This window comes from Lampris incognitus, chromosome 5 (genome assembly GCF_029633865.1).
Source record: "Lampris incognitus isolate fLamInc1 chromosome 5, fLamInc1.hap2, whole genome shotgun sequence".
Taxonomy (NCBI): Eukaryota; Metazoa; Chordata; class Actinopteri; order Lampriformes; family Lampridae; genus Lampris; species Lampris incognitus.
Window position 1 is genome coordinate 67,462,981 of NC_079215.1, and position 71,078 is coordinate 67,534,058.

Here is a 71,078-nt window from a genome sequence, read left to right on the forward strand (position 1 = left end):
ACAACGTAACATCTGTCACCTGGTACAACGTTACATCTGTCACCTGGTACAATGTAACATCTGTCACCTGGTACAACTTAACATCTGTCACCTGGTACAACGTAACATCTGTCACCTGGTACAATGTAACATCTGTCACCTGGTACAACATAACATCTGTCACCTGGTACAATGTAACATCTGTCACCTGGTACAATGTAACATCTGTCACCTGGTACAACGTAACATCTGTCACCTGGTACAATGTAACATCTGTCACCTGGTACAATGTAACATCTGTCACCTGGTACAACGTAACATCTGTCACCTGGTACAATGTAACATCTGTCACCTGGTACAATGTAGCATCTGTCACCTGGTACAACGTAACATCTGTCACCTGGTACAATGTAACATCTGTCACCTGGTACAATGTAACATCTGTCACCTGGTACAACGTAACATCTGTCACCTGGTACAACGTAACATCTGTCACCTGGTACAATGTAGCATCTGTCACCTGGTACAACGTAACATCTGTCACCTGGTACAACGTAACATCTGTCCCCTGGTACAACATAACATCTGTCACCTGGTACAACGTAACATCGGTCACCTATTACAATGTAACATCTGTCACCTGGTACAACATAACATCTGTCACCTGGTACAATGTAACATCGGTCACCTATTACAATGTAACATCTGCCACCTGGTATAACATAACATCTGTCACCTGGTACAACGTAACATCTGTCACCTGGTACAACGTAACATCTGTCACCTGGTACAACTTAACATCTGTCAACTGGTACAACGTAACATCTGTCAACTGGTACAACGTAACATCTGTCACCTGGTACAACGTAACATCTGTCACCTGGTACAACATAACATCTGTCACCTGGTACAATGTAACATCTGTCACCTGGTACAATGTAACATCTGTCACCTGGTACAACATAACATCTGTCACCTGGTACAACGTAACATCTGTCACCTGGTACAACGTAACATCTGTCACCTGGTACAATGTAACATCTGTCACCTGGTACAACATAACATCTGTCACCTGATATAACATAACATCTGCCACTTGGTATAACATCTGTCACCTGGCATAATATAACATCTGTCACCTATACCAGGTGTTATGGTAGACCAGGTGACAGACCATGGATAAACGTCAACAACATGCACAGAATTGCAGACAAACTTTCACCTGCACCTACCAGCAAACGAGTGACAGGTTTCAAGTTGTACGTATCAGGACGTCCACAATTCCGTCCATCTGTCCGCACTCATCCTCTTACTTGTGGACGTAACTTGACTTGTACAACTTGAAACTTGTCATCCGTTTGCTGGTAGGTGCAGGTGACAGTGTGTGGACAGTTGTGTACATGTGGTTGACATGTATCCATGGTGAATCTTGCAGGCATCGCCAAAACTATGCCCTTGTCAACGGCGCATGCCAACAAACAGGAAACTGGTATGACCGCTGCAGTAGAAACCGCAAGTCGGTGGACTACAGTTATGCACAGAGTGGATTGGCCGTGTCTGCGGGTGGGAAACCGGATGTGGGTATGTGTCCTGGTCGCTGCACTAGCGCCCCCTCTGGTGGATCGGGGCGCCTGTTCGGGGGGGCGGGCTGGGGGGAATGGCGTGATCTGCCCATGCACTACGTCCCCCTGGTGAAACTCCTCACCGTCAGGTGAAAAGAAGCAGCTGGTGACTCCCCATGTATCGGAGGAGACCTGTGGTAGTCTGCAGCCCTCCCGGGATCGGCAGAGGGGGTGGAGCAGCGACCGAGACGGCTCGGAAGAGTGGGGTAATTGTCCGGGTACAGCTGGGGATAAAAGGGGGGGGGGTTGAATCTCAGTGAGACTTGAGTGTGTCCTGACGGCTCTGTTGTCTTGCTTTACTTTCCAGCTCTATCTGAGGATCAAACCACGGCAGAGGAGTTTGGCCTAGACACCGACTGTGTCCGAGGAAACGTCCACACAGACAGGAAGTCTGACACACACAGACAGGAAGTGTGACAGTGAGCAGGACACAAAGACGTGTCCAGCAGGATGTACTACATGTTTAGATCATTTGAGCAGAGGACAAAGTATTAGCCTCACTAGTTTCAGTCCTCCTTGTAGCACAGCGACACAGCGGAGCAGTGTTTTTGACACCTTCAGGTCTGACCTCTGACCCCAGCTGTCTTGGTGCAAAGAAGAGCGGGAACTTCTCTGTGGATTAACGATGGCGGAGACGTCAAGGTTACCAAAACCCGGTGTGTCCACCTTGAAAGTGAATAATTCCACCTTAAATTGTGACATTTCTAAAAACAAAGGTGTTTCTAACCTCCCAGTTCAGACAGACGGGTTTATTTTCCTCTCCTGCAGGATGGAGGGCTTTACTATTTTACTTTTTCCAAAATAAAAGCACCTCCCTGAATCCCTGGCCGTCTGAGCATGTGCTGGTTTGTCACCATCACGCACACATCACACAACATCACACACATCACACACAACATAACACAACATCACACACAACCTCACACACCGTGCAGTATCAGTCGGATGTTGGTAATCATGGAGAACGTGAAGTCATGGTGAAGTGGACCTGGAACGGACGTCACAGAATTCAGTTAATGTGGTTCTATTTTGAGATCTGGTCTGAAGGTGGCGCTGTGCTCCTGTCAGTCCAGACCGAGTAGTGTGTGTGAATGAGGGTTAGATGAACAGAGAAGAGACGGCCTCGGCTCCATTCGCACGTCCCATGTTGGGTGGAGGCTGGGTTGTGGAAGTTTTGTCTGGAGAAGCAGACAGGTGGTGTATTTGGTTTGGGAAAACCTCCATTTCCTCTAAGCCGACCTTCCGCCTCAGAGTGTCTCACTCCGCCTCGGGGGGTTTAAAGAGCCGACCTTCCACCCCAGAGTGTCTCACTCCGCCTCGGGGGTTTAAAGCCTTCACCTGGTCAGACTGTTCTCCGATCACCCCAGCCAACACATCCATCACGCCAGGTGTAGGGGACTCGGGCCTGGTCTGAATCTGGTTTCTCTGTTTAAGCAGCAGAGGCGAAAACAGTTTGTTGTAAACTGTTCCTCCTGACTGTTGGAACAGGAACTGCAATGTTCCGGAAAGTACTGAATCCAACAAAGGCTCTTCTGAGTCGGATTTTGATATTTAAAGTAACAATCCTGAAAATGTGCATGCAAACAAGTGTCCTTTTGACATGTTGCACCTCTTGTGTATTAAAAACAAAAGTTTTGTAGGAGTTCATTTCAATGGTTCCTCGCTGGTACCTCCGGATATCCGAGCTCCTCACCCTATCTCTAAGGCTGAGTCCAGACACCCTACGGAGGAAACTCATTTCCGTCGCTTGTATCCGCGATTTCACCCTTCCGGTCACTACCCAAAGCTCATGACCATAGGTGAGGGTTGGAACGAAGACTGACTGGTAAATTGAGAGCTTTGCCTTCCGGCTCAGCTCCCTCTTCACCACAACGGTCCGGTACAACGTCCACATTACTGCTGATGCTGCACCAATCCACCTGTCAATCTCCCGCTCCATCCTACCCTCACTCATGAACAAGGCCCCGAGATACTTGAACTCCTTCACTTGAGGCAACAACTCATCCCCAACCCGGAGGGAGCAATCCACCATTTCCCGGTAGAGAACCATGGTCTCAGACTTGGAGGAGCTGACTCTCATCCCGGCCATTTCACACTCAGCTGCAAACCGCCCCAGTGTGCGATGGAGGTCGTGTTCTGATGAAGCCAACAAAACCACATCATCTGTGAAGACCACAGATGCAATTCTGAGGTTCCCACAATGGACACACTCCTCACCTTGGCTGCTCCTTGAGGTCCTGTCCATGAATATCACAAACAGAATCAGAGACTAGGGACAACCTTGGCAGAGTCCGACACCCACCGAAAACCTGTTTGATTTTGTGCCGAGAATGTGGACACAGCTCTCACTTTGGTTATACAAGGACCGGATGGCTTCTAGTAACTCCGGTACCCCATACTCCCGCAGTACCCCACACAGAGTGCCCTGGGGTACACGGTCGTAAGCCTTCTCCAAGTCCACAAAACACATGTAGACTGGCTGGTCAAACTCCCATGACCCCCTCAGCACTTCCGCAAGGGTAAAGAGTTGGTCCGTTGCTCCACAGCCAGGACGGAATCCGCATTGTTCCTCCTGGATCCAAGGTTCGACAATCAGTCGGATCCTCCTTTCCAGCACTCTAGAGTAGACTTTCCCAGGGAGGCTGAGCAGTTTGATACCCTGATAACTGGAGCACACCCTCTGGTCCCCCAGAGCAAACTGATCCTCCACGTATTTTCTGTTGCTCATTCTCCTGTCTAATATAATGAACTCCACCCGCCTGGTATGCCCAACAGTCAAAAAGAAACAGCCAGACATTTTTTAACTGTTAGTGGATGTGGGCCTGGGTTGACAGTGGGATCTGTTGGGGTCTTGGGGGGGGGTGTAGGATTCTGCTGTGTATTTAACTTGTTGTTTCTGTAACCCAGCTGAACAAACTGGATTGAATAGAAATGAATAAAGTAAAACAACTGAGCTCTTAACTTAAATTCTAAGTTAATGCTTTTATTTCTGTTACTTCGCTGCTTCAGCCATTCCCACCCCTTAGTAAACCAACCGGAAGTTTACGGCGAAGTTAAAACCGGAAGTTTGCGGTGCGCTTTACGAGAACGCGCGGGTTTTCGTGACGCAGGGGAGAATTCCTTCCAGAAGAGTCGCCATGTTGAGCAACAACTAGTTGCCTCGTTTACCCCCTTGAACTGGAGAAAAGGCGGAGAAACGGTAGAAAGTAAGCCAAGACGGTGTTGAAGGGGAGCAGACCAGATACACGGTTTCCCTGCAGAAGCCTCGAGGTGGACGGAAGTGCCGTTCATCGTAATTATTAGTTGCACGTCGCGTGCCTCGGTCAGGTCTTTTATTGGGTGAGAAGATCCGTGAGGACGATCCAGTAGATGCGAGCCACCCAGCGTGACTCCCAGGAACCCGGATGTACATCGCCGCTGACACGGTGAACCATCTACTCTGTGGTAGGGTCGTGCCAGTCAGATAACTGGTACCAACTCGCACCACACGTATAACGAGTGCGCTCGACAGATCAGACCAACATCCATCTGGACTCAACAAGACTGACTTTGACTTGACATGGACTTGGAAACCACTCGAACAGGTGGAGAGAACTCAAACGAGGACATGTCCAAAAGACAAGAAACGGGGCCCAAAAGCAAATTGTCCTTAGTGGACCAGCGTTTCTTATTTTCCATATTAATGTAGATGTGTTTCATGTGCATTATTTTCTTTTTGCAGACCAAAGTTGCAAGTTGCTAGGCTCACTTGTGTTGGGGTTCCTGCACGACGCATAACTGAGCTCTTTCCGGACCTAGAGACACGTGTGTTTACGTTCCCGTTCTTCTGATCTTCTCTAAAACCGGCCTTCACCTACAAACTAACGACGCTCGAACCCCGAGAGCACAAGTTCTGACTCACTTCTTTAAAGAGCAGCGGCTAGATGGCTAACAGCTGAAGTCCTGCGCGACAGAATCAAGAGTTTGAGACCGGCTCCCAGGACGTTCCACGCCGGGAATGGTCAACTGTGTCACGTGTGGTGCTGTAGAGTCAAACTCTCCAGATGTGATCTGGTTTATTTCTGCCAGAACTGCTTGAATGTACACACTGAGCCATGCCCCCCGTCCCCCGCGGTCAACATGCCTCCTCACAATCACATCATTCTCAGAGACGACAACAACAAAACACACACACACACTGAATGTTTCACCAGGGGAACGTAGCGCGTGGGAGGATCACGCTATTCCCCCCGACCATAGGAGGCGCTAGTGCAGCGACCAGGACACATGCCCACATCCGGCTTCCCACCCGCATACACGGCCAATTGTGTCTGTAGGGATGCCCGACCAAGCCGGAGGTAACACGGGGATTCGAACCGGCGAGCCCAGTGTTGGTAAGCAACGGAATAGACCGCTGCGCTACCCGGATGTCCCCTGGAAATACTGATTTTAATCACATTCAACAGGATTTCACTGTCAGGTGTAAAATGCAGATAGATTGTATTTAAACGTGATCTGGGTGTGAGAGACGCAGGACTGAGACGTTTTTAATATTCAGAAACCTTTTAATGAGCCAAGTAAATTCCACACATGTTCAAACAGATGACGTTGGTTTGGCTTCTCCCGACTAAAAACCCGTTGCTGAATGAAATGCTGAAGCAGCAGACTCCACAGTAAAACATGGTGAATGCACAGCAGGAGGCACGCAGCCTGGCATGGCAGCTACACGTTACAGCAGCGTTTCCCAACCCAGTCCTCAAGGACCCCCTATCCTGCAGATTGTCATTGTAACCCTGCATAGGTAGCCCTGCTTGTACTTACTCGACCTATCATCTCGCAGCACTTAATTATGCAAGGTGTGCAACATCTGACGAAATTCATTGCTGATTGGTGGAATAACTACAAACAGGTACCTATTCAGGGTTGCAAAGGAAATATGCAGGATAGGGGGTCCTTGAGGACTGGGTTGAGAAACGCTGCGTTACAGGAAATCTAAATTATATCCAAGACGTCTTGACACGTGCCGAGAACAAAACAGTCTCCCCTACTTTCATGAACCGCCGCCTGCCTGTCGTACAGACGATTCTAGAGAGTTTGTTCAGAGCTAAGGAGTTTCACGTGCCGGGCTTTGTCATTAATATGCTGCTGGTAAGTCCGTTCTCTGAACACGCGAGTGTAACCGAGCACATTTCCGCCCGCTGCGGGATTCGATCCGGGTTGTGCTGCACCACGAGGCGACGTCGCTAACCCGCTCGACTAAAGGGGGTCGTCCTCGTGGAGAGCGGCCTGTGGGTCTTTGTTTAGGTTACACTTGCAAAGCTCTGCTACAAAGCCAAGCCCAGTCAGCTGTGTTGTGCTTTCACGGTTATTCGAACACTGCACCAACCGAACGGGTCAACAGTGACTATTGGAAACCTAAAACCATTTAAAGACCCTAGATGACTATCGCTGGCTTCAGAAACATGCAGAAGTTGTTCAAGATACAAAGTGCAAAATCAATGAAAAAGTCTCACAAACAGCCAGAGCACTTTAAAATGTTACACAGGGCCCATGGAAAGTACATTCAGTAGTTTAGATTTACAAATTGCACAAAAGATAAATGAAAGGTTTTTTTAACACGTCACTAGACACATAGTTTGGAATCTGTTGGAGGATTTTTTTTTAACCAGTATTTGAACATGCAGATTCAAAAACATTGGCTGCGACAAGCTGCCTGGTACATCAACATGGCAGAAACTTTCTTTTCAACACAATCACATGAATATCGCTGACCAGCACGAAACCAGAAAGCAGGTTTGTCTGAGCAGTCATTGATATAAGCTGATTCAAGGCTCCAGTGTGGACAGGAAATGAAAGTTCAGCCGTTATGACGTTATTAGCAGAGATCCCTCTCCCTGTATGAGAATGGATGAAGTGAATGAATGCTAAATGAATCCCTACAGAAAACAACTAAGTAAGATTCCACGAGGAGATGACTCCGTAACCTCAACTCTGCAACAGAATTCTTAACCGACCGCATTTGAGTTTGGCTTTATTGGGTTTACTGGTTTTGGCTTTACCTTTCAAGTACACATTTTACTCACCTGCTGCAGCAATGTGTTTGACTTTGTGCCGAGAATGCGGACACAGCTCTCACTTTGGTTATACAAGGACCGGATAGCTTGTAGCAACTGCCCCGGTGCCCCATACTCCTGCAGTACCCCCCACAGAATGCCCCGGGGTACACAGTCGTAAGCCTTCTCCAAGTCCACAAAACACATGTAGACTGGCTGGTCAAATTCCCATGCCCCCCTCAATACTTCCGCAAGGGTAAAGAGTTGGACAGGACAGAATCTGCATTGTTCCTCCTGGATCCGAGGTTCGACAATCGGTCAGAGCCTCCTTTCCAGCACTCTAGAGCAGACTTTCCCAGGGAGGCTGAGCAGTGTGATGCCCTGATAATTGGAGCACACCCTCTGGTCCCCTTTTTTAAATATGGGAACCACCACCCCAGTCTGCCACTCCACAGGTACTGTCCCCAACCTCCACGCGACACTGAAGAGGCGTGTCAACCAAGATAGCCCAACACTGTCTAGAGCCTTCAGCATCTCAGGGGCGACTCTCATCCACACCTGGTGCCTTGCCACCGAGGAGCTTCTTAACTACTTCAGAAACCTTTGCCAGGGATATGGGTGGGGCTTCCCCCGAGTCTTCAGACTCTACCTCCTCCACTGATGACGTGTTAGCCGGGTTCAGGAGCTCCTCAAAGTGTTCTTTCCACCGCCCGACGACATCCCCAGTCCGGGTCAACGGTTCCCCTCCCCGGCTGAACACAGCCTGAGTCAAGCCCTGGTTCCCCTTCCTGAGTCGCCAGATGGTTTGCAAGAACTTCCTTGAGGCCAACCGAAAGTCCTCCTCCATAGCCTCGCCAATCTCCTAATCTCCTCCCACAACTGAGTTTTTGCTTCCATGACCACTGAAGCTGCAGCCCTTCTGGCCTCCCAGTACCTGTCTGCTGCTTCAGGAGACCCCTGGGCCAACCAAGCCTGAAAGGCCTCCTTCTTCAGCCAGGTTCTTAGGCTGCCACCTCGACAGGCACTGATGACCTTATGACCACAGCTCCTATCTGCCACATCTGCAATAAAGGCTTTGAACATGGCCCACTCAGACTCCATGTCCCCAGCCTCCCTCGGGATACACAAGAACTTCTTCTGGAGGTGGGAGTTGAAGACCTCACGGACAGGGGCTTCCGCCAGACATTCCCAGTTCACCCTTTGGGTTTGGGTTTGCCAGGTCTGTCCGGCAACCTTCCCCGCCATCTGATCCAACTCACCACCAGGTGGTGATCAGTTGACAGCTCTGCTCCTCTCTTCACCCAAGAGTCCAAAACATACGGCCGCAGGTCTGATGATACGACCACAAAGTCTATCATGGATCTTCGGCCTAAGGTGTTCTGGTACCAAGTACACTTATGAACTACCTTATGTTCGAACATGGTGTTTGTTATGGCCAATCCATGACTCGCACAGAAGTCCACTAACAAGGCACCACTCGGGTTCCAATCGGGGAGGCCGTTCTTCCCAATCATGCCCTGCCGGGGTTCTCCATCATTCCCCACGTGAGCGTTAAAGTCCCCCAGTAGAACTATAGAGTCCCCAGGCAGAACCCTAACCAGGACACCACCTACCCAGAGACTCCAAGAAGGCCGGATACTCAAAACTGCCTCTTCGGTGCAAAAGCACACAGTCAGAGCCTTCCCCCCAGTCACTCACAGTCGTATAGAGGCGACCCTCTCATTCCCCGGGAGAACTCCAATACGGTGGTGCTCAGCTGGGGACTTGTGAGTATCCCCACACCCGCCCAGCAACTGCCACCTTGGCCAACTCTGGAAAAGTAAAGAGTCCAGCCCCTCTCCAGAAATTTGGTACCAGAGCCCATGCTATGTGTGGAGGTGAGCCTAACTATATCTAGTTGGTACTGCTCCACCTCCCTCACCAGCTCAGGCTCCTTCACCACCAGAGAGGTGATATTCCAAGTCCCAAGGACCAGTGTGCGATGCCGGAAGTCGGCATGTCCCGTCCCCACCTTTGCTTGCCGCCCGGCCTGGATTGCACCCTACCCCAATGCTCATCCCCGTGGATGGTGGGTCCACAGGGTGGAATCGCCCCGAGAAATTAATTTTCAAGCTAAAATGTTTTGCCGCAGACAAATAATTATACACCCATAATTATACACAAATAATCAAACACTCTCTTCTGCTCCTTTCTACATTGGGTCATTTGGTAGCTGATTCAGAACTGACCTAATTCTAAATAAAGTGCAAAGAAAACAATAAAATGGAATGAGCTGGTGGTTTCAGGGTTTTAGACTCGGCCCCTAAATCCTGACCCTCCTTCTGAGAGCTCTGACCTAAAACCATGGAGATGGGTTATACATAGTGAAAAGTTAGGTGTTAGGTCAAAGGTCACAGTGGCAGGGTAGCTTGCTGATTGCCGTGGTCACCGGCTTGTTGCCAGAAGGTCACATGTTCAAGCCCCAACATGACCAAGTGTTATATGGAAGTGCCCTTGTGCAGGACACAAATGCTTCTCCCTGTTCAGTCACATTCAGTCACACTCTGTCAGCGACACGGCTGTAAAACTGTTAACAGAGTTGATCTCCTCTAAAACATCTGCTGGGGGGCATCCGGGTAGCGTAGCGGTCTATTCCATTGCCTGACAACACAGGGGGCACCAGTTCAAATCCCCGTGTTACCTCTGGCTTGGTTGGGTGTCCCTACAGACACAATTGGCCGTCTCTGCAGGTGGGAAGCTGGATGTGGGTATGTATTAAAAAAAAAATCTGTTGGGAGAAAAAAATCATAACTCTTCTGATGGCTTCTATGAGTCAGTCAACACACGACTGCAAATTGCCTGTTTGTCATCCAACTTCTTATTTTCAGTGATATTTCTTTGACCACTAATCCACCATTCTGCCGATGTTTACATTTCTGCTGAGTAGCCTTAACGTGGTATCGATCTAAGCTAAACTCCTGGATGTCAAACCATCCTCCTGGCTCATTCAGTTTGGACAGGTAGAGTTGTGCGAAGGTTAAACCCTCATACAGATCTCCCAGCTTCGGTCCCTCCAGCAGGGATCCATGTGGGAGCAGCAGACTTGAGCAGTCTGACTTAACTAAACCTGTCCTTCAAATCCCTCAAAGTAATCCTCGTTGGAGTCTTACTGACGGAGATGTCGACAGAGTGGAGCCTCTCGTGTCAAACCATCAGCTTAAAGTCAACATCTGCCCCCTCAGACGTTAGCCGCCTTTAGACCAGCTCCGGACTTAATTGTCTCACGTGCACGGAGCTGTCGCTGGGCAGGAATGATAGGAGTGGCGGGTTTGGGGAGTTGTGATGCGGAGGTTGGTGAGGATGTACAACAGTAGAAACAGGACGGATGTAGGTGGACGTGAACACGCGGCAGGAGAAGAAACTCAGTCCACACTGATGACATCCCATCGCACATAACCCCCTGTCTTCAGTGGTCCTGCAGGTTCTGGTTGTGGTTCTGGTCGTGGTTCTGCGACGCAGTAGGGAGGAGGCGGGTAACATGGCCAATGCCTTTGGTCACGCCCTCCCTGAAGAGCAGCTTGGCACCCAGGCGGAGGTACTCTGGGTGTTTGATGAAGCGGAATCGAACTACAGCTCTCTCCCCTGTACGGAGCTCCACCTAGAGGTGTGGGGAGATTGATAAAGATCGATCAGGTTTACACTGTACTGGTCAACTCCAAGCAGCTTTCCTGTTCAACTCTCATTTCCCTATGGTTGCTAGACCCCTACCATACGTCACTGAGGGTCGACGCACCACCCATATGTTTAAGTTTGGTGTTCTCCATAAGTAGATATTCTGGATTTGCATCTGTATGAAAATCAACTTGAGTAATGAATCTTCTACTACTACTACTGCTACTACTACTACTACTACTACTTTTGGCTGCTCCCGTTAGGGGGCGCCCCAGTGGATCATCCGTTCCCATCTCTTCCTGTCCTCTGCATCTTCCTCTGTCACACCAGCCACCTGCATGTCCTTCCTCGCCACATCCATAAACCTCGTCTAATGAATCATGTTAATAAATTCTGTGAATATAAGAAGTAGTGAGACAGGTTTGCCAAATATGTATCTATTATGGCAAGTTTATGAAGTATGAACATTTACTTCTACTTGTACTCGTCCGTGCTTTGAATTTCAGCTCCGAACTCGATGAAACAAACCTCGACTCAACTCACCTAAAACTAAACTACAAAGTACATGAGAAGTTAAAGCTATGCTAAACGAGGTTAGGCTAAACCAAACCCACCTTGCCGTGAAGGCACTCTACGGTGGCCGTCTGCCGAACGTTGCCGACATGCACGGTGACCTGTGACCCGCGGCGGAAGGTCTTGGCGTGGAAGAGGAGGACGATGGCTGCCTCAAACTGACAGCAGATGGTCGGGTTCATCTTGGGGCTCACCATCACCATACCCTGGACAGCAAAAGAAAGGTCAAAGGTCACACGATGCCGCCTCTTTAACCAACAATAATTCATGTCATTATGTCCATCCATCCATCCATCCATCATCCAAACCGCTTATCCTGCTCTCAGGGATGCTGGAGCCTATCCCAGTGGTCACCGGGCGGCAGGCGAGGAGACACCCTGGACAGGCCGCCAGGCCATCACAGGGTCTCCACACACACACACACACACATATTCACACCTAGGTACAATGTAGTACAGCCGATTCACCTGACCTACATGTCTTTGGACTGTGGGAGGAAACTGGAGCACCTGGATGAAAACCCACACAGACACGGGGAGAACATGCAAACTCCACACAGAGGACGACCCGGGACGACCCCCAAGGTTGGACTACCCCGGGGCTCGAACCCAGGACCTTCTTGCTGTGAGGCGACCATGCTAACCACTGCGCCACCGTCATATCATTATGTTTACTATGAAATGTTTATTCTTTAAAGGGAAGTTGCCACAACATCTCATCAGCTCTGCCCTGATTCACATTTGTAGAGCTTCACACAGTCACAACTGGGAGCTGCCAAGGACAACCACAGTTGTCCACTGTTGAAACCTGAGAGTTCATCATTAAAGCTACGACCCTGAATATCCTGCTTTTATTTGACAGTGTGTGTCCTATGTAGGTGGTGGTGAGGTGGTGTCTGAGTTCCATCCCAGATGAATGAGAGTCAGCAGGGCTGTTGTGTCAGAAACAAACCAAAAAACCTGGTTGAACCTGAGTTTTACTTATGGATGTAGTACTATGTGTTGGTGAAGGTCTTCTACCAGCTTGTTCTGTCATATCCGCTGGTTAGACACAACACCTTCACTCCTTCTTCTAACGCAACACCACCTGCCTTCTTCTTCCTCATCTGGCTGCTGTGACGAAGATGAAAACACTATGCACCCTGTCGTGTTTGCTGGTGAAGTCCTACCAGACACCACCCATCCACATCGCAAACTGCTATAGTCTGCAGGATTTGGGTATTATGGATTAGATATTGTCTTAAATACATCAGCAATAGAAAGTGGACAAAAGGACACCTGTTTGTATTTAAATCTTAAGGATCGTAACTTTGGCAACACGGTGGCGCAGTGGTTAGCACTGCCGCCTCACAGCAAGAAGGTCCTGGGTTCGAGCCCCGGGGTAGTCCAACCTTGGGGGTCATCCGGGGTCATCCTCTGTGTTTGCATGTTCTCCACATGTCTGTTTGGATTTCCTCCAGGTGCTCCAGTTTCCTCCCCCAGTCCAAAGACATGTAGGTCAGGTGAATCGGCCGTACTAAATTGTCCCTAGGTGTGAATGTCTGTCGGCCCTGTGATGGCCTGGCAGTCTGTCCAGGGTGTCTCCCGGCCTGAAGCCCAATGACCGCTGGGACAGGTTCCAGCATCCCCGCGACCCTGAGAGCAGGATAAGCGGTTTGGATAGTGGATGGATGGATGGAAGTGGAATACCTTGCGGAGCAGCGAGCGGTCAAAGTTTCCCAGGGCGAGGGTGGCGGCCTGGCCCGCCCTCAGCACCCTGCAGGCCGAGCGGTTCCTCTGGATGCTCCCCACCTTCAGACGCAGGAAACGGCCCTCGTCAGTTGGGCCGACCACCAGCCGCTCTCCCTCACGACACACACCGCTGGAACACAAAGCCAACCCTTCATCATCATCATCAGTTTGCCCCTATATTCCCCGGGCCGGTTTTCTAGCTAGCTAAACAACAGAGGTGCTTATGGGAGGGACTGGTTGTAACTCATGAACCTTTGTTGAATCGGTGATTAAGAGGCTATATTTATCCAGACTTTTCCATACTTTGGTGGGATTCCAAAGTTTTCAAGAGTTTAGTGTCTTCCAGAACACTTCTTCTGAATTACTGACCTGTAGAGCGTGCCTCCCACCACGGTCCCTACGTCAGGAACAGAGTAGATCTCATCCACCTGTACACACACAGAAGCAGGACTTTTTCTTCATTTGGGTCTAGGGTCCAAGGATAGAGGGTGTCGTATGTTGTATATTATAATAGAACTATATGTACAGTAGAAGTTAAACTAAAACTTGTCCAGAGTGAAGTTGTCTTGTTCTTTGTGTGTGTGTGTGTGTGGACCTGGAACTCAGTGAGTTGCTGCATCAGTTCTTCCTGTTCCTTGCTGTTGCTCAAAGGAGGAAGGATGTTGAGGAAGACCTTGAGAAGATCCAAACTCTCCCCAGACACACTGGACACGCTGAAAATGGGAGTGATACTATAGACACACAAACACACACACACACACGCACACAAGATTGAGCAGTATCAATAGAAGGTCATACCTGGAGGGCTGGGTGTACGATATTAATAGTCGTGGTAGTAGCAGAAGTAGTAGTTTGTAGTTTCTGGATGATTGTGAACCACAGTGGTACTGCTATTTAGTAGTACTAGTAGTACTAGTAGTCCTACCAATGTAAGATGCTACCTTGCAGACTGTGTGAACTGCTGGGCGGCGGTGACGGCATCATCGGGTGTGCAGACCACCATGGGCACCTTGTTGCAGCCTGGCTGCTTCAGAATCCGCTCCAACTGCCGCACGGTCCGCTCCACAGTGCCACGGGCGCACAGGTCCACCTTGCTGACCACGATGAAGATGGGAACCTTCAGAGCCATGGCCAGACCCAAGTGCTCCCGTGTGGTACCGGCTGAGGGGGGTGGAGGGTGGTAAGTCCTCAGTCTGCTGGGTAATTCAAACTAAAGGCGTTTCCACATTTAACTCACTTCAGACAGTACGACCCAGATTCAGAGACATCGTTATGTCATCCCGGTTCGGTTCATTTCACTTTGACCACTCCCAAGGGCACCAAAAGGTGCCCTTGGGAGTGCTCTTTTATTTGCACAATGGCAAGAACCAACGACAACATAACGATGTCCCCCACGATGTCGCATCTGGCAACATCAGTGTAAGTCATGGTGAACATTTCAGACTTCATTTGCTTTCAAGACTCCTACACGAATACGTTTTGACGCCGTCGCTGCCCAGTCGAAGTCAACCATGCGCATGCGCGACTCACATCTGCGGTTGACTCGGATTGGGCAGCAACAGAGAGCAGCGTTGGCCGAGTGAGCTGGAGTGAATGAAGAGAGGGAGCGGCGGTAGCGAGAACAAACATTTTTCAAAGGTTTTGAATTGCCGCAACCACAAGAGGTTCTTGATCATACAGTCATACTGTGCACAAAAATGATTAGTCTGATAGACCCAATAGTATGCGAGATTAGTTATGGACACACACACACACACACACACACACGAGTAAATGCAATGCCTGGCGGAGATAACAGTCTATCCAAAGCCTTATCTACGCACTGCAAAAGAAGCCTGAAACCAGGCTGCAGGCATTCGAGGTGTAAGGGCCAAACAGGCTCGGTTGTGACCTCTAGTGGTTCCTTTGTCATACTTGCACTGCAAGGTAATTTCCTTGTTTAAATATCAACGGAGGCCCTGAAGGTAATTTTTTTTTCATTTGACACGATCAATACATAAGTAATAGAAACATGACCATTTATCTCTGGATTAAAAATGCTTCAGTAACCTAAGAGAACCTGTCAGGCGATCCCTGTAGAAAGTCCCACACCAGATATTGAGAGCTGCTCAGAAACTGTAAGTGACAGACAGACGCTCACCTATTCCCGTATTGGCACTGACCACCAGCATGGCAAAGTCAGGGCAGTAGCTGGTCAGACCGAAGATGGTGGTCTTAAGGTACTTATGATGACCGGCCAGGTCGATGAAGGTGATCATCTTGGAGGAGCTCTCGCAGATCTCCTCCGCCGTGCGCGACTCACTGTAGTTCACGACCTAGACAGGAGGCAAACATAGCTGGTCCTGAGTTGTATACATTATCCCTGTCGAGTAGAGAGCTGAGGTATGTGGCTTGCAGCAAACTGAGCTGGTTTAAGAAACTGGATCATAATCCACCTCCTGATTTTAGTGTGAACACATACAAGCTGATCGTTGCCTGACCTTTCATTCAGAGGCCTGTTAGAGATTTTTTTTGTGGCATTTCCCGCCTTTATTGGGTAGTGATACTAGAGAGAGAGACAGGGAAGGCAAGGGAGAGAGAGGGGATGACATGCAGCAAAGGGCCCGGGCCGGATTCAAACCCAGGCCGCTACAGTAAGGACTTAGCCTTATGTGGTATGCACTCTACCAGGTGAGCCACCAGGGCACCCCCGATGAGGCCTTTTAATCAACACAGTGTGAACACAACCTCCGGCTTTAGATCGGGTCTAAAACAAAACCAAACCCAGAACGGTTCTGCCGACAGACCTCTCCCTTGCTGTTGAAACCCAGGATTTCGAAGCTGATGCTGGAGGTTCGGCCCGTCTGGATCTCGTGGAGGTGCCTGAAGAGGTTGAGGCGAGCGCGGCCGCGGCCGTTGTCCAGCTCCCCCTGTGTGAGGACACCCAGCAAGGTGGACTTGCCCGCATCAACGTTCCCCAGAACCGCCACGCGCAGGTCCAAGAACTGTCCCATCCAACACCGGAGCGAGAGGGAAGGAAGAGAGGGCCACAGTCGTATTAATAGACATAACTACCATTTGATAACACGAAATTAACTACTGCTTTCACTACCACTTCTATCTTTACCACTACTACTAATACTACTACTACTGCTACTACTACTGCTACCACTACTGCTACCACTACTGCTACTACTACCTGACAATAATTATAATCAAAAAGCCAAGCTGACGTTAAAGCCCTCCTTTGACACATTTTCATCAACTTTCTTTTCTCATGGTGTACATTCGTTTACAGCTGGGCCTTGTGTACTCCAGATACCTCTGTTTTAGCTAGCAGAGCTAGCAGCTAGCGGGGACTCCTGGTCCTGTATCTTGTTGCTGCTGAATTCTAGTTTGAAGTGCTGCACTCTTCTGCTGTAAGTATTTAATGCTAGATATATTTATCTTCTACCACTGAGATGGTGGCTGTCAGCAGGGTCAGGTCTGGACCTTCCCAGCCTGTCTGTCTGAAGATCCTCTGTCTCACCTGCTGGTCGTCTGGCACTTTGCGAACCAGAACTTCTGCAATTTTGCGGCAGTTCCGGTCTAAGTCGTAGTCCACCTCTCTCTCTCTGAGAAGGGTGATGTCAGCGCCGACCCTGGTCAAGGAGACCCGGTTCAGCTAGTGTAACATTTTGTTGTTGTCAGACGAGCAGAAAAAATCAAACACTCTATCAGAAAAGATTTCTTCCCCGATAAAGAAACCCAGTAGTCTGAGTATCGGGCTAAATCCACGAGGACGATAACTATTGTAATGTTACTCCCTACAGATAGCATCCAGTGGGAACCTCAGAAGTAACTGGAAAAACTATGAAGTTAATGAGGCACAGTGCTGGGCATGTTTGGGGAGTCGGTTTTTCCAGTGGTATGGGGTATCGGAACAACGTCGGGGTTGAACCCAACTCCATCAGCAGCAACACTGTCATTACAAAATGAAAGCTCAGATTATTCCAACCCAAATGTTGAGCAACTTGCTTGATTGAAAAACAAACAAACCAACATGCTCAGCAACACATCTAACACGTAGCTCACTGATAAACAAGTTTTAAAGAGTTGGTGTCTCTGACCATTCGAGATGTTTCTGCGTCTATCATATCTCAACATGATCTCAGGTCAGTTAAGTCTGGCAATCATAGGAGTGATTATAAAATAACAAGTTAGACAATTCTCAACACACAAAAGGGAAGACCACAGTCCCCTCTGGTGGCTAGCGGCAGTAAGACTGGTTAACTGGTTATTCATATAAATATGGTATCATCGACAGAGGCTCTCCAGGGAGGAACCTACTTCTCGGCCATCCTGTGCAACGTCTTCAGAGAAGCCTTCATATCCGCCTCGGTCAGACCAACCAGAAGCCCATTGTCCTCCACGCCGATCTGATAGACGGCTTCCCCCCGGCCCTCCTGCAGGCGCCATTTCAGCTGCGTGGCCAGGTGCTCGAACCGATACTGAGTTGGGTTCACCAACTTCAGCTGGAGAGGAGAAGGTTAAAGGAGAGAATGGTAGGTGGAAATGTTTAACCACAACGTTTATTTCATTTTCCTTTTTATTCCAATTTCTAAATATTTTGTAAGAGCTCGGTTAGAAATTATGTACCAAATGTTGTGTCCTAATGAATCACAACTAATATCACACTCTTAATAGTTTCAGAGAAATAGTAGACCATGATGTTTGCGGATGACATTGTGATCTGTAGTGAGAGTAGGCTGCAGGTGGAGGAGAGCCTGGAGAGGTGGAGGTATGCACTGGAGAGAAGAGGAATGAAAGTCAGCAGGAGCAAGACAGAATACCTATGCGTAAATGAGAGAGAGGACAGTGGAATGGTGAGGATGCAAGGAGTGGAGGTGACGAAGGTGTAGGAGTTTAAATACTTGGGGTCAGCTGTCCAAAGTAACGGGGAGTGCAGAAGAAAGGTGAAGAAGAGAGTGCAGGCAGGGTGGAGTGGGTGGAGAAGTGTGTCAGGAGTGATGTGTGACAGAAGGGTACCAGCAAGAGTTAAAGGGAAGGTTTACAAGATGGTAGTGAGACCAGCTATGTTGTATGGTTTGGAGACAGTGGCACTGATGAAAAGACAGGAGGAGGAGCTGGAGGTGGCAGAGATGAAGATGATAAGATTTTCACTGGGAGTGATGAAGAAGGACAGGATTAGGAAGGAGTATATTAGAGGGACAGCTCAGGTTGGACGGTTTGGAGACAAAGCAAGAGAGACAAGATGGAGATGGTGTGGACATGTGTGGAGGAGAGATGCTGGGTATACTGGGAGAAGGATGCTGAATATGGAGCTGCCAGGGAAGAGGAGAAGAGGAAGGCCAAAGAGGAGGTTTATGGATGTGGTGAGGGAGGACATGCAGGTGGCTGGTGTGACAGAGGAAGATGCAGAGGACAGGAAGAGATGGAAACGGATGACCCGCTGTGGCGCCCCCTAACAGGAGCAGTCGAAAGCAGTAGTAGTAGTAGTAGTAGCAGTAGTAGTAATTAGTAGTAGTAGTAGTAGTAGTAGTAGTAGTAGTAGTATTAGAGTATAATTCATATGCATATGTTGAAGTCCTACAGAAAAAAGGATCATATTACCTTATACTCGATGTTTCCTTCTTCGGCCTGGGAGCAGATGTCAGCAGTGAGAGAACAGGAGGCAAAACCACATGAATCCACATCACTAACAGTGAATACGGTTTGATTGTTGCAGCAGAGCAGCTGATGATTTTCATCACAGATTTCAATTTCCTTCACTTCAGAGTAATTCCATCACTAACTTCTGAAGGATTCTATAAAATCCTTCAAAAGGTTTCGAAATACTTCTGCAGCATCAGAATGAGGACCTGTCCTGTTCGTTCCATCCCACATGGAGAGTTTACACATTTGATTTAGTCAGCTCTTCTGCTTAGACAAGATTTGTTTTTAATAATTCCTGTTTTTCAAGTCAAAATAAACACTAAAAAGTCAAATCTTGAGGCTGGGGACAGAAGCAAACCCAAGGGGTTGAGGGTAAAACACGTCAGAAAAAGAAATAGTAGGAAGTGTTTCTACAGCACATACAACATAGTTCTAATACGAACGGAGGACATAAATGTTCCTGTTGCCCTTCTTTAAAAGGGCAGAAACCGGGTGTATTTGTGATAAATACAATCAATATATCATCCATCCACTATCCAACCCGCTCATCCTGCTCTCAGGGTGGCGGGGATGCTGGAGCCTATCCCAGCAGTCATTGGGCGGCAGGCGGGGAGACACCCTGGACAGGCCGCCAGGCCATCACAGGGCCATCAATCAATATATCCATATATTTATTAATATATTTATAAATAAAATCATTCATCATTCATCATCAGCCGCTTCTCCGGGGTCGGGTCGCGGTGGCAGCAAGCTAAGTAGGGTACTCCAGACATCCCTCTCCCCAGCAACACCCTCCAGCTCCTCCTGGGGGATCCCAAGGTGTTCCCAGGCCAGATTGGACATGTAGTCCCTCCAGCGAGTTCTGGGTCTACCCCGGGGTCTCCTCCCAGTTGGACGTGCCCGGGAAACCTCCAAAGGAAGGTGCCCAGGAGGCATCCTAATCAGATGCCCGAACCACCTCAACTGGCTCCTTTCGACGTGAATCAGCAGGAGCTCTACTCCGAGCTCCGTCCGGATGTCCGAGCTCCTCACCCTATCTCTAAGGCTGAGCCCAGCATTACACCAGCACAGCTACAGCACCTCGCGCAGAGAAGGGAAACCAGGGCCCCTCCTGGAGCCAGACCTGGGAAGGGAGCTCGCCGGTGAGCATCTGGTGGCCGGGCCTTGGCCCATGGGGCCTGGTCAGGCCCAACCTGAAAAAACACATGAAGCCACCACCCCGTGGACCCATCACACACGGGGATGAGCATTGGGGTATGCAGGCCGGGCGGCAGGCAGAAGAGGGGACATCGCAGATTGGTCCTCAGGATGTGGAATATAAATAAAATATAATTCATAAAGCATAGAACCACCATAAGAACACCTATTGGATCAGAAATGTACGTTGATCCAAAAACTCCACAAGACCAGGTCTCTGTATGTGTGTGTGAGGTCTATATTCTCTGGAGTCCCCCGGCAGGGTGTGATCCTGCTATCCACATGCTCTGGTCCAGACATACTGGTCTCCAGGTGCCGGCCAGTCTGTATGCATGCCTTTCAGTGCATTCTCACATGCCACCAGAGAATCACTCTGAACTCTGTTGGCCCAAGTCCACAGTCCACATCCCACTGAAGTCTATGAGAGCGCTGGACGAGAACTCCCCTTTCAGCTAAAAACAAGTTATCAGTCTCCAAGGGAAAAAGCTACTTTTCAAGTATGTTCTGGCACTGAGAATTGTTAATAATTAGTTTAACGTATTAATAATTTAGTTAGTAATAATAATAAGAATAAAAGTAATAATAAAATAATAAGCAATACAAAATTAAATAAATAAATAAGTAATAATAAACATAATAAGAATAAGAATAAAAGTAATCACTGCTGGGATAGGCTCCAGCATCCCCCCACCCCAGTTGGAATAAGCGGCTTGGATAATGGATGGATGATGGATGGATGGATAATAATAATAACAATAATAACAATAAATAGTAATAATAAGAATAAAAGTAATAATAAAATAATAACCAATACAAAATTAAATAAATAAATAAATGTTAATAATAACAAACATAATAAGAATAAGAATAAAAGTAATCACTGCTGGGATAGGCTCCAGCATCCCACCACCCCAGTTGGGATAAGCGGCTTGGATGATGGATGGATGATGGATGGATGGATAATAATAATAATAACAATAATAACAATAAATAGTAATAATAAGTAGCAATAAATGGAAAACGGATGATCCGCTGTGGCGACCCCTAACGGGACCAGCCGAAAGTAGTAGTATTAGTAGTAAGTAGCAAAAATTAGTTAGTAATAATAAGTTAGTAATGAATTAGTTAGTAATAATAAGTTAGTAATAATAAGTTAGTAATAAATTAGTTAGTAACAATAAGTCAGTAATAATAAGTTAGTAATGAATTAGTAATAAGTTAGTAATGAATTAGTTAGTAATGAATCAGTTAGTAATAATAAGTTAGTAATAATAAGTTAGTAATGAATCAGTTAGTAATAATAAGTTAGTAATGAATTAGTTAGTAATAAGTCAGTAATGAATTAGTTAGTAATAATTAGTTAGTAATAATAAGTTAGTAATGAATTAGTCAGTAATAATAAGTTAGTAATGAATCAGTTAGTAATAATAAGTTAGTAATGAATTAGTCAGTAATAATTAGTTAGTAATAATAAGTTAGTAATGAATTAGTCAGTAATAATAAGTTAGTAATGAATTAGTCAGTAATAATAAGTCAGTAATAATAAGTTAGTAATGAATTAGTCAGTAATAATAAGTCAGTAATAATTTAGACATGAATGAATGAACCTCCCCCCCACCGTTTCCTGCCCTGAAGCCCGGCTGGCTGAAGGCGCTTGGCTAACAACACCTCGTGTTGGGTTGGTGGTTCTGCTGTTTGTTTGACCCGGTGGCCTTTCGTAAAGACACCATTTGATCCCACATGAGTCCTTTTGGGGTTTCTATACACGTTCCCCGTTTCTAGCTAGACCCGGTCCATATCTGGCTGCTAACGAGGAGCCAGATATGGACCGGGTCTAGCAGCCAGCCAGCACAACAACCGGTGCCGGCCCAGCTTCACACCGCGGTCACCTGTTCTGACACAACCTACAGCGGGTCGGAACAACAAGCAGCCGGGTCTGCAACAAGCAGCCGGGTCTGCAGCAGAACCGGAACCGCGGCCGGGAGCCCCGCGGGACCCGGAACCTCCACAGAACGTTCCAGTGACGTCTTGCTAGCTAATTAGCATGGACGGTTGTTTTGGGGCTAGTGTAAACTTGGGGGGGGGGCGGGTCGTTAGCATTAGCATGAAGGCGGTCCCCCCCCCCCCCCGTGTACGTACAGAGACCGACCCCGGAGGCAGACGCGGGGTGACCGTGTTTCACGACCATTAAAGACGCATCCAGACCCGCCCTGACGGGAAACAACCGAACTAGCGCTTTGCTAGGTAGCGTTTCATGGCGTTAGCGTTAGCAGCTATGATGATGATGGTGATGATGATGGTGGTGATGGTGATGATGATTAGCATTATAGCAGCTAACGTTAGCCGGCTAGCTAGGCTGTAGCGGCGGACCGGCTGCGGACCGTAGCTGGGCAAGGGGAGAGAGGGGGGAGAGGGGGAGAGGGGGGGGGTGTTACCTCCGGGGGTAAAAACGGCGGCGGTGATTTGCCGCCCCGCGTCTTTTTACTCCTTCTCCTTCGACCTCTTTTGCCCCTTCTGGCGCGCGGCTTCTTGGGCAGTTTCCTGCCGTTGTTGTGATCGTTGTTGCTCCAGGGGCCGGACGCCTGCGCGGCTCCGTCGCGGCGGCCGGACGAGTCGATACGCGCGTCCATCACGGAGGACAGCCGCCGGGGGCGATGCGCCCACCGCTCAGATACCCCGGAGGCTGGTGCAGACCAGGGCCGCTATCAGTAAACACCGGCCCCGTTAGTCCCTCCGCCCATCACCGCTCCCGCCCCCTGCAGACGCACCGGGGAGAGAAGCGCAGCAGCCCGCACGGCGGCGCTGCGGCGGAGGATACACACCCCCCCCCCGATACCCCCCTCATACCCCCCCTGATACCCCCCCCCCACACACACACACACGGCAGAAACGAGATAGTGGAGTGATGATTGTGACTGGAGCCTTTTGACTCTTCAGTTTGGGGCACTTCCGGCTCGAAATGTTGAACAAGTAAGTAAAAAAATACATTTCTTTCAAATCTGTTTTTCTGTTCTTTTGCCAGAAGCTCTGTTGAGTGGCGGGGAACCCACAGCTCAGCGTGGCTTTGACCGTCCCACAAAACGGGTTTGACGTCATGACGCTTTTCTCAAAGCTGTAACGGCAATGCGTGACGACGCGTGACGTCACGACAAGTTTCCCTTTCTGGAGAAACACTTGGCCACGTCTCACACTAGCTAAGCTAACTTGTGTAAACTACTAATAAGACACGTTAGCCCCTAGCTAGCTAACGGGTCTGAGCCTTTAGCCGAGCGGTTAGTGACGTCGCCTTGTGGTGCAGTACACCCCGTATCGAATCCCGCACCGGGCAAGAAAATAACCGGTTTCATTGGTGGCAGCGGTGGGATCCGGAAGTGTGCAGATCCTCAGAAGGGCGCGCTTCCGGGGAGGGTGACGACTGTAAACTACTAATAAGACACGTTAGCCCCTAGCTAACGGGTCTGACCCTTTAGCCGAGCGGTTAGTGATGTCGCCTTGTGGTGCAGTACACATCGTATCGAATCCCGCACCGGGCAAGAAAATAAGCGGTTATACTTGTTAGATAGCACACAATGTACAATGAACACACGTGGATAAAGGGAAATTTCTTATTTCTGAACTAAAATGCTCAGAAACTCGGAGCACCCCATGGACTCAACACCTTTCTGTGAGCACCGTTCCACACCACACGGCACCGCTGAAGCGCCACCTGTAGGACTGATGATGCAGCGCAAAATTCGCACCAAGATCCCGATGACCACCACGACCACTGAAAGTGACCCTGACCACAAAATCAGAGAAGGACACAAGACTGCTGGAGCAAAGACGACGTCTGACTCAGACGCACGCCGCCGTGCCGAGTCACTCACCCCGGGTGATGCTGCGCTTCACCAACAACCCAAGCGCCACAAGCTCACCCCTCCGTACACCAGTGAGCCTTACACAGTGTCAGAGGTCAAAGGCTCGACGGTCACAGCAACCAAAGATGGACATTCCATAAGCAGAAACTCTTCTTTCTTTAAGGAGATCAGTGCTGAGATACAGGACTCTCAAACAGACCCTGACGAGGATGACAGTGACACTGCTACGGCTGCAACACCGAGGCGTCCGCTCAGGAGCAGTCGCCAGCGCCCGCCATACCTCATAAGATGGTTACCCGGAGGCCATCAGTGTGGCCAGATGAAAGAGTTCATTTGAACTTGAACTGAGACAATGTAGCGTTTGAATTTTAAACTGCATGTTGAGTTGTGATGAGAAGTAACATTGCTGTTGCGGATAGTAAGAGAATCAGTTATGTCTCAGGCCTTATAACCTTTTTGTGAAGACAATGGTGTTAATTATTTAGAAAAGGGAGTGATGTAATGTTTATGGACCTGTACAACATTAGAATGATTAATATTTACGACAGTGACGTATTGCCGTCATGTGCAGTCATACATTACGTGAGGCAGAAACCGAGAAATCGGTTTGTCAGCCAGTAGTTCAAAGTACGGCTGTGTGCACTGAACCTGAGCTTCTCCGGTAAAGTTTCGCGTTTGTTTAATAAGTTGTCTACCTATTTGTTTGTATTTATAATATAACTTTATTCAATAAGACATTCATGGACAGCATCTCAAGACATTGTGACATTCATGGACAGGATCTCAAGGCGCAGCCAAGGTGAGGAGTGTGTCCGTTTTGAGAACCTCAGAATTGCATCTCCGCTCTTCGCAGATGATGTGGTTTTGTTGGCTTCACCAGAACTCGACCTCCACCACGCACTGGGGCGGTTTGCAGCTGAGTGTGAAATGGCTGGGATGAGAGTCAGCACCTCCAAGTCTGAGGCCTTGGTGCCTCAAGTGAAGGAGTTCAAGTGTCTCGGGGTCTTGTTCACGAGTGAGGGGAGGATGGAGCGGGAGATTGACAGGTGGATTGGTGCAGCATCAACAATATGCGGACGTTGTACCGGACCTTTGTGTTGAAGAGGGATCTGAGCCGGAAGGTAAAGCTCTCGATTTACCAGTCAGTCTTCGTTCCAACCCTCCCCTGTGGTCATGAGCTTTGGGTAGTGACTGAAAGGGTGAGATCGCGGATACAAGCGGCTGAAATGAGTTTCCTCCATAGGGTGTCTGGGCTCAGCTTTAGAGATAGGGTGAGGAGCTCGGACATCCGGAGGGAGCTCGGAGTAGAGCCGCTGCTCCTTCACGTCGAAAGGAGCCAGTTGAGGTGGTTCGGGCATCTGATTAGGATGCCTCCTGGGCGCCTTCCTCTGGAGGTTTACCGGACACGTCCAACAGGGAGGAGACCCCGGGGTAGACCCAGAACTCGCAAACATCTAAACAAGCATCTAAGAGCAAAACCAGTGCTAAAGTAAAAGCGCAAGAAAGAGATTTTTTTTTAAATGAGTGAATACAATAAGGGGTAAGAACAAGTAACAGGGTAGTAGTTCTTGAAGAGGTGAGTTTTCAACCTGCGCTGAAAGATGGGCAGCGACTCCGCTGTCCTGACATCAGTGGGGAGTTCATTCCACCACTGAGGGGCCAGGACAGAAAAGAGCCGGGACCGGGTCGATCGGCAGTGGGGCCTCTGAGCGACGGGGCAACCAGGCGTCCCGTGGCAGCAGAGCGAAGTGGTCGGGCGGGTGTGTAGGACTTGATCATGGCCTGGAGATAGGAAGGAGCTGTTCCTGTCACTGCCCTGTAGGCCAGCACCAGAGTCTTAAACTGGATGCGAGCAGCTACTGGGAGCCAGTGTAGGGGCATGGGAAAGGGAGTTGTGTGGGAGAACTTCGGGCGGTTGAACACCAGACGAGCTGCAGCTTTCTGAACAAGCTCCAGAGGTCTGATGGCTGATGCCGGGGCACCACCAAGGAGGGAGTTGCTGTAGTCCAGCCGGGAGATGACCAGAGCCTGGATGAGCACCTGTGCCATCTCGTCGGTGAGGAATGGGCGAATCCTCCTGATGTTATAGAGTCGAAATCTGCAGGAGCGAGCAACCGATGCAACATTTTCAGCAAACGACAGTTGGTTGTGAGGATCATACCCAGATTCCTCACAGTCCGAGTTGGCGTCACCACGGTGTTGTAAATGGTGATGGCCAGGTCTCGGTGCGGGCAACCTTTCCCCGGGAGGAACATCAGCTCTGTCTTGTCCAGATTGAGCTTCAGGTGGTGTGTCGCCATCCACTCCGAGATGTCAGTCAAGCATGCAGCAATGCGTGTCTCTACTTGTGTGTCAGAGGGAGGAAAGGACAAGATCAGCTGAGTGTCATCAGCATAACAATGGTAAGAGAAGTCATGCGAGCGAATAACAGAACCCAGGGATGTCGTGTACAGGCAGAAAAGGAGAGGACCCAGAACCGAACCCTGTGGAACGCCTGTAGTCAGTCTGCGAGGCTCCGACACAGATCCCTTCCATGTCACCTGATAGAAGCGACCCGTCAGGTAGGATGCAAACATTGAGAGTGGAGAACCTGCGACACCCAGCCCCTCGAGAGTAGAGGGGAGGATCTGGTGGTTCACTGTGTCGCAGCTGACAGGTCCAGGAGTATCAGGACAGAGGAGAGAGAGTTTGCTCTCGCGGAGAGCATGATAAACAATAACCTAAATAAAGTAATGAAACTTAATCAGAGGCTACAGAAAATATTTCCTTATAATATGACAGTGTGCGTTCACTTGTTTTATTCGTCATAAGGGCCAGTGTGTCTATATACATATTGAACTCAACCAGAAAAGCACCAAGGTTTGGGAGGGACCTAGAGAACCTGGCTTTATGTATGTGAAATGTACCAAGTGCAATTATAAGATTCGTCATGCAATTTAAAGATTTATTTTCACATTCAAATGTAGTAATAATGTCTTTAGGCATAATTATTATAGACTGTCCAGTCTTGTGAAGTATAGAATTCTCTACGTCACTCCAAAACACAGATGAGGAGGGGCAGTGACAAAACAAATGCAGAACCGTTTCTGGCTCAGCGCCACGAAAGGTGCAATTAAGATCTGTGTCAGTACATTTGAAATTAATGCGTTTCATGGATAGATGTTGGGTAAATTTTTAAAATGGATTTCTCTAATTTTATTTGAGATACAGAATTGAAATGGGCACAACCAAGCCTCACGCCATTTTATGCCATCCAGTTGTGAAGTCCAGAAAGTTTCCCTCTGGGTGACATCTTATTATAGTCGTAAAGCACTTTTCTTATGTGTTTGTTGGTACATTTCATGCCTGTTAATTTTATGACATTGACTTTTAAACACTTTTAAACCGTCTGCCCATTTGTATTACACACGAGAACGTCACAGTGACGTCAGTCTAAGTCACGGTCCAAAGGTCAGTCAGAAACAGCTCTCCACCAGTCCGAGTCGAACCCCCAAAACAACACGGCCCTGCCCAACGTGAACAGAACACCCGAACAAACATGTATAACACAACCAACTGGAGCACTAACAGCCAGTCCCATAGTCCTCGCCCCCCCCCCCAGCAGCACATTTATTGATATTCGTGGGTCTGCAAACAGCTGCACGTATCAGTGGAGTGTCCATAAGGGAGTCCTGAAAAGCGGACCTGGGGATACAACCGTCCAGGGCAACAAACCATTTCACTTATTTTGGTTTACTTTTTTTCAAACGAATTCAAAAGCACCCATCCCGCTCCACACACGTCAGTTCTGTAGCGTTAATGGGGTCTTCCTCCTGCAGAAGGGGGTCTCTTTCGTGCGCGCGCGCGCGCGCGCGGATCACATGACCGAGTCCGGCGTTGTGCGCGCTCCGCTCCTGACTGTGCGGCACCGAGACGCAGCAGATCCTCCCTCCCCGGTAAGAACCGCGGGACTCTCCTAACCGATCCCGGCGCTGGTTAGCGGCGTGTGTGTGTATCGATCGGTGACTGTATTTACCGCCCGGTGGTCGCCGGTTTGATTTGTTTATTTGTTATTGACGGACAGCGGCTCAAACCGGAAGAGAGGCGGAGGAGTGGCTGTGTAAACACGAGGGGGGTTTTTGATCGTCCACATCAACTTTTATCAAAACCCAGTTGTTGTGAAACGCAGCGCGAGTGTGTTCTACATTATTTGGGGTAAAAGGTTTGTTTTTCGGGGCTCCTGAGCTCCGGCCGCCCGGTGACCTACTTATGTTTGGGAGCTCCTCGTCTTCTGCGGCTGCGCCATTTCCGCGCGCGCAGAGGCGTCGCGCACCACGCTCGCGACTGAAAACGTCGTCAATTTTGTTTGTACGGCCCAATATCACACGTGACAAATTGTTTGTACGTCCGCGTTATCATTTCCGCCGTGAAGCGGCCCGACCGCGTCGTTTCCGGTGTGGCGCTGCGCGGCCGCGTTATCAAGACAGGCGTGAGATCTAGCGTGAGATCAAGAGAAGCCGCTTAGATGGATGAGCGCCACGCATGAAAATCAAACATCTGAACTGAAAGGTGGGAAATGTTCAATACCCGCCCCCCCCCCCCTTACTCAGGGGTCCCGTGCTTCCTGGAAAACCAGGAAATCCTGGAAATGTTTGGACTAGTTTCCCCAGTCATCGAAAACACCTGGATATCCTGGGAAATAGTCACGAGATCCTGGAAAAGTGACAAAATTATACAGTTACACAGCTGTAATGTTAGAAAGTTCATCTGAGGTTACATGTTCAGACGTTCTCCTGAGCTCGCAGCTGCAGCGCCACCTGTGGTTGGGAGGCAAAGCGGGCATTAACACGGTGTTTGTGTGACAACACGTTTTGTGTATTGTTAGCATGCTCCTGACATGCTCAGAGTACCTTTGGTTTGGGTCCAAGTCATTCCAGCAGTACTGTCATGTATGTGCCAACCGTTGGACAGAATGGCACAAAATGTGTGTAGATGTCTGTGTTATGCAAGAAGGTCCTGGGTTCGAGCCCCGGGGTAGTCCAACCCCACAGGTTGTCTCAGATTGTCCTCTGTGTGGACTTTGCATGTTCTCCCCATAGTCTGCGTGGGTTTCCTCCAGGTTCTCCGGTTTCCTCCCACAGTCCAAAGACATGTAGAATTGACCCAACTGAGATTAAAAAAGAAAGGGTTGGTGATAAATGATTTTCCCATCAGATTTTTTTGTTCAGTGTTTGTGTGATGTGTGTAACCTCTTCCTACAGCGGTTGAGTTTTTGATTGAAGAAAGAGAATAGAAGGTTGAATCAGTTCATCTGGACACAACGTTTATTTAGAGAAACGTTTCATCATCATCTAAGTGGCCTCTTCAGTCTCACCTGACTGCAGGTACCCCACCCTTATAAACAATACAGTGACTGCAGGTACCCCCACCCTTATAAACAATACAGTGACTGCAGGTGTCCCCACCCTTATAAACAATACAGTGACTGCAGGTGTCCCCACCCTTATAAAGAATACAGTGACTGCAGGTACCCCACCCTTATAAACAATACAGTGACTGCAGGTACCCCCACCCTTATAAACAATACAGTGACTGCAGGTACCCCACCCTTATAAACAATACAGTGACTGCAGGTATCCCACCCTTATAAACAATACAGTGACTGCAGGTGTCCCCACCCTTATAAAGAATACAGTGGCATAACGACCCAAACCAACGACCAGTTTCATATGCAAATATGGGTGTGACCATTAACTACGGTTTCAACGTGTACTATTCACAGAGGATTGGGGAATAGTTGCAATCGCAGTAAGATCCCAGATAGCAAAGAATCTTTAGCCCAAATATGGCCCATATCTGCAGTTACCTTACGGCCCATATTTGGCCTCGAATTACGGCGTTCACTCAGGGTGAGTGTGGCTGAGTTGAGGCAGCCACACTTGGGCCACATCTGGCCCACATAGTATGTGCTGTAACCCAAGTCAAGCCTGGTTCATGACATTTGGATCATGTCTGGCCTACACAACACTTGCCAGTGCTGTAACTGAACCGTAAGTACCAAAAGTGCCCCAGATTAGGCCCAAATGTGTCTGTTATCTGGGATGTAAGATGGTGACAGATGTACTCTTAGACCCCCTCGGTTCAGGGATGGTCGTTCCCTCTTCACATAGATGGCCTCTTTGACTCCCCATTCAAACCAGTGTTCCTCCCTATCAAGGATGTGCACATCCTCATCCTTGAAAGAGTGGCCACTGGCCTGTAGATGGTGTAGACCAGGGATAGGCAACATGATCCAGAAAGGTCTGGTGTGGGTGCAGGTCCTTGTTCCAACCAAAGAGTTACACACTTGAGTCTACAAATCAAGGTCCTTTGCAAAGACTATTGGTTGACCAATAGAATCAGGTGTGTAACTGCTTGGTTGGAACAAAGACCTGCACCCACACCGGACCTTTCTGGACCATGTCGTCTATCCCTGGTCTAGACTGTGGAGTCCTGGTCTGTAGATGGTGTAGACTGTGGAGTCCTGGTCTGTGGATGGTGCAGACTGTGGAGTCCTGGCCTGTAGATGGTGTAGACTGTGGAGTCCTGGTCTGTAGATGGTGTAGACTGTGGAGTCCTGGTCTGTAGATGGTGTAGACTGTGGAGTCCTGGTCTGTAGATGGTGTAGACTGTGGAGTCCTGGTCTGTAGATGGTGTAGACTGTAGAGTCCTGGTCTGATGTGTTAGATATCCTGTGTTGGGTCATCCTCTTGGCCAGCATCTGTTTAGTTTCCCCAGTGTACAAGTCACAGCAATCCTCCTGGCACTTAACAGCTACACTATATTGCTCTGTTTGTGCCGGGGACCCAATCCTTGGAGTGGACCAACTTCTAGTGTAGCATATTTTGGGGGTTGAAAGTAACTGAGATGTGGTGTTTGGAAAATACGCATCTCAACTGTTCCAAGACTCCCACCACATACAGAATCACCACTGGCTTACACTTAGACAGCTGTTGTCCTTCTCCTCTCTGATTGGCTGGTGCACTGTTTGTGCGTCTTCTTGGCTTTGACAAACCCCCAGTTAGGATAACCCCACTTAACCAGGGCCTGTTTAATGTGGGATTTCTCCCCCTTTCCCCGGCCGCTGTGTCAGTGGGGAAACCTCTCTGTCATCAGAGGAATCCGTACAGTGTTATTATTTTTGAACGATAGCATCACAATACTAAAGCACATCATTGTTTTCTTACAAAGCCATACGTTTAAACCTGCAGTCAGAGGAAAAAAACAAGATGATGCTGATGAGCAAAAGAAGTGTGGACAAGGACTAAAGTGACCACAATGCAATGCAGCAGCATCCAGGCCAGGTCCAGATTCACCTCAGAATCACAGACCACTTTCTAAACCAGATTTTAGGTTCAACACGATGAGTAAGCCTTCACATGTATCTGTATCTGACGGACGAGATCAGGCAGGAGTCTCCGTGGACTATGATGTTTGCGGATGACATTGTGATCTGTAGTGAGAGTAGGGTGCAGGTGGAGGAGAGCCTGGAGAGGTGGAGGTATGCACTGGAGAGAAGAGGAATGAAAGTCAGTAGGAACAAGATGGAATACATATGCATGAATGAGAGGGAGGACAGTGGAATGGTGAGGATGCAAGGAGTGGAGGCGATGAAGGTGTGTTAGTTTAAATACTTGGGGTCAACTGTTCAAAGTAGCGGGGAGTACAGGAGAGAGGTGAAGAAGAGACTGCAGGCAGGGTGGAGAAGAGTGTCAGGAGTGATTTGTGACAGAAGGGTACCAGCAAGAGATAAAGGGAAGGTTTACAAGATGGTAGTGAGACCAGCTATGTTGTATGGTTTGGAGACAGTGGCACTGATCGATGAAAAGACAGGAGGAGGACCTGGAGGTGGCAGAGGTGAAGATGATAAGATTTTAATTGTGAGAGATGAAGAAGGACAGGATTAGGAACGAGTATATTAGAGGGACAGCTCAGGTTGGACGGTTTGGAGACAAAGCCAGAGAGACAAGAGTGAGATGGTTTGGACATGTGTGGAGGAGAGATGCTGGGTATATTGGGAGAAGGATGCTGAATATGGAGCTGCCAGGGAAGAGGAGAAGAGGAAGGCCAAAGAGGAGGTTTATGGATGTGGTGAGGGAGGACATGCAGGTGGCTGGTGTGACAGAGGAAGATGCAGAGGACAGGAAGAGATGGAAACGGATGATCCACTGTGGCGCCCCCTAACGGGAGCAGCCAAAGCTAACAGTAGATTCAGTTACAGCAATTTGGTTAACAAGCGGAGTCTGAGATGGAATCTGAATTGGAATTTGTCACATAGGATGTTCATTGTATAGCTTGGTACTGCCGCATCATTTTTTCCTCTGGTGCAGTGTACCTCCGGGGTCAGTCATCAGTCCATTTGTTGCTCTCCTTCTATATCTGGCAAAGTGGCGTGTTATTTGCACATTTTTTTCAGTGTTTGATGTCAGTGGTTATATCGCACACCAAGTTGAAATTGGAATATTAAGCAAAGATGGCCTGGCGGCCTGTCCAGGGTGTCTCCCCGCCTGCCGCCCAGTGACTGCTGGAATAGGCTCCAGCATCTCCGTGACCCTGAGAGCAGGATAAGCGGTTCAGATAATTGATGGATGGATGGATAATTTTAATCTGATTGTTTGTGTTTTATGTAGCTGGCCACTAGCCTAGCATGGCTTTAGTCTGGTACGGGACCAGTACCAGGAGTGGAAATTAAGAAAACATAGTAGGAAAACTGGGCGGTTCCCAGTTTGTCTTCCTAGGTGGTCTCTGGGTCAGGGGGTACACTTCATGTCTTTGCATCATCAGATGTTGACGTGTCCATGTTCATTAATATTACGTCAGAGACACTAACATGGCTATCTGTAAAGAGAACAGACCTCTTCCAGTCCTCTGGAGCTAGTCCAGAATCCAACAAGTCTCCAGTGGATTTGGTGGCTTCCAGATAGATGTTTTTATTTGTGTTTAGAAGATGCTTCATGTTTCTGCATTTAAACTCAAACCAGTCTCCTCTCCTGTCTTCTGACTTTAGCTTCCTCCGACTAAAGGTTTGGCCTTCACAAAGTGGTAGCGATGGCGCTCATCTCCTTGGAAGACCTTGACGGTTTGGAGGACGAGCAGCTGGATGATGAGATCACTGACAACCCTGAGCCAATGGAAGAGGTGGAGGGGGAGAGACTGTTCAACCACTGGCAGGCGGTAGCCAGCACCCATCAGGTGTCTGTTCCACAAGGTAAGGGGGGCGGGGCTTGTCCACCAACCACACTCGCCATCTGAACAGGAAGTGCATCATTTCTACCTGACTCCTGCTGGATAGTTTTCAGTCATGTGACTAACAACAACCAATAAAAACGAACAAGACAAGCTGGGAAGGGAGTGACTGACAGTTCTTCAGGAGGAATCAGTTTCCAGTGATGGCTGTTTAGTTTACTGAGAAGCTACAACAGAACCAGTCAGCCGGTCCAGCACCTGTGTTTGTAAATGGAGAAATCTGACTCATTTCCTTTGTTTGAATCAATACCACTCAGTAACACCTACTGATATGTATTACTTATACTGTGATATTTACTACTCACATTATGATATGTACTAGTCATATTCACTAGTCATAATATTTCATATCACAGAAGGTTGAATCAGTTCATCTGGACACACGGTTTATTGACAGAAACGTTTCATCATCATCTAAGTGACCAGATCCAAAATGTGACCAGATTCAGATTCAGTCTTCTTTTGCTGAGAAGAAACCGTGTTGCCGTTCTCCTCATCGGTGAAGTGCACATTACAGCTGTGTGTTGCTTCAGCATCTCGGCCAAGTGAAGAAAACCTGTTTCACATGTAAGGAAGGAGAAGCGTTCCAGTCCATCTTGGCTGTAAAACAGAGAATATCATGCTGAAAGGCACACTCACTCGCCCTGTCTTCCGCTCCCAGCATGCACTCCGACAGAGAGAGAGAGGAAGGAGAGTTCACCTAAGCTAGCGGTCAGTTGTAGCAGTAAAATACTCTTTCACCTTGTAAAGCCAAACCAGTAGTGTTGCTGGTGTCGGACTGGGAACACTGGTGTTTCTCAGACGCTGTACGCCACCGTGAGAAGACCAGTTGAGTCTGCTGGTCTGCATCGTGGTTCAAGGGTTAAATCTGAACAGTGGTCTGTGTTTTATCTCCACAGAGATGACCGGTCCGATCCAGGAGATGACCCGGCGGAACCACCAGAGGGAACAGATTCATTCCGTCCTGATAAACCGCCATGAGAAGGTCTGACTTCAAGATTCACTGTCCACAACCCTTCCTCTCTCAGTGGCATCCGTTATCTGCTTATGAACTTAAAGTACTCTAGATATCATATCCAGTGTACTTGTTGCTGTGTGTGTTTCAGATGGGGGAGGTGCTGTACGAGGAGCGGGTGTACCCGGCGGGGAACTGGGCGTGTGTCACCAAGGAGGCGGAGCTTTATGAGCAGAGTATTTCTCTGGGCTTCATGAAACTGATGCGCTTCATCTGCAAGGAGAACTCTGCAGGTGCGAAGAGCCCCTCCCCGCTCTTCCCGTTTAGCTCCTCCCCCTCCCTTGTAGCACCCACCTCTGTCTTGGCCCCTTCTCCTTCACACGTCTGTCTGTAAATGTCACTAAATTGTGTCACATTCCAGTTATTTATTTGTTGATAGAGCTCAGATGTTGTTTAACTCTCTGATCCGGGGGCATCCGGGCCACGTGGCGGTCTATTCTGTTGCCTACCAACACGGGGATCGCCAGTTCGAATCCCTGTGTTACCTCCGGCTTGGTTGGGCATCCCTACAGACACAATTGGCCGTGACTGCGGGTGGGAAGCCAAATGTGGGTATGTGTCCTGGGCTCTACACTAGCGCCCCCTCTGGTTGGTTGGGGCACCTGATCGGGCGGGAGGGGGAACTGGGGGGGAATAGCGTGATCCTCCCACGTGCTACATCCCCCTGGTGAAACTCCTCACTGTCAGGTGAAAAGAAGCGGCTGACGACTCCACATGTGTCGGAGGAGGCATGTGGTAGTCTGCAGATGGGCAACAGATCAGGTAATGACAGGCCACTAACAAACCTACGCCGACTGCTTCGGAAATGTAGGACACGCCTTACAGGAAAGATGCCTCCGCTATCCTCCTCCGAGTGGAACAACCTGGAGATATAGCGAATCAATTCGCAAGACGGAGAGCTCAATAAAACACTGAAAATGGATGTCCCGAGCCACGTTAGAGTATTGATTGTGTTTGTTTTCAAATGATGTATATATTTTACCACAAGCGCACCCCTTCTGCATGTCCGCCCCAGTATGAGGGGCCGCCCTAAAGGCTCTGGATTGGTTCTGCAAATGCAGGTTTTTCTTAGCTTTAGCAACGAAAGCTGGGAGAATGTCCTCAATCTCCCGTTGAGCAAATCATTTAGAGGCTGACTTGTGAGTCTAGGCCACTGTCATGACAGGTGGATGAGATTAACTCCTAGGACTTGTTTGGCTCGGTGGGTTCGATCCTAGAGACCTTTGCTCCCAGTCTGGTGTCATCTGAAGTCCCCACTCCCTGCCTGTCTCCACAGGGCGCCACCTGGGGATGACCATCCCTGTCATGAACAACATCCACATAACGGAGGACGGCAAGACCTTTGAGAAGCATGTCCTGACTGCGTTCTACCTGCCTGCTGAGTTCCAGAGCACCCCACCCCAGCCTGTGGACCCCGACATCACCATAGTCTACAGGGACCCATTCCGGGTCATTGCCCGGTAAGGACCTTCTCCATCTAGGATGTCTGACACAGGCCCAGGTTTCACCCTGAGGCCTGTGAGCCAGCTGGTATATTTTATACTATGTGGTGGTATGAAACATTGAAGTGTTGTCAGTACTGCACTTTTGCTGCCATCTGAAAACTGTTCTGTACCATTGGGTCAGAAATACTACAGCACCTCCGAAGAGTCTGTGGTCAGATTCGCTCAACCTTAAGAAGAAACCTCAAGAAGTTTCTTTAGGGGGCGTTTGGGTAGCGTGGCGGTCTATTCCGTTGCCTACCAACACGGGGATCGCCGGTTCGAATCCCCGTGTTACCTCCGGCTTGGTCGGGCATCCCTACAGACACAATTGGCCGTGTCTGCGGGTGAGAAGATGGATGTGGGTATGTGTCCTGGTCGCTGCACTGGCACCTCCTCTGGTCGGTCGGGGCGCCTGTTCAGGTGGGAGGGGGAACTGGGAGGAATAGCATGATCCTCCCACGCGCTATGTGCCTCTGGTGAAACTCCTCACTGTCAGGTGAAAAGAAGCGGCTGGTGACTCCACATGTATCGGAGGAATCTCAAGAACTTGAATATTTTCTGACTAACTTCTGAAGCTACATTCTAATGAAGTTGCCAGTTTAGGAATATATAATATACTCTTTTAGGAATATATTTGTGAATGATGTAAGTAGGACAAGGAAATATATCTGTAAGAGCTCTCTATGGAACTTCCTCTTTCCTGTCTCTCTGCTACCCATCTGAAAACCTACATACTTGAACTGCACTTTACACAGCACTTTTCTAGCTGCAGCAGCCACTCAAAGCTCGTTACAATCCATTAAAATGAATAAATCAAGCAGAAGTGGGGCGGCACGGTGGCGCAGTGGTTAGCATGGTCGCCTCACAGTAAGAAGTCCTGGGTTTGAGCCCCGGGGTAGTCCAACCTTGGGGGTCATCCCGGGTTGTCCTCTGTGTGGAGTTTGCATGTGGGTTTCCTCCCACAGTCCAAAGACATGTAGGTCAGGTGAATCGGCCGTACTAAACTGTCCCAAGGTGTGAATGTATGTGTGTGTGTGTGTGTGTGTGTGTGTGTGATGGCCTGGCGGCCTGTCCAGGGTGTCTCCCCGCCTGCCGCCCAATGACTGCTGAGATAGGCTCCAGCATCCCCGCCACCCTGAGAGCAGGATAAGCGGTTTGGATAATGGATGGATGGATGAATAATGCCTCACATTCTAACACACACACCAGCCAGACTAGATATGTGTAAGACTCGTTACATCTGGCATCGCCGTTACCTTGGTAACGAGACCGAGTGGCTTCACATCGCATCTTATGTGTTTAAGGAAGCTACAACAAACAGACAGAAAACTACTCGAATAAAGTAATGATGCTGTGATTCTCGTTTAATTACTTACGTCATATTTGCTGTTGCCTTAGCAACACGATGACGCCACCTTCTTCTTCATGGTTGACAAGGCACTTGTTTGTGTTGGAGAAGAACAATGGCTTGATTTGGTTAAGATCTGAGTTAAGGTCAGTGATTTTTGAGAGGGTTTGATGTACATATTTCACTTCGGTGGTATTATTAAAGCAGAGAGAATTCAGTCGTGTCCCGGCCGGAGCAGGAAGAGGACCCAGATGCCCACAGTGGAGACCGACTGGGCTAGGACGAGGGTTTTATCAACATGGATTCAGGCAGCAAGAAAGGCTAGAGACAAGACATGGTGCATCCCACTACCAGAAGTCACTATGTGTGTGTGATGAGCCAACGAAGCACCGGGGCAACCGGGGGGGGGGGGGGATATATAACACCGGACAGCCAATCAGAGAGATAGGGCGCAGGTGAGCAGAGCAGGAACAGAAAAGCCAATTAGAGAAAGGGGAACAAGGTGAGTGAAGCAGGGGCAATCAGGTGGATGGGGCAATCATGGGGCAATCAGGGTTACTCAGGTAAATGGGGAACAGAAATACTGATCAGGGGATGGGGAACAGGTGAGCCTTGATGGCCCAGCCCACACAACCGTGACAATTAGTATTTCATGTTGCCAAAGAACTACGTTACCCACAATTCCTGGAAACAACGGCAGTTAGGTTCCACGTTCAATACGGGGATGTGAATCGGGTCTCGCTGCTGCTGATGTAAGTCGCTGGAAAAGAAAGTGTTGAATGTTTGTCTGTTTTGACTTCATCCCCAGAAGTGAAACCGGTTCTGACTGGATTCTGACTGTTTCTGGTTTGCTTTTTTAGGCCATTCTTTGGTACCACCACTGAGGAGACGATCACCCACCAAATCAACCAGCTCTGGGAAATCCTCGGCGACGTTGACAGCCTTCACCGCGACAGGTACATGGTGGCTGTGTACGAGAACCCTGGAGTTTCCTGCCGACGGAACGAGATCTGGTTTATCCGCCGGGAACCCTAAATTCTTCTAGAATAAAATCGGTTCTCGCACTGTCACTCCCTCCTCCTCTTCTTCACCCTCTCTCGCCTGTTCTCTTGCGCCCCCCAGTGGAAAATGGATTGGTCTGGGTTTGTGTTCAGGTGGAGAGTTTCTGAGAGGACAAGATGATCCCAGAAGTCCTGAATGTGCTTCCTCTTATTGTCCCCTGGTGTCCTTCCTTCCTTCCTCTGTGGCTGGCAGGGTTGTCCATCCTGCTTGGTCAGACTGAATTCGGTTTTTTGGCAGGTGTGCTTCTCAGTGATCGACCTAGCGGCAGGAAGCAGTTTTTATCAAGAATGACATGGATTTTCTGTTTGGTGTTTGCCACCAGCACCTAAAAAGACCCCGACCTTGACCCCAGATTTGGTGTCATCCCAGGTCATCGTCCGGCCACTAGATTCAGTTCAAATGCAGCTGTCAGATGAATCACGAAGGTCACTTCAGTGAAGCTCGTCCATACATGTGTGATTGTTGGTGTGTATCTGTTAACACTACAGACCCAGACCCTGCCCCTTTCAACACGGAGGAACCACTGACCTTTTGGGTTTGCCTTTTTTGTTGCTGTTCTGTTCTTTGACTATATCACACACACACACACACACACATATATATATACATACATATATATATAACAATCCTGAATAAGTAGACTCTTGCTAGCCCTTGGCTAATGGGTCGGACCCTTTAGTCGACTGCTTAACCTTGTCGCCCGTAGTGCAGGAGATCCGGGTTCACATCCCGGCTGCGGCGGTTCCCGGGCTGCCCCCCGAATTCTCTACATTTGGGGTCCGACCCGTTAGCCAAGGGCTAGCGAGTCTCGCTATCCGAGCACGTCACACTATCCCCCTCCTTTGGGACGCGCACGCTTCGGCATATCGCCTCCCTCACGCTTCTGGGCGCACGCGCTTCCCAGGGCCTCGCGGCGGTCCCGCTATCCCGGAATGACGAAGGGGCGAGTGACGTGTATCCGGATGCACCGGGGAAGTGAGTGAGACCGGAGTTTTGGGGGCATTAACCACCGCCTGGTGGGTTTCTAAAGGTACAGTTCCGTGAGCTCTGTTTCCATGGAGACTGGAGCCATAAGAAGGGAGTGTGTAGTTTTGTATAAAAGGCCCCCCCCCCTTTAGCTCAGTGCTGACATCTCGGAATAAGAAGCTGTGGTCACATATAACTCGTCTGGTATTTCCCCAGGATCATGTCTTCACGGTGAGACCTGGAGCCAGTCATGACCCCGGCATTCGGCTCGTTTTTTACTTTTCTGCTTTTGAGTGTAAAGTGTGATTCTGATGCTGTCACAGATTTCTGCTTCTGGCAACGCACAACACTTAACATGACGCTGCACACCAGCTGTTGTCTGACATTTATATTGTATTATATGATATGATATATGTTATAGTGTATCCGTATTATATGATATATGTTATATTGTACCGTATTATATGATATATGTTATATTGTTCTGTATTATATGATATGATATATGTTATATTGTACTGTATTATATGATATATGTTATATTGTACTGTATGATATGATATGATATATGTTATATTGTACTGTATTATATGATATATGTTATATTGTACTGTATGATATATGATATATGTTGTACTGTATTATATGATATGTTATATTGTACTGTATGATATATGATATGATATATGTTGTATTGTACTGTATGATATATGATATATGTTGTATTGTACTGTATGATATATGATATATATGTTATATTGTATGATATTGTACTGTATGATATATGATATATGTTGTATTGTACTGTATGATATATGATATATATGTTATATTGTATGATATTGTACTGTATGATATGATATATGTTATATTGTATGATATTGTACTGTATGATATATGATATGATATATGTTATATTGTATGATATTGTACTGTATGACATGATATGATATATGTTATATTGTATGATATTGTACTGAATGATATATGATATGATATATGTTATGTTGTATGATATTGTACTGTATTATATATGATATGATATGTTATATTGTATGATATTGTACTGTATGATATATGATATGATATATGTTATATTGTATGATATTGTACTGTATGATATATGATATGTTATATTGTATGATATTGTACTGTATATGATATGATATATGTTATATTGTATGATATTGTACTGTATTATATATGATATGATATGATATATGTTATATTGTATGATATTGTACTGTATTATATATGATATATACACTCACCGGCCACTTTATTAGGCACACCTGTCCAACTGCTCGTTAACGCAAATTTCTAATCAGCCAATCACATGGCAGCAACTCAATGCATTTAGGCATGTAGACATGGTCAAGACGATCTGCTGCAGTTCAAACCGAGCATCAGAATGGGGGAGAAAGGTGATTTAAGTGACTTTGAACGTGGCATGGTTGTTGGTGCCAGACGGGCTGGTCTGAGTATTTCAGAAACTGCTGATCTACTGGGATTTTCACGCACAACCATCTCTAGGGTTTACAGAGAATGGTCCGAAAAAGAGAAAATATCCAGTGAGCGGCAGTTCTGTGGGCGAAAATGCCTTGTTGATGCCAGAGGTCAGAGGAGAATGGCCAGACTGGTTCGAGCTGATAGAAAGGCAACAGTAACTCCAATAACCACTCATTACAACCGAGGTATGCAGAAGAGCATCTCTGAACGCACAACACGTCGAACCTTGAGGCAGATGGGCTACAGCAGCAGAAGACCACACCGGGTGCCACTCCTGTCAGCTAAGAACAGGAAACTGAGGCTACAATTTGCACAGGCTCACCAAAATTGGACAATAGAAGATTGGAAAAACGTTGCCTGGTCTGATGAGTCTCGATTTCTGCTGCGACATTCGGATGGTAGGGTCAGAATTTGGCGTCAACAACATGAAAGCATGGATCCATCCTGCCTTGTATCAACGGTTCAGGCTGCTGGTGGTGGTGTAATGGTGTGGGGGATATTTTCTTGGCACACTTTGGGCCCCTTAGTACCAACTGAGCATCGTGTCAACGCCACAGCCTACCTGAGTATTGTTGCTGACCATGTCCATCCCTTTATGACCACAGTGTTCCCATCTTCTGATGGCTACTTCCAGACAGGATAACGCGCCATGTCATAAAGCTCGAATCATCTCAGACTGGTTTCTTGAACATGACAATGAGTTCACTGTACTCAAATGGCCTCCACAGTCACCAGATCTCAATCCAATAGAGCACCTTTGGGATGTGGTGGACCGGGAGATTCGCATCATGGATGTGCAGCCGACAAATCTGCAGCAACTGCGTGATGCTATCATGTCAATATGGACCAAACTCTCTGAGGAATGTTTCCAGTACCTTGTTGAATCTATGCCACGAAGGATTAAGGCAGTTCTGAAGGCAAAAGGGGGTCCAACCCGGTACTAGCAAGGTGTACCTAATAAAGTGGCCAGTGAGTGTATATGTGATATTGTACCGTATTATATATGATATATGTTATATGTGATATTGTATGATATTGTACCGTATTATATGACATATGTTATATTGTACCGTATTATATATGATATATGTTGTATGATATTGTACCGTATTATATGATATATATGTTATATTGTCTGATATTGTACCGTATTATATATGATATATATGTTATATTGTCTGATATTGTACCGTATTATATATGATATATATGTTATATTGTATGATATTGTACCGTATTATATATGATATATGTTATATTGTATGATATTGTACCGTATTATATATGATATATATATGTGATATCGTATGATATTGTACTGTCTTATATGATATTCGGTTATGTTATGTGACATCGTACCGCATGGTAACATTTCGAGGTCCGGCTCGCCAGGTTCTGGTGTGCTGTGGCTCTCCGCAGCTGGCACGCCGGTGTAAGGTGACGTGGTTGGTTCCGGTCCGCATGACATCGCCCGGAGTGCGCCTGTAACGGCTTTGTCGGGTGTTCAATATCGGAAATGCTGGTTTGTATCATCTGTGGCTGTTTGGACCAGTCACTCACAGCCTGCATTTCAACCCTCCACTTCTCTGCAAACTCAACAACAACAACAACAACAACAGCAACACAATCAAACGCACTCTTGCCAGTGTGCGCTAACAGCGTCCACCTTTTGTGCAGGGACTGGTTCAGTGACGTCAGCTCGGCTTCAGCGTTTGTGACTTCGGCGCCTGTTTGCGTGGCTAACGTGTTGTTGCAACCGCCTGAACTTATTTAAAACGTGTTTCTGTCACACGCGGCCAATAAAAGAACTCGTGCATATTATGGACGACACGTTTTCTTAACGTTCACGGTACACCCCCCCCCCACACACACACGCGGAGAGACGCACACACACACACAACACACACACACACACGCAACACATGCAAAGACGCGCGCACACACACACACACACACGCAACACATGCAAAGACGCGCACACACAAAAACACACAAACAAACACAAAAGACGCACGCAACACAAGCAAAGACGCGCACACACAAAAACACACAGACAAACACAAAAGACGCACGCAACACAAGCAAAGACATGCGCAGGCACAGACACACACACACACACACAACGACATGCGCACGCAACACAAGCAAAGACATGCGCAGACACACACACACACACACACACACAAAGACATGCGCACGCAACACAAGCAAAGACATGCGCAGGCACACAAACACACACAAAGACATGCGCAGGCACACACACACACACACACACACACACAACACAAGCAAACACAAGCAAAGACGCGCACACACAAACAACACACAAACACGCACAAACACGCATGCAACACAAGCAAAGACATGCGCACACACACACACACACACACACACACACACAAAGACATGCGCACGCAACCCATACAAAGACGCGCGCACACAAAAACACGCAAACAAACACAAAAGACGCACGCAACACAAGCAAAGACGCGCGCGCGCACACCGGAAGCTGCGCGTGCGGCAGGCGCTCGGGAGAGCGCGTCGCCGTCTGTCTCGTTCAACAGTTTTTGTGCGTTATAAAGATGCTGTGTGTGTGTGTGTGTGTTAAGCGTCGGGGCTGCTGATGGCAGAATAAAGTCCTCGGAACGCTTCCGTCGATGTGTTCCGTCTGATCCGGTCTCAGCAGAAGATAAACCAGTTTACCGAAGTCGGGACTCGGGATTCAGAGTTAAATCAAAGTTGTTGGGCTTGGAGATCCGGACGGTAACGGGCACTGTTTACACTCGGAACCGGAATCGGGTTTGGGTCTTAAGTTTCCCATCTTGAATTGTGGGTTTTTTCCCGTCTTTTTTTTTTCTTCCTCCCGCGGCTCCGTCTGTTTTATACCCGGAGACGACAGCTCCGGCCCGGGCTTGGCTGCGCTGCGGCGCCCGGCGGGGGGAGCGAGGCCGCCATGTTGGCTGCTGCTGCTGCGGCTGCGCTCGTCAGCCTGCTTCTCGTCCGAGGTAAGCTAGCTACTCACTTAGCTTTAGCATGTCCCCTCTTTTTAACGTAAGGGAAGCTAGCTACTAACTTGGCTTTAGCATGTCCCAGATAGGTTAACGTAAGGGAAGCTAGCTACTTGGCTTTAGCATGTCTCAGCTAGGTTAATTTAGGTAAGCTAGCTACTCTCTTGGCGTTAGCATGTCCCCGCCAGGATAACGTAAGGGAAGCTAGCTGCTCACTTGGCTTTAGCATGCCCCAGCTAGGTTAATTTAGGTAAGCTAGCTACTCACTTGGCGTTAGCATGTCCCCGCTAGGATAATGTAAGGGAAGCTAGCTGCTCACTTGGCTGTAGCATGCCCCAGCTAGGTTAATTTAGGTAAGCTAGCTACTCTCTTGACGTTAGCATGCCCCAGCTAGGTTAATTTAGGTAAGCTAGCTACTCACTTGGCGTTAGCATGTCCCCGCCAGGATAACGTAAGGGAAGCTAGCTACTCTCTTGGCGTTAGCATGCCCCCGCTAGGTTAATTTAGGTAAGCTAGCTACTCTCTTGGTGTTAGCATGTCCCCGCCAGGATAACGTAAGGGAAGCTAGCTACTCTCTTGGCGTTAGCATGCCCCCGCTAGGTTAATTTAGGTAAGCTAGCTACTCTCTTGGCGTTAGCATGTCCCCGCTAGGTTAATTTAGGTAAGCTAGCTACTCACTTGGCGTTAGCATGCCCCCGCTAGGTTATCGAAACCAGCTCTCCGCTCTTAATCAAATTTACCCAAATAAAGCTGCTGTGTTTGTTTGTTTGTGTGCTTATGCTGTCTATATAAACGTCATTTCTACAGCACACTCATCCTGCGTTAAAGCGTTGCATTGGAATACAAGAAATGTGCTAGTTATGATTGATTAATTAGATTTTTCCAGCGTTTTCTGTTACTTTGTGTCGTCTTACAGTGTAATTACAATGCGTTACCTTGACGGGTTTTGCGTTTTGCTGTTCTTTGTGAAATTTTAGTTTGAAACCTTCTTGTTTTTTCCCCCCCATCTACTGTGATTAATGAGAACAGAACAGGTCATTCTAACTTCATATGAAGAAGCCGTCAAGAGTTCTGCGAGATTCCCCCCCCCCCCGTTGACAGCACACTAAACATGAGAACATGCTGTAGGAAACCAAAACATGCTTTCATCGGTTGTGTATTTTCGGTGTCACTTGGGGCTGAAAAAGTAAATCTGGTTCCTGATGGTTCACTTTTGTCTCTTTGGAGAAAATGAATGGACCAACCGGACCGACAATAGTCTATTCATATAACTGGACCTACAGTAATAATATATAATAGCAATGATATACATTAATGTTTTTTATTAAGATTTAATTTCTATGTGGTTCACATGGATGAAGGGCAGTGAAACACCAGTTTGTCGGATCTGTGGATCTTTACTGTCAGATGGAATCATATCAGGAGACAGAAGAAAACAAAACTGAGCATCGGGTTTGATCCCTAACTACACTATTTAAAAACGACCCCTTTCAGATTAGGCTCACACAGAGTTAATATGCTGCTATCGAAACACAAACAAACAGTCCACCATGATGCTCAGTTTGAGGCAAATCATTAAAGAAAGTGAAAAAACAAAATGGCTGCTTACCACAGACACCGAGTTAATGCATGCAAACTGTTAGAGGTGTGGGGGGGATAGTCTGTGGAGATGAAAGTGGGGAAACGGGAGACACTTGGCAGGTAGTTGAGGAGCCTCAGATCTCAGCGGGGAGTCGGTTTCTTTGTCCGGGAGAAAAACGTCATTGTGGGAATGAATGAGAGAGCGGCCAAAACATCTTTATGTTTGTCAGGGGAGTTCATGGTCCCAACAAAAACACTCGTTCTGTTTGATGTAGTCCCTCTATGGGGATATCTTCATTATTTCGTCACAGGACGTTGCCTCAGTTCATCTGGACACAACATTTATTGAGAGAAACGTTTCTTCGCTCATCTAAATGACCTCTTCAGTCTGACTGCAGGAATCCCCACCCTTATAAACAGTACAGTTGCATAATGACCGAAACCAACTACCGGTTTCATATGCAAATTACCGTGACCATTAACTAGAGTTACAATGGTCATGTGTACTATTCACAGAGGATTGTGGAATAGCTGCAATCACAGCATTATAAGATGGTGACAGATGTACTCGATTCAGGGATGGTCGTTCCCTCTTCACATAGATGGCCTGTTTGACTCCCCGTTCAAACCAGCGTTCCTCCCTATCCAGGATGTGTACATCCTCCTCCTTGAAAGAGTGGCCACTGGCCTGTAGATGGTGTAGACTGTGGAGTCCTGGTCTGTAGATGGTGTAGACTGCGGAGTTCTGGTCTGACGTGTTAGCTCTCCTGTGTTGTGTCATCCTCTTGGCCAGTGTGTGTTTAGTTTCCCCAGTGTACAAGTCACGGCAATCCTCCTGGCACTTAACAGCATACACTATAATACTCTGTTTTTGCCAGGGGACCCGATCCTTGGGGTGGACCAACTTCTGGCACAGCGACAGCGTGTTTTGGAGTTTGAAAGCAACTGGGACGCAGTGTTTGGAAAATACATGTCTCAACTGTTCCAACACTCCTGCTACATGCAGAATCACCTCTGGTTTGTGCTTAGGCAGCTGTTGTTCTTCTCTCTGTTTGATTGGCTGGGGCACTGTTTGGGGTCTTCCTGGCTTTGACAAACGTTCAGTTAGGATAACCACACTTAACCAGGGCCTGTTAGATGTGGGATGTTTCCTCTTACCCGGCCGCTGTGTCAGTGGGGATGTTGTCAGCTCGGTGGTCCAGCGTCCTAATGACTCCTAGTTTGTGCTCCAGTGGATGATGAGAGTCAAACCTTAAGTATTGATCAGTATGTGTTGGTTTACATTAAACATCAACAATCAAATGTCCCCATCACCAGTTGTAATTTCACAGTGTAAGGCTAACCTGTCATTTTTCCACACCCTCCCTGGTGAACCTGATGTGGTTGTCCACAGAGTTCATGTGGTCGGTGAAATGTGGTACGTCCTGAGATTTAATTTTAACCCAGGTGTTTTCCCACAAATCTGAACCAACGGCTAGTTGGTGTCCCTGGATAGGACATCAGAGCCCACTTCCTCCATGTACAAAGTTGGCCACTACAGGTGAAACTGGGGAACCCATAGCACACCCAAGCCTCAGTCTATAGTGCTGCACAAATGGCTGCACCTCCAGACATCAATCTATCAAGCTCCTGAAGTTTGCGGACAACACCACTGTCATCAGACTAATCTCTGAAGGTGAGGAGTCTGCTTACAGATGGGAGGTGGACCACCTGGTCTCCTGGTGCAGCCAGAACAACCTGGGGCTAAACCCCCTGAAGACAGTGGAGATGGTGGTAGACTTCAAGAGAAGCCCAGCCCCCTGTGTGACTCCCCAGTTACCACTGTGGAGTGATTCCGTTTCCTGGGCACCACCATCTCTCAGGACCTCAAGTGGGAGCTAAACATCACCTCCCTCGTTAATAAAGCACAGCAGAGGAAGTACTTCCTGTGGCAGCTGAAGACATTCAGCTTGCCACGGATAATGATGGTGAATTTCTACACCTCGATCATTGAGTCCATCCTAACTTCCTCCATGACCACCTGGCACACTGCTGCCACCGCTAGGAATCAGGGCGGGCTGCAGCGCATCATTCGCTCTGCAGAAAAGGTGATTGGCTGCCGCCTCCCACCCTGGACACCACCTTTTTGAGACTCTGCCATCTAACAAGAGACCAAGGTCCGTCAGGACCAAAACCTGATGCCACAAGAACAGTTTCTTCCCTGTTGCAGTTGGACTTACCCCCCCCCCCACTCATAGACTTGCTTTTTGCTGTTAATTTTTTCGAGATCTGTTTATATAGATATAGAAATATGTGTGTGTGTGTGTGTGTGTGTGTGTGTGTGTGTACTTGTATATATATAAAACATTTTCCACATTTTTTACTTTTCTTCTCTGTACCTACAACGCCAAGCTAAATTGCTAGTGGATGTAGTGCGTTTGCAAATAAAAGTATCTTATTCTGATTAACAGACTAAACTGACCGTAGCTGTAAATGTGCTGTTGACCTCATTTTAAAGTTACCAATATTGCAAACAATTTAAAAGATAGAAATTTGGCACTCTTATATATTTCGACCCAATGTCTTCTTTATCTTGTTCCATTATAACCTAATAATGATTTCAGTTAGGCCTTCATCAATTCAATGTATTGTCATTAAAAACAATGTGCAGGCACATGTTAAAAATTAAATGAGGGCTGTGACTTCGCCAAACAGTGCAAGACAGACATACACAAACACAGCAAACATAGTATAAGATATGCACAGATGAAGACTAAAAGCTAAAGATAAGTTAAAAAAAACAAAACAACATGAGTATAAACATATTTACAGACATTCAGTGGGTAGCTAGGTTCAGGTGGGCAACAGCTTGGGGAAAGAAACTGTTTCTGAGCCTGGTAGTGCGGGTTCCGAGGCTCCTGTAGCGCCTCCCAGAGGGCAGGGGGGAGAACAGTCCATGGTTGGGGTAGGTGGGATCTCTGCTGATGCTCAGACCCCTTCGAAGGCAGTGTTTGTGATAAATGTCTTATATGGCTGGGAGCTGGGTGCCGGTGATATGCTGGGCCGCCTTGACGACCCGCTGCAGAGCTTTCTGGTCTACTGAGGTGCAGTTGCCGTACCACACTGAGATGCAGCTGGTCAGGATGCTCTCTATGGTGCAGTGGCTAGAAGTTGGTGAGAATTTTGGGGGATAGACAGGCGCTCCTCAGGCTCCTCAGGAAATGCAGGTGTTGTTGGGCCTTTTTCACAAGGGCCTGGGTGTTCGATGTCCAGGAGAGGTCCTCACTGATGTGGACTCTAAGGGATTTAAAGCTGGAGACGCACTCAACTTCCACCCCATTGATGTGTATGGGGGAGTGGCTGCAGCTTCTAGACCTCCTGAAGTCCACTATTAGCTCCTTTGTCTTCTGCACATTGAGGACGAGATTATTGGTAGTGCACCAGGATGTGAGGTGCTGATTCTCATCCCTGTAGGCCGTCTCGTCATTGTTGGTGATCAGTGTTTCCTGATTTTTCTCCTGTGGCCTTTTTTAAAGTTGAAATTGTTGGCCGCTTTGATGGCCGAGCGGAATAAACCGCCGTTCGAAATTGTTTTGCTTCTCCTTGTTTAATCCATAGAAGACATTTTTTCCTTGGTCTGGATAACATGAATCAATTTTACAGTTTCACCAACAAAACCTCTTCCTGTCTTCTTTACCTTCCTTACCTGGGCCTTAACACCTCCCTCTGCAACTGGTTGCTGGACTTCCTCACGGGGAGGCCACAGTCAGTGCAAATTGGCAAGATCTCCTCCAGGACCGTCACGCTGAGCACCGGTGCTCCACAGGCCTGTGTGCTCAGTCCACTCTTGTTCACCCTGCTGACTCATGACTGCACAGCATCATCCACTTCCAACCTCATTATAAAGTTTTCTGATGATACCACAGCGCTAGGTCTCATCAGCAACAACGATGAATCATCATACAGAGCGGAGGTGGATCAACTGGTGACGAGGTGCAAAAATAACAACCTCTTCCTAAACATAGGAAAAACTTGGGAGGTCATTATTGATTTTAGAAAGACCAGCGCCAACCATACCCCTCTGACCATCAATGGAATGGACACGGAGAGAGTCGGCAGTGTTAAGTTCCTGGGAGTTCACATCACAGAGGACCTCTCCTGGTCCTCACATGTCACTGCGCTCTCCAAGAAGGCCCAGCAGCATCTTCACTTCCTGCGGTGTCTGAAGAAGGCGAGTCTCCCCCCACCCATCCTCATCACATTCTACAGAGGCACCATAGAGAGCATTCTAACCAGCTATATCACTGTCTGGCATGGGAACTGCAAGGCCTCCAACCGCAAATCCCTTCGGCCGATAGTGAAGGCAGCTGGCAAGATCATAGGAACTGCTCTCCCATCCATCCAGGCCATCTATGATGCACGGTGCACCCGGAAGGCTCTCAGCATCGTGAAGGACCCCACCCACCCTTCCCACATCCATTTCACCCTCCTACCCTCTGGCAGGAGGTACCGGAGCATCCGTGCTGCCTCCACCAGACTATGCGATAGTTTCATTCCTCAGGCTGTGAGCTTCCTCAACAGCCTGAACTCTTAGACCTTTCACAAAATGACCTTTTGACCGTCTTTCTCACTGTCCATGTCAGGCGAGCTTGTGATGCTTAGGTCTTTTTGCTTTTAAAACACTTTTTGTTTTTAATATTTATTGTGTGTTATTTGTTTTTGTGTGACACTGTGGTCCTTGTGAAACATAATTTCGTTCCCTTGTATGTATGAGACATGCATATGAGGCAATGACAATAGAAGTAGTCTAAGTCTCTTGTCTTTTCACTCATCTCATTTCACTCGTCTCATCATATGTCAAGACGAGTGCGAAACGCTGATTGGTGGATTTTTGTGTCAATCATTAATTTGCCAGGCTGTGTGTGTGGGGGGGGGTGGGTTGATAAATGAAGAAAATACCAAGTTGTATTCATGGCTATTTCTATTTTCTAAGGTTTTATAGATGTTATCAGACAGCATTTATTTAGCTTGTCTGTTTTCTGTGTTTGTGTTCTGCTTCTGAAGGTATTTGGAAATCCTGATTCACACCGTGTGGATTTAGATGGCTGGTTCTCTATTCTCAACTAGATTGTTGTATTTGAATCTTTCTGGTGTTTGGATTTAATTTATTTCTCTCTGTTAGAGTTTGCCTGAGCATCAGTATGAGTTTGAGTTGACTTTCATTCAGCTTTTGGCTGAACACTGGTATGACAAACATCATCGGCCGTCACTTGGGGTCGGGTATGACCGTCCTTCCTCTGGGTCCCTCTGGGTCTTCAGGTGGGTGTAGAGGCTGATCCTGGAGCTGCATAATGTGAGGATGATTGTGCGTGACAGCTTTTTACGTGGAGTGGCTGATGTGCCTGCAGCCACCACACAGTCCTTGGCAGGGGGTGACCAGAGTCCAATGGTAATGGAGAACCAAGAAGATTGGGGACCACTTTCTGTTGCAACCTTCATCCACCTTCACTGCTGTTGTGACCTGGAGAGATCTTCCGCCACTTCCACCATTGTGGCCTGGAGACATCTTCCACCAGTTCCACCATTGTGACCTGGAGACATCTTCCGCCAGTTCCACCATTGTCACCTGGAGACCATTTCCACCATTGTGACCTGGAGATATCTTCCGCCAGTTCCACTATTGTGACAAGGAAGACATCTTCCGCCAGTTCCACCGTTGTGACCTGGAGTCATCTTTCGCCAGTTCCACTGTTGTGACCCGGAGACATCTTCCGCCAGTTCCACCGTTGTGACCCGGAGACATCTTCCACCAGTCCCACCATTGTGACCTGGAGACATGTTCCACCAGTTCAACCGTTGAGGTCTTTGTTGGATCGTGCTTCGTCTGGAACCTCCCCCTTGACCTATCCACCTTGGGCGTGACCCTATCAGGAGCCAAGCTCCGGATGGCATAGCTCTTGGGATTGTTAGTACATACAAGCTTCTTCACCACGACAAGGTGGAGATCCAGGAAAATTACAGCATGTGTGTGTGTGTGTGTGTGTGTGTGTGTGTTAATTTTATGTTTTTAAATGTTATTTATTTTTGAGGTTTCCTCTATAAGGCTTATGCTTTTACATACAGAACATGATAAAATAAAGTTTGGTTGAATAATGGATTACAACTCTTCTCACCAAATGATTGGTGGACTGTCAGACCTGGTCAGGGTGGTGGTTTAGTCAGCAACCCGCAGTCCCAGTTTTCTTCCATGGCTCATTTGTCAGCACCTGTTGCATCTTGTCAGGTCTGACACAGTACCTCACGCTGGGCAGCTGCATCAACATCTCACGTTCTGTTGGTGCTAGTGTCTACACCAGGTCTCTGAGAGTCCTGCTCATGACAAAGTCACGTTTTGTCAGGTGGCTTTAGAGGCCAGTTGGTTTCCTCTCACAGTCCAAACACACTCGTATCAGCTGTACTTGAGATTCTGAATGGTCCGTCTGTATGAATGGGGTGTGTGTGTGCTATAATGGACTGGTGACGTGTCCATGGATGAAGTCTTCCTGCATTCTGTGAAGTGCATACTGGGATAGACTCCAGCACCCCACCACCCTGAATTGGACTATGTAAGGGTGTCCGGGTGGCGTAGCGGTCTACTCCGTTGCCTACCAACACGGGGATCGCCGGTTTGAATCCCCGCGTTACCTCCGGCTTGGTTGGGCGTCCCTACAGACACAATTGGCCGTGTCTGTGGGTGGGAAGCTGGATGTGGGTATGTGTCCTGGTCGCTGCACTAGCGCCTCCTCTGGTTGGTCGGGGCGCCTGTTCGGGGGGGGAGGAGAAACTGGGGGGAATAGCGTGATCCTCCCACGCGCTACGTCCCCCTGGTAACTCCTCACTGTCAGGTGAAAAGCGGCTGGTGACTCCACATGTAGTGGAGAAGACGTGGTAGTCTGCAGCCCTCCCCAGATCAGCAAAAGAGGTGGAGCAGAGACCGGGACGGCCACTGCCGAGACGTTTGTGTGCAACAAAACCCTTTAGCTTCAGGAGTTTGTTTCTGCAACATCACATCTCAACTACGTGTTTCCTTTCCATCAGTCTACAAAACAGTGATTGGACCGTCTACATTTTGGACAGGTCCATCCATCCATTACCCAAACTGCTTATCCTGCTCTCAGGGTCGCGGGGATGCAGGGGCCTATCCCAGCAGTCATTGGGCGGCAGGTGGGGAGACACTCTGGACAGGCCACCAGGCCATCACAGGGCATGGCCTTGAGCCTTTTGACTTAAAATATTTGATTCCTTCTCTAAGTCCAAATGTGCAGCAAATCCACTCCTAATTTCCATCATTACAGATCCACTTTGACTCAGTCCCTAATAGATACTCCTTTTAAAAGCACTCATGATTTGTGTAAATGTAGTGTATTAACTGTTACTCTGTTGTTCAAACGTTGACATGACGTTACATTTGTTGAGTAGTGCATAATGACTTGTTTAGGAAGTGAAACTCAAAATGTGGGACTTGCAAAACAATGACTTGGTCCCACCTCTGGTATAATTATGTATATCTGTATCTACTAACAGGTCCTAATTACATCCACTTAAACACGGGCGGGGGCAGAACCTCAGTCCTGGTGTTACTGGATCTCAGTGCTACATCTGACACAGTCGACTACAACATATGACTTGGACAGGCCCGTCTTTTTGAAATGACTCACTAAGAAGGGGGCCGGGCCAGCTCATAAACACAACCAACTTTCTGTAAACTCACAATGCATTGCGCTCATTTCCTCAATTTCCTAATTCCTCAGCCATGAGAATCAATGTGGATGAGGTTGTAACAAACTGGACTCTGGTCTGGACTCTTAATAAGTCACTTTTCATGAAAATGACTGATGTTTATCTCGTTGCCAGTACCCAGAAGTTTCCATGTTGGGTTTCATTGTTATTCAGTTTGTTGAACACAGCAGCACAGACCAGTGCAGCTAGTACAGCAGTCTGCCTGCAACCTGCCTGCAGCCTGCCTGCAGCCTACTTGCAGCCTGCCAGCAACCTGCCTGCTCTGTCTGGTTGTTTTGGTGTTGGCATCTCCAAAGTGTCAGCAGCCGTCCGTCAGACGGAATGTGTTGCCGTGGAAACCGTTTGCCATGGAATGTGGCCTCCCTGTAGCGGAGAGGGGAGGAGGGAGTCCCCAACATCGTTGCTACAGAAACTAGTGAAGTGAAAGCTGAATCTCATTTGGACACATTTTGTAGTTGAACGTGATACTTTGGCATCGCACAAAACCTGAAACATAAAGAGTGGTTTTGAATATGAATAGGTGTTTCTCTATGTATCAAAAATCTGAACACCCACGTGTGTTAAAAAATGAACATGAGTACTGAAAGAGAGCTTGAGACAGGTATGATGTAAGGAAATGGATTCAGGACCTTTTGTATGGTATGATGGAGCAACGATGTCACTAAAGACGATAATAATAATAATAATAATAACATTTTATAGCAGTTTTCTAGACATCCAAACAAAGCGCTTCACAGTGAAGGGGGTAAATCACTTTAACTTCCACCAATGTGCAGCACCACCTGGGTGGTGCACGGCAGCCATTTTGCACCAGAACGCTCACCACACACCAACTTGAGGTGGAGAGGGAGGAATGATTGAGGAAGTTACATGGGGGGTGATTAGGTGGCCAGATGGAGAGAGCCAGGTGGGGAATGTTGCCACGACGCTGGGGACCCCCCTACTCTTTGTGATAAGTGCCATGGGATCTTTAATGACCACAGTGAGTCAGGACCTTGGTTTAACATGTCATCTGAAGGACGGCATCTCCTACGGCACAGTGTCCCCGTCACTGCACTGGGATTTAAAAAAAATAATGATTAGGCCAGAGGGAAGACTGCCCCCACTGGCCCACCAAGACCCCTTCCAGCAACAACTCAGTTTTCCCAAGAGTTCTCCCATCCAAGTACTAGCACAGTCAGGTGAATGGTAGCATGCCTGCAGGTGGTATGTGAGGAGGGGACTGTAGGGAGAAATTCAGAGTCCCGGTAGCTCGGGGGAAAAAACTGCCTGTTTAGTTTAAGTCGGACCACTGAAACCATCAGATGGAGGAGGACATAGATAACACGAAGATTTAAACACCATGAAATATTGTTGAAAATGTGTTATTCCCAGTAACCAAGATGTTGGCGTGCCTATAAATATTCTCTCTCTCTCTCGCTGTCAGAATCCTCTGTTCACGCCGGGTCCCTGCACTTCACCAAGGAGCCCAAATCCCAGGATGCCTTGCATGGGCGGAGCGCCATGCTGCGCTGCGAGGTCAGTCAGTCAGAAGGTGTCGTCTACAGCTGGCTTCAGAACGGCCAACCAGTGAGTGACTCGGAGCGGCGCTTCCAGAAAGGGGCCAGTCTGAAGTTCTCATCCGTAGATCGCCTCCTGGATGCCGGAACCTTCCAGTGCGTGGCGTCCCTAAGCAGTAGCGGGGAAGAGGCGAGGTCCACCAACGCATCCTTCAACATCAAATGTGAGTGTCTGGTTCGTCACCCGCACCAGTCGACGAAGGAAGATGAAATATTAATCCAGTATTAAACCAGTATACCATCATGTAGTTGAATGTGTGCAGGTAGCTTAGAGATGTGCTGTATTTGTTTATCAGGTATGAAATAGAAGAAATGTTTGACATACATACATATGACCAAGTTTCCTTCCTGGAGACCTGTTAGTTTCTTATATGCAGATATAAGGACATATTCCTTCCTTTTAGCAAGGCAGGAACACGTCCTGCGACTACACACTCCTCCACTCTGACACACTGCCTGTCTTTCCTCCCCTTCCTGACTCTGTGACCTCTGACCTCTGTCCCTCCAGGGCTGGAGAGCAGAGCTGTCGCTCTGATCGAGCCGCAGTTAGAAGAGGAAATTCAGAGCTCCGTCTCTGTTACTCTGAGGTGTGACATCGATGGCCACCCCAGGTCAGAACACACACACACACACACACACAAACACACACACCTGAGCTCCACTGTGCTGCCACCTGTTATCACCTCAGCCAGTTTAGCCAAGTAAATGTCCACATATCAGGAGCTGGAAACCAGTTAACATTAGCTTAGCGTTACAAGACAAAACATCCTGTTGTGAGAAAAAAAATGAATATCTAAGTCAATCCAGAGTACCATGGAGTGCATCAGGACATCAAATGAACTCCACATGCCCCCATGGGTTTGGGGAAAAGACTGTAAACTAGAAAACAATATATAACATGTATTGGAGGAGGCATGTGGTAGTCTGCAGCCCTCCCCGGATCAGCAGAGGCAGTGGAGCAGCAACCAGGATGGCTCGGAAGAGTGGGATAATTGGCTGGTTAAAATTGCGGAGAAAAGGGGGGGAACCCCCCCCCCAAATTAAAAAGAAAAATATGGTGAAACACCAAGATAAAGGAAAACAGGTAAAACAAGTAAAAGAAACACCACACAAGAGCAAAACAATACACAATGTAAACAAAAGCAACATACTACATTAGGGCATTAAATTTGTAGCAAGTGCTATGTTAGCTTCTAGCTTAGTTCAGGCTTGTGGGTTGGTTTAGGCTTGTTGCTTAGTTCAGGCTTGTGGGTTAGTTCAGGCTTGTAGCTTAGTTCAGGCTTGTGGGTTAGTTCAGGCTTGTGGGTTAGTTCAGGCTTGTAGCTTAGTTCAGGCTTGAGGGTTAGTTCAGGCTTGTGGGTTAGTTCAGGCTTGTGGGTTAGTTCAGGCTTGTAGGTTCAGGTTTGTGGGTTAGTTCAGGCTTGTAGCTTAGTTCAGTCTTGTGGGTTAGTTCAGGCTTGTGGGTTAGTTCAGGCTTGTGGGTTAGTTCAGGCTTGTGGGTTAGTTCAGGCTTGAGGGTTAGTTCAGGCTTGTGGGTTAGTTCAGGCTTGTAGGTTCAGGTTTGTGGGTTAGTTCAGGCTTGTAGCTTAGTTCAGTCTTGTGGGTTAGTTCAGGCTTGTAGGTTCAGTCTTGTGGGTTAGTTCAGGCTTGTAGGTTCAGGGTTGTGGGTTAGTTCAGGCTTGTGGGTTAGCTCAGGCTTGTAGGTTCAGGTTTGTGGGTTAGTTCAGGCTTGTAGGTTCAGGCTTGTGGGTTAGTTCAGGCTTGTGGGTTAGTTCAGGTTTGTGGGTTAGTTCAGGCTTGTAGGTTCAGTCTTGTGGGTTAGTTCAGGCTTGTGGGTTAGTTCAGGTTTGTGGGTTAGTTCAGGCTTGTAGGTTCAGGCTTGTGGGTTAGTTCAGGCTTGTAGGTTCAGGCTTGTGGGTTAGTTCAGTCTTGTGGGTTAGTTCAGGCTTGTGGGTTAGTTCAGGTTTGTGGGTTAGTTCAGGCTTGTAGGTTCAGGCTTGTGGGTTAGTTCAGTTTAGTGGGTTAGTTTAGGCTTGTGGGTTAGTTCAGGCTTGTAGGTTCAGGCTTGTGGGTTAGTTCAGGCTTGTGGGTTAGTTCAGGCTTGTGGGCTAGTCCAGGCTTGTGGGTTAGTTCAGGCTTGTAGGTTCAGGGTTGTGGGTTAGTTCAGTCTTGTAGGTTCAGGGTTGTGGGTTAGTTCAGGCTTGTAGGTTCAGGCTTGTAGGTTAGTTTATAAGAGCACATCTGTCAGTACCTAATACCAAAGGAAACGGTGCTTCACATGGCTATTTAAAAGATATTTCTGGGGGTATTTAACTAATTTAACTGTCCATTTAGCAGGAGAACACAGACAGGAACATGCATGAATGCTAGCCGGTGTTAGCCACACTATGCTAATGTGCGGTGTGAATTCCCGCCAGGCCGACGTGTCAGTGGTTCAGAGACGGCGTGCACCTCCAGGAGGAAACTCAACTGATCAACAATAAGGAGCGCACGCTGACGCTGCCTGCCGTTGGTCTCCAAGACAACGGAGTTTACTACTGCTGCGCTAGCAACGCCGCCGGCCACACCTGCAGCAACGCCAACTTCAGCCTGCATATAATCGGTGAGGGGAGAGGGGGGAGGGACTTGTGGATGGGATTTGAACTCTGGACATCGGCGCTTGTCATTGCTCAGGGAAACAGGAAATAGTCAATTTTGTTGACGGGGCGTCCGGGTGGTGTGGCGGTCTATTCTGTTGCCTGCCAACATGGGGATCGCCGGTTTGAATCCCCATGTTACCTCCGGCTTGGCTGGGCGTCCCTACAGACACAATTGGCTGTGTCTGCGGGTGGGGAGCCGGATGTGGGTAAGAGTGGGGTAATTGGCCAAGTAGAATTGGGGAGAAAAAAGGAGAGAGAAAAAAATCCCCAAAAACTATAAATAAATGTTGTTGGCAAAACAATGATGAAAAGTTGTCTTTCTATGAAAACAGAAAAAGAAACTGGCTGAATATAAATTCAACTTTTGTTAGGCCAGATTCAGACTCATTGGAGTTCAGTAGGACGGGACTATTAGTGATGTCACTGTGGTGACAAAAACTGACAGATGTCCCTTCTTTATATGATGGTGTCTAATGACGTTAGGGTTTCTAATATATTTAAAAAAAAAAAAATTTTTCCCCTGTTTTTCTCCCCAATTGTATCCGGCCAATTACGCCACTCTTCTGAGCCATCCTGGTCTCTGCTCCTCCCCCTCTGCTGATCCCGGGAGGGCTGCAGACTACCACATGCCTCCTCCTATACATGTGGAGTCACCAGCTGCTTCTTTTCACCTGACAGAGAGGAGTTTCACCAGGGGGACGTAGCAAGTGGGAGGATCACGCTACCCCCCCCCCCCCCCCAGTTCCACCTCCCACCTGAACAGGCACCCCAAATGACCAGAGGAGGTGCTAATGCAGCGACCAGGACACACACCCCACATCCGGCTTTCCACCTGCAGACAACAATTGTGTCTGTAGGGATGCCCGACCAAGCTGGCGGCAACACGGGGATTCGAACCGGCGATCCCCGTGTTGGTAGGCAACGGAATAGACCGCCACGCCACCCGGATGCGGGTTTCTTATTATTTTGTGTGTTATTGTTTTTTGTCAATGTCGCCTTAACATGAACCACATTACGAATGCTGCCAATTGGTTGATTGTCGTGTTTCCTTTGTTTATTTTGTTAAACCCAGATGAGAGCACCCCTCGGCCGGTGGTGGTCCCAGAGAGCTTGGTGGTCTTCAGGAACCAGGCCGCTCTGCTCAACTGCCTCTTCACTGCTCAGCCTCCACCCAAACTCAGCTGGTACCATGAAGATGAACCGGTCACAAACAAGTCACGGTTCGTGTGTGTGTGTGTGTGTGTGTGGAAGTAGAAGTCTCTATACAGTCAAATCTTAATTCAGCTTGAAATTAAAGGGAAACTTAACTGATTTTCAGCAGCCTCACCTCTCTCTATGTGGGACAGGGATAACATGAAAAGACTTGCCGGTGCTGCTGATGGTTTCTGCCTCTCTGGAGGCAGTGAGGGACATATCATGACGTTACTTGTTGGCCTAGAAACTAAATACATCCCAGCAGGGTTTCTAATACTTAAATCCAGTATTTCCCACATGATTTTTGTGGGGACCCACTTTTTAAAAAGGACAAACTATCCCGACCCAGTTCATGAAAGGCTTATCTACGAATCATGAGAAGAGAGAATCTGTGCGTAGAGGAACACTTCTGACTAAGTGTTTAAACAGAAGCCACTGAGAGGAAGTCATACCCTCACACACGTCCTTCCGAATGCCGAGGCTCAGACCCATAGTGGTCCAGAAGGTAAATCCAGTACTAAACACCATCATTCCCATCACCCTCTGCTCCCACAGGCTGTTCCTGCTGAGTAACGGCTCCCTGCTGATCAGCCAGGTCAAACCCAGAAATACCGGCCTGTATAAATGTGTCGCAACCGCGGAGAGAGGAGCGCCTGTTAGCGTGGAGGCAACGGTCAGGATAGCAGGTGAAATCAAATCAACAGCCTACACAGACAATGAAACAAACTGTTTTGGCGTGTGTGTGTGTGTATGTGTGGGTGGCAGGTAGACAGGCACCTTTGAGGATCCCATGTGAGTCAGCATTTAGACCTCCACAAACTTGTGTGATTTGACATATGTCCAAATGAAAGGGGACTATGGCCGGGTATTTTTATTAGCATGTGGACATCAGGCGTCCGGGTAGCGTGGTGGTCTATTCCGTTGCCTACCAACACAGGGCTCGCCAGTTCAAATCCCCATCTTACCTCCGGCTTGGTCGGGTGTCTGCGGGTGGGAAGCCGGATGTGGGTATGTGTCCTGGTCACTGCACTAGCACCTCCTCTGGTCGTTCCTGTTCGGGGGGATAGGGAACTGGGGGGGAATAGTGTCAGGTGAAAAGAAGCGGCTGGTGACGCCACATGTATTGGAGAAGGCATGTGGTAGTCTGCAGCCCTCCCCGGATTGACAGAGGGGGTGGAGCAGTGACCAGGACGGCTCAGAAGAGTGGGGTAATTGGCTGGATACAACCGGGAAAGAAAGGGGAAACATCTAAAAGAAAAAAAGAATGTGGACCGACCCTCACCTATGGTCATGAGCTCTGGGTAGTGACCGAAAGGGTGAGATGGCGGATACAAGCAGCTGAAATGAGTTTCCTCCATAGGGTGTCTGGGCTCAGCCTTAGAGATAGGGTGAGGAGCTCGGACATCCAGAGGGAGCTCGGAGTAGAGCCGCTGCTCCTTCGCGTCGAAAGGAGCCAGTTGAGGTGGTTCGGGCAACTGATTAGGATGCCTCCTGGGTTCCTTCCTTTGGAGGTTTACCGGGCACGGCCAACTGGGAGGAGACCCCGGGGTAGGCCCCAAAACTCGCTGGAGGGACTACATGTCCAGTCTTGCCTGGGAACATCTTGGGATCCCCCAGGAGGAGGTGGAGGGCGTTGCTGGGGAGAGGGATGTCTGCCCTACTTAGCTTGCTGCCACCGCGACCTGACCCCAGAGAAGCGGCTGAAGATGAATGAATGAATAAGTGACTGAATGAAGATACAATATATACAAGTATGTTGTATTAGATTTTATTAGATGAAATTAAATTTGAATGAGTTAGATTAGATTAGCAGCAGGGGGTGTGCAGGCTTTCAGACAGGCTTGAGAACCATTGTGTTAAACCAGTTATACTACAGTGTGTGGGCAGAAAGACCAGCAGTCTGTGTTGCTGGTTTGTGGTTCTGTTTGTGTGTAAACCTGTTTGTCCTCTGCTGACAGAGTTGGAGGACTTTGGGCTCGCCTACCCGAGGGTCTTTGAGCCCAACACCCTACAGAGCATTACTTGCAGTCCCCCGCGGGCGTTCCCGCCGCCCCGGGTTTGGTGGGAACATGGGGGGGAGCGGGTTCCGGCAGAGTCAAACCAGAGTCGGGTCTACCACGATGATCTGAACCTGGTGTTTAATCCCATCCTGAAAGACGACGCTGGCTCCTACACCTGTGTGGTCCAGAACTTGGCCGGGACCAGGAAGCAGGAGATAGCTGTCATGGTGGCTTGTGAGTATTATGGACTGGAGAAATGCCAACATCTTAACACATGGTTTAAATGTCCCTTCGTAGGCTCCTGTCCCTGAGGAGCTCAGGCAAATAAACTCTGTCCTCTTTCAAAACCCTCGTAAGAACTCATGCTTATAGACCGGTCATGTTATTAGCCTGTTAGGTTTTTATGTTCTTAATCTTGCCCCACTTTTTGTTTTTGTTCTGTTATTTCATCTGTTCTTGTTTCATCTAATTTGTGTTTGTTCTTAAAAGTCCTTTCGTGGTTTTGAAAAGTGCAGTGTTAATCATTTTGCAACTCTGTGTAAAATAAAAACACAAGTTAACATGAGTAGGGGTGTAAGAAAATACTGATACTCTCGAGTATCGCGATGTTATTTTCTGTGATACTATATCGTTTCTCAAAACCACTGTATCCATTTTTAATTGTTTACATGTAAAGGTTCGTGACGTGACAAACATTTTGTGTTGTGTGTAACCCCACGACCGCTAGACAACAGTGTTGTAATCTGTCTTCAGCCATGTGACTCTTCCACTCCAACCCAACAACGTAAACTGAGACAGGAAATAGCATAAGCACAAAGAACACACACCTATGAAGTCACAGTATATCACGATATATTGAATTGTAACCCCTGTATAGTGATACGTATTGTATCGCCACGTTCTCACCAGTACACAACCCAACACATGAGAGACTACTCTAAAGCTGGAAGCCTGTGAGAGTCTCAGAATATCAAAAAGCAACTAAGAGTATCTGCATGTTCAGGAGTATCAAGTGGGCAAAGTGAAGGCCAGGTCTTTGGCTGTGGTACAGTGTGCAGAAGTGATTTGAATTGTTCTTAGCAAACGAAACAAAGCTAGTGAACAGTAAGTATTGCAGCTTGTTGTGATGCCACACTGATGCCGGCACCTCACAGTGCTGAGTGACACAGCAGTAATGGTCAGGCTCAAGCTAGTGCTAATGCAGCTCTCATTTCTATTAGCTCCTCCAGAGTGGCTAAAGGGGCCGGAGGACAGCCAACTGGAAGAGGGTCAGCCCGGCTTCCTGCACTGCCACGCCCAGGCCACGCCCCCGCCCACGGTCACATGGTACCGCAACGCACTAGCCATCAACCAAGAGGTCAGCAGTGGTTTTCTTGCAAGGTTATCTTGGGCGGCACGGTGGCGCAGTGGTTAGCGCTGTTGCCTCACAGCAAGAAGGTCCTGGGTTCGAACCCCCATGTTGTCCAACCTTGGTGGTCATCTCAGGTCGTCCTCTATGTGGAGTTTGCACGTTCTGCCCGTGTCTGTTGTGGGTTTTCTCCGGGTGCTCCGGTTTCCCCCACCATCAAAAGAAACATGCATGTTTGGGTTAATACTCCTGTCTGTGCCCCTGACCGAGGCATGGCAAGATGATGTTGGTCGCCGGGTGCTGCACGGCGGCTGCCCACTGCTCCTAGCTACACAGCTAGGATGGGTTACATGTAGAGTGTAATTTCCCTGCGGGGATCAAAGTATTTCAAAGTCAAAGGTCAGCATGGACAACTAAATTCTAGACCTTTTTTGCATGTAAAATCTCTAGGGTTGTGGCTTTAACCTTTTGACTGGTTAGCCGGTTAATCCTAATGTCGCCATGGTTACTGTCTCACCTGCAGGATGTGCGTTATAAGCTTTTTCCTAACGGGACACTGCGGATCAACAGCGTAGAGGTCTTCGACCGCCACGTCTACGTTTGTCAAAGCCAGAATGCCGCCGGGCGACTGGAAGGCCATGCCAGAGTCTACGTACTGGGTACGGATCTGTGTGGACGTGGGTGTGTTTTGCAGTATTTCAGATATTAAACCTAACTTCTTGCTAGGATAGGACGGACTTACTCCTTACTTGTTGAGGTGTGGGGATCGTCTTAATAGCCGTATTGTGGGAGCGACTTGTGCCTGGCTCAGTGTTGTTGGTGGAGTCTATCAATGTTTGGGTGGGGTTTATCAATGCCAAGCCAGAATTCTGCTGTAGATTTAGTTCAGTTCATTTGGACACGTCTGAGAGAGAAACATTTCATCACGGTGGCACTGTGGTTAGCGCTGTCGCCTCACAGCAAGAAGGTCCTGGGTTTGAACCCCGGGGTTGTCCAACCTTGGGGGGGGGGGGTTCATCCCAGGTCATCCTCTGTGTGGAGTTTGCATGTTCTCCCCATGTCTGTGGTGGGGTTTCTCCGGGTGCTCCGGTTTCGCCAACCATCAAAAGAAACGTGCATGTTAGGGTTAATACTCCTGTCTGTGCCCCTGACCAAGGCCATGGGAAAAGAACTGGAGTTGGTCTCCGGGCACAGCATGAAGGCGGCAGCCTGCTGCTCCTAGCTACACAGATCCCAGCTAGGATGACTTCTTCAGTCTCAACTGGCTACAGGTGTCCCCACCCTTATAAACAATACAGTGACTGCAGGTGTCCCCACCCTTATAAACAACACACTGACTGCAGATGTCCCCACCCTTATAAACAATACAGTGACTGCAGGTGTCCCCACTCTTATAAACAATACAGTGGCTGCAGGTGTCCCCACCCTTATAAACAATACCGAGACTGCAGGTGTCCCCACCCTTATAAACAATACAGTGACTGCAGGTACCCCACCCTTATAAACAATACAGTGACTGCAGGTGTCCCCACCCTTATAAACAATACAGTGACTGCAGGTGTCCCCACCCTTATAAACAATACAGTGACTGCAGGTGTCCCCACCCTTATAAACAATACAGTGACTGCAGGTGTCCCCACCCTTATAAACAACACAGTGACTGCAGATGTCCCCACCCTTATAAACAATACAGTGACTGCAGGTGTCCCACCCTTATAAACAATACAGTGACTGCAGATGTCCCCACCCTTATAAACAATACAGTGACTGCAGATGTCCCCACCCTTATAAACAACACAGTGACTGCAGATGTCCCCACCCTTATAAACAATACAGTGACTGCAGGTGTCCCCACTCTTATAAACAATACAGTGGCTGCAGGTGTCCCCACCCTTATAAACAATACCGAGACTGCAGGTGTCCCCACCCTTATAAACAATACAGTGACTGCAGGTGTCCCCACCATTATAAACAATACAGTGACTGCAGGTGTCCCCACCCTTATAAACAATACAGTGACTGCAGGTGTCCCCACCCTTATAAACAATACAGTGACTGCAGGTGTCCCCACCCTTATAAACAATACAGTGGCTGCAGGTGTCCCCACTCTTATAAACAATACAGTGACTGCAGGTGTCCCCACCCTTATAAACAATACAGTGACTGCAGGTGTCCCCACCATTATAAACAATACAGTGACTGCAGGTGTCCCACCCTTATAAACAATACAGTGACTGCAGGTGTCCCCACCCTTATAAACAATACAGTGGCTGCAGGTGTCCCCACCCTTATAAACAATACAGTGGCTGCAGGTGTCCCCACTCTTATAAACAATACAGTGACTGCAGGTGTCCCCACCCTTATAAACAATACAGTGGCTGCAGGTGTCCTCACCCTTATAAACAATACAGTGACTGCAGGTGTCCCCACCTTTATAAAAAATACAGTGACTGCAGGTGTCCCCACCCTTATAAACAATACAGTGACTGCAGGTGTCCCCACCCTTATAAACAATACAGTGACTGCAGGTGTCCCCACCCTTATAAACAATACAGTGACTACAGGTGTCCCCACCCTTATAAACAATACAGTGACTGCAGGTGTCCCCACCCTTATAAACAATACAGTGACTGCAGGTGTCCCCACCCTTATAAACAATACAGTGACATGACGACCCAAACCAGCGACCACTTCCATATACAAATTGCTGTGACCATTAACTAGAGTTACAATAGTCATGTGTAATATTCACAGAGAGTTGGGGAATAGTTGCAATCACAGCATTGTAAGATGGCGACAGATATACTCTTACACAAGCTGTTCTGACTAACCAGGTGTGTGTCTGGTCACTGGTCCACAAGCTGTTCTGACTAACCAGCTGTGGGTCAGACCACTGTGTGGTACGTGTGATTGCGTGTGTGTGCACATTTCTATGCATCCGTTTGTGTGTTTCAGGTGGTCATAAGTCTTAATGAGTGATGTTTGTTTGCGATTGTTCCAGAGAAGTTGAAGTTCACCCCAACCCCTCAGCCCTCCCAGTGTCTGGAGCTGGATAAAGAGGCGGTGGTCCAGTGCTCTGCCACGGGCCGCTTGACTCCCAGCATCCACTGGAGCAGAGCAGGTGAACGACACATTTTGCACCTTTGACACATTCAATTGATGAAAGAGGAAAATGAACCTGCTGTGTGTTTGTCAGTCTGTTTCTGGCCGGACTGGACTGGCGGGCCAGCCCTACAAACGCAGATGTCGCTGAGAGACCATGTGTAGATGTGTGTTTCAGGTGGTCACAGCAAGAGACTGACTGAGGAACCATATTTAGAGCGACTGACTGAGTGATCATGTTTGACACGACTGCTTCCTGGATGGTCACAGCGACAGACTTACTGAGGGCCGGACTGGACCGGTGGGCCAGCCCTACAAACGCAGATATCCCTGAGAGACCATGTGTAGATCGACAGACTGACTGAGGGACCGTATTTAGAGCGACTGACTGAGTGATCATGTTTGACACACGACTGCTTCCTGGATGGTCACAGCGACAGACTTACTGAGGGCCGGACTGGACCGGTGGGCCAGCCCTACAAACGCAGATATCCCTGAGAGACCATGTGTAGATCGACAGACTGACTGAGGGACCGTATTTAGAGCGACTGACTGAGTGATCATGTTTGACACGACTGGTTCCTGGATGGTCACAGCGACAGACTTACTGAGGGCCGGACTGGACTGGCGGGCCAGCCCTACAAACGCAGATATCCCTGAGAGACCATGTGTAGATCGACAGACTGACTGAGGGACCGTATTTAGAGCGACTAACTGAGTGATCATGTTTGACACGACTGGTTCCTGGATCAGGTTGTCACCGAAGTCACATGACGTCGTCACATGAAGTTGTCGGTGAACACGGAAGTGAAAGTTTCCCTGCTGACTGTTGAAGCTGCGCAGCGGTTCCTGCTCATTCCAGATTTATCGCACGTTAGTTAGCGGAATCTATTCCTGCTCGTGGATACTATACTGAAACACTAAGACGATACATGTGGAGTCGTCAGCCGCTTTGTTTCATCTGACAGTGAGGAGTTTCACCAGGGGGATGTAGTGCATAGGAGGATCACGCTATTCCCCCCAGTTCCCCCTCCCCCCCGAACAGGCGCCCTGACCCACCAGAGGAGGCGCTAGTGCAGCGACCAGGACACACACCCACATCCAGCTTCTCACCCGCAGACACGGCCAATTGTGTCTGTAGGGACGCCCGACCAAGTTGGAGGTAACACGGGGATTTGAACCGGTGATCCCCGTGTTGGTAGGCAACAGAATAGACCGCTACGCTACCCGGACGCCCCAGAAGAGAAAACCGCTCTCCATGCGCCGAGAGGCATGAGGGAGAGCGCACAGTTGGAGCACCCCAAATAACAACATGGAGGGGGGGGCACCCAGGTGGCTCACCTGGTAGAGTGCATACCACATAAGGCATAATCCTTACCTCGGCAGCCTGGGTTCGAATCCAACCAAGTTCTCTTTCAAATCAAGCATTCCGAGATATGAGTGAAAGTATTGTTCTTGCAACTGTTTTCTTTTTATTTGCCGGAACCTAGCTTAACCATGTCATGTGATATGCTGCTTCAGTACACTTTAACAACACATATTACTGGGACCACTGCAGAAAGTTGCAGTTGAGCATTTAATATCAAGGAACTCACATCATCATCATCGGCAGTCACTCAGGGTCGAGTATGACTGTCCTCCTACTGGGCCCTTCTGGGTCTTCAGGTGGGTGTAGAGGCCGATCCTGGAGCTGCATAACGGGAGGACACCTGCGGGTGACAGCTTTTTACATGGAGAGGCTGATGCACCTGCAGCTACCGCACGGTCCTTGGCAGGGGGTGTCCAGAGTCCAATGGCATGGAGAACCAAGATGACTGGGGACCACCCTTTGTTGCAGCCTTCATCCACCTTCACTGCCGTTGTGACCTGGCGACATCTTCCACCGGTTTCGCCGTTGAGGTCTCTGTTAGATCACACTTTGTCTGGAACCTCCCCTTTGACTAATCCACCTTGGGTGACCCTACCAGGAGCCAAGCTCCGGACAGCATAGCTCTTGGGATCATTAGTACACGGAAGCTTCCCCACCATGGCAGGGTGGAGATCCAGGAGAAGAGGAATTCACATATAGACACTGCCACTGAAATACCCTGTTACAAATTGGCCACAATTTCAAATATTGACCAAACACGGTCCAGCCATATACTAGGTTTTTACCTGGTGTTGTTTTTATCCTCTCTCTCTCTCTCAGATGGCAGTGAGCTCCCACACCATGTGATCCAGATAGGAAGTGGGCTTCGCTTCACCAAGGTCATGCGGGCTGACACTGGCAGCTATACCTGTCATGCCTCGAACAGCCTGCAGGGGGAGATTTCTGCCTCTGTCCAGCTCACTGTAGCAGGTAGTTACCAAGCAATTCCCTGATAAATCTAGCCAGCCAACCTGTCACTGTGTCTCGAGGACTAGAGCCAGTGGCACTTGGCTGGTATTTTTAAGGACAAAGTGGAATGGCATTCAGGGCGTCTCTTGCTTATGTAACGTTTTAAAGTAAACAAAAGAATATTGGGGTGGGACAAAACAGGGAGGGCTGTGATTTGATCGGATAGTGTGAAACATTTGATGATATTAGTGGTTGGAATGTTGCTTGCCCCCCCTTTTCTCCCCAATTGCACTTGGCCAATTACCCCACTCTTCCGAGCCGTCCCGGTCGCTGCTCCACCTCCTTCTGCCGTTCTGGGGAGGGCTGCAGACTACCACATGCCTCTTCCGATACATGTGGAGTCACCAGCCGCTTCTTTTCACCTGACAGTGAGGAGTTTCACCAGGAGGACGTAGCGCATGGGAGGATCACGCTATTCCCCCCAGTTCCCCCTCCCCCCTGAACAGGCGCCCCGACCGACCAGCGGAGGCGCTAGTGCAGCGACCAGGACACATCCGGCTTCCCGCCTGCGGACAGGCCAATTGTGTCTGCAGGGACGCCCAACCAAGCCAGAGGCAACATGGGGATTCAAACCGTCTATCTCCATGTTGCTAAGCAATGGAATAGACCACTACGCTACCCGGACGCCCCCCTGCTGTTAGACGTGACAATGCAATCACTGAAACTGTTTCAGGGGAAGTTCAGGTGATTCAATTTTGATGTAGAATGAGTAAATAACTGAATTTTGTGGGTTTCCTCTTTAGCATAAGTTATTGAGTAGAAGCATAAGACCATGGGGAGATGAGCAAACAAGAGTTTCCATTTCATGGTCTCTTTAAATACACAAAAAGTGTTTCTGGATGAGCGCTGGTGTTTGTGCAACAGGTGTGATCGTAGATTGGAGTGTGTCTTGTCTTTCTCTGTCCAGTCTACATCACCTTCAGACTGGAGCCAGAGAACACCACGGTGTACCGGGGACACACGGCCGTCCTGCACTGCCAGGCCACCGGAGACCCGCCGCCCTTCATCCAGTGGAAAAAGAAAGACAAGTTTCTAGAGCCACACAATAGCAGGTCTCATTTTGACCCCGACCCCTAGACCTTAATAGTCAGCAGAGTACTGAGTCCAACCCTGATGTTGTCCAGAAGCCTTACGGTCTCAGGAGAGAGCAAACTAACTCTCTCTGCATTCTCCCTCTCCATTCTCCGCCAGGTTTCAGAAGCTAGCCAACGGCTCTCTGCTGATCTCTGATGTCGCCATGGAAGACACAGGAAGTTACACCTGCATCGCCGGGAACAACTGCAACATCGGCCACACCACAGCTCAGCTGTATGTCGTAGGTAAGTTCTGACCATTCACACGCCACCGTCCAGCTCTCCAACCAGTCATGCACCCAGGCCTTACTTGTAAGGCTGTTTCAGCCAATCACACGCTAGCATCTAGCACCCCAACCAATCAGCCAGCTCTACATAGCAGGTGTAATTTGACCAACAACAGAAGGAGTTGGGAATAGGAGATTGACTGTGTGTGTGTGTGTGTGTGTGCACAGAGCGACCTGTCCACTTCCTGGAGGACGAAGAGAAGACGCCCTATAGGATGATCCAGACGGTTGGCCTGTCGGTGGGTGCGGCGGTGGCCTACATCATCATCGTGCTGGGCCTCATGTTGTACTGTAAGAGGAGAAGACAGGCCAAGAGGCAGGGCAAGGAGGAGGAAGGAGAGACACAACAGCTCAACGGTGAGGAGTGCTGCTAGTACTGGTATCAGCATTAGAAGGAGTACTTGTATTAGAAGTTGTAGTATTGGTGCAAAAAGTTCACTTAGTATCAGAAAAAGCAGCCTGTCCGAAACCTGTTTTTGTTACATTTTACATTATATTATATTCTCATTATCATTACATTACAGTAATATATAATACCGCACACTCTTATGATGTCTTATGCTAGAAGTAAAAACCTCTCATACATGTTATATTTATTTTACATAGCACATGTTGTACATATGATACATACAGACATGTGGTTTACGCCCACACCACCCTGATAACACCCGAGCTTGTCCGATCTCGTAAGCTAAGCAGGGGCGGGCCTGGTTAGTACTTGGATGGGAATACCAGGTGCTGTAAGCTTTTTTGGTTTGGATTTTTTTCCCCCTTTTCTCCCCAGTTGTACTTGACCAATTACCCCACTCTTCCAAGCCGTCCCGGGCGCTGCTCCACCCCCTCCACTGATCCCGGGAGGGCTGCAGACTACCACATGCCTCCTCCCATACATGTGGAATCACCAGCCGCTTCTTTTCACCTGACAGTGAGGAGTTTCACCAGGGGGACGTAGCGTGTGGGAGGATCACACTATTCCTCCCAGTTCCCCCTTCCCCCCGAACAGGCACCCCGACCAATCAGAGGAGGCGCTAGTGCAGCAACCCGGACACATACCCACATCCAGCTTCCCACCTGCAGGCACAGCCAATTGTGTCTGTGGGGACACGGGGGTAACACGGTGATTTGAACTGGTGAGCCCCGTGTTGGTAGGCAACGGAATAGACCGTCACACTACCCGGACACCCCCTAAAAACTATGTTTTAAACCTGTGTGTGTGTGTGTGTGTGTGTGTGTGTAGGCCAGGCCCCAGCAGACCCCCAGGTGGAGGTGGCCCTCAGCAGTTTGGCTCCCACAGCAGATGCTGGCACCTCCAGCCAGCGCCATGGCAACCATGACCCAGTGACCCTCCCCCGATCGAACCTCACCCCGCTCCAAACACTTGGTATGGACACTCATACCACACTACGAAGAAACATCCCCTTACTGTGACTCCAGACACACTTAGTGCTGATGTCATCTTTTGTGTTAGTTGTTGATGTTGTGTTTAGGGGTGTGTGTGTGCATGTGTATCTGCTCGCAGCTTATCTCCAATACTACTGGGCCTATCGGCCTAAACATTTTTATGCAGCCATTTTATTTATTCACTTATTTTGGGGGGGGATCCCCGCCCCTTTTCGCTCCAATTGTATTTGGCCAATCACCCCACTCTTCCGAGCCGTCCCGGTCTCTGCTCCACCCCTCTACTGATCCGGGGAGGGCTGCAGACTACCACATGCCTCCTCCCATACATGTGGAGTCACCAGCCGCTTCTTTTCACCTGACAGTGAGGAGTTTCACCAGGGGGACGTAGCGCGTGGGGGGATCACACTATTCCCTCCATCCCCCTGCCCCGAACAGGCGCTCCAGCCGACCAGAGGAGGCGCTAGTGCAGCAACCAGGGCATATACCCACATCCGGCTTCCCACCCGCAGACACGGCCAGTTGTGTCTGTAAGGACACCAGCCCAAGCCGGAGGTAACACGGGGATTCGAACCGGCGATCCCCGTGTTGGTAGGCAACAGAATAGACCGCCATGCTGCCCGGACGCCTTTATTCTCTCTTCCATCCATGCCTAGTCTTTTGTTTTTATTTCGTCCCGTTTTGAGCTCCCTCTTTAAGCTTTACGTCATTTTGAACTCTGTGGTTGAGTTGAGCTTGTTTCGAAAAGCGCTGTACACATAAAGATGATGATGATGAGGATGATGATGATGACTGTTAGCAGCATGTCCGTGGATTTGTGTCTCAGCATTA

General features: G+C 48.4%; 4 protein-coding genes across 5 annotated transcripts in view; 3 read left to right on the forward strand and 1 right to left on the reverse strand.

Moving 5' to 3' along the window:
- The window catches only part of LOC130113083 (apoptosis-stimulating of p53 protein 2-like), a 47,841-nt gene extending 45,422 nt beyond the window's left edge, over positions 1-2,419 (forward strand). The window contains exon 18 of the mRNA XM_056280594.1: positions 1,909-2,419. Coding sequence (XP_056136569.1) covers positions 1,909-1,950 — 42 coding nt within the window. The 3' untranslated portion in view covers positions 1,951-2,419. The remainder of the gene's footprint in view (positions 1-1,908) is intronic.
- A 5,486-nt stretch (positions 2,420-7,905) lies between these two features.
- On the reverse strand, positions 7,906-23,147 carry gtpbp2b (GTP binding protein 2b). Its single transcript, XM_056279868.1, has 12 exons — positions 22,854-23,147; positions 19,180-19,206; positions 17,896-18,080; positions 17,096-17,207; positions 16,374-16,571; positions 15,728-15,902; positions 14,529-14,748; positions 14,183-14,318; positions 13,957-14,015; positions 13,546-13,717; positions 11,899-12,063; positions 7,906-11,270 (listed from the first exon to the last, which is right to left on the reverse strand). Exons 1-12 carry the CDS (start codon positions 23,046-23,048, stop codon positions 11,079-11,081), a joined length of 1,836 nt encoding a protein of 611 aa, XP_056135843.1. The 5' UTR covers positions 23,049-23,147; the 3' UTR covers positions 7,906-11,078.
- A 4,996-nt stretch (positions 23,148-28,143) lies between these two features.
- soul4 (heme-binding protein soul4) lies at positions 28,144-40,087 on the forward strand. Of its 2 annotated transcripts, none has more exons than XM_056280262.1 (6): positions 28,144-28,210; positions 33,301-33,501; positions 34,439-34,524; positions 34,646-34,787; positions 35,831-36,014; positions 38,247-40,087. In XM_056280262.1, exons 2-6 carry the CDS (start codon positions 33,342-33,344, stop codon positions 38,419-38,421), a joined length of 747 nt encoding a protein of 248 aa, XP_056136237.1. In that variant the 5' UTR covers positions 28,144-28,210; positions 33,301-33,341; the 3' UTR covers positions 38,422-40,087. The 2 variants fall into 2 exon arrangements, with proteins under 2 accessions (XP_056136237.1, XP_056136238.1); XM_056280263.1 differs by lacking the exon at positions 28,144-28,210 and adding an exon at positions 31,893-31,909.
- A 3,428-nt stretch (positions 40,088-43,515) lies between these two features.
- The window catches only part of ptk7a (protein tyrosine kinase 7a), a 35,027-nt gene continuing 7,464 nt past the window's right edge, over positions 43,516-71,078 (forward strand). Inside the window, exons 1-15 of the mRNA XM_056280264.1 lie at positions 43,516-43,928; positions 54,697-54,993; positions 55,338-55,440; positions 57,247-57,431; positions 58,541-58,688; positions 59,218-59,348; positions 60,621-60,896; positions 61,883-62,019; positions 62,534-62,669; positions 65,012-65,131; positions 67,301-67,450; positions 68,397-68,541; positions 68,681-68,808; positions 69,018-69,206; positions 70,087-70,230. Coding sequence (XP_056136239.1) covers positions 43,877-43,928; positions 54,697-54,993; positions 55,338-55,440; positions 57,247-57,431; positions 58,541-58,688; positions 59,218-59,348; positions 60,621-60,896; positions 61,883-62,019; positions 62,534-62,669; positions 65,012-65,131; positions 67,301-67,450; positions 68,397-68,541; positions 68,681-68,808; positions 69,018-69,206; positions 70,087-70,230 — 2,341 coding nt within the window. The 5' untranslated portion in view covers positions 43,516-43,876. The remainder of the gene's footprint in view (positions 43,929-54,696; positions 54,994-55,337; positions 55,441-57,246; positions 57,432-58,540; positions 58,689-59,217; positions 59,349-60,620; positions 60,897-61,882; positions 62,020-62,533; positions 62,670-65,011; positions 65,132-67,300; positions 67,451-68,396; positions 68,542-68,680; positions 68,809-69,017; positions 69,207-70,086; positions 70,231-71,078) is intronic.

Excerpts from the sequence above, each read along its gene's own strand:
- soul4 (XM_056280262.1), top strand. The coding sequence starts at position 33,342 with ATGGCGCTCATCTCCTTGGAAGACCTTGACGGTTTGGAGGACGAGCAG. Across the intron at positions 33,502-34,438 it reads TCAGGTGTCTGTTCCACAAG|AGATGACCGGTCCGATCCAG; the intron begins GTAAGGGGGGCG and ends TTATCTCCACAG. Across the intron at positions 36,015-38,246 it reads CCATTCCGGGTCATTGCCCG|GCCATTCTTTGGTACCACCA; the intron begins GTAAGGACCTTC and ends TTGCTTTTTTAG.
- gtpbp2b (XM_056279868.1), bottom strand. The coding sequence starts at position 23,048 with ATGGACGCGCGTATCGACTCGTCCGGCCGCCGCGACGGAGCCGCGCAG. Across the intron at positions 18,081-19,179 it reads AAGGAAACATCGAGTATAAG|CTGAAGTTGGTGAACCCAAC; the intron begins GTAATATGATCC and ends TCTCCTCTCCAG. Across the intron at positions 15,903-16,373 it reads GTTTCAACAGCAAGGGAGAG|GTCGTGAACTACAGTGAGTC; the intron begins GTCTGTCGGCAG and ends CCTCCTGTCTAG.